This window comes from Apteryx mantelli, chromosome 2 (genome assembly GCF_036417845.1).
Source record: "Apteryx mantelli isolate bAptMan1 chromosome 2, bAptMan1.hap1, whole genome shotgun sequence".
In the NCBI taxonomy this organism is placed as follows: Eukaryota; Metazoa; Chordata; class Aves; order Apterygiformes; family Apterygidae; genus Apteryx; species Apteryx mantelli.
Window position 1 is genome coordinate 133,184,554 of NC_089979.1, and position 72,089 is coordinate 133,256,642.

The following is a 72,089-nucleotide window of genomic DNA, read 5'->3' on the forward strand; positions in this document are numbered from 1 at the left end:
TTAACAAGTTCATAGTTCAGGATAACTTGCAACAGGAAAAAAAAAAAGCTGTAATTATTTCACTTATCATACGATGCACTTCTTGTTTAGCCTAAGGACAAGGTAAAGCCTTACTGACAAAAAAAAAAATTTACCAAAACATACCTGAAAAGTTCTGAAAATGTTAGTAGTGATGTAGTGGATAGAAAATGGCTTTTCTGAATTTATCTGCAGAATGACATTGCTGAGGTTTTTAGTGCTGGAAAACACTACATAGAACCTTCTGTACTTTAAGACAGAGATGGCAAAACATGTTACATGCCTAAATGACCTGTACTACTGCCCAAAATGCACCTTGTTTACTTAAAGAAAAAACAAAAAACAAAACAAATCCCACACACTTTGCTTTTCTTTTAACACTCAAGTTACCTATTCATTATCCTCAATAGTCACCTTGCTTTAGTCCGTTGAAGAGTATGCTCAAGAACCCTGGAAAAGGAATAAAAAGATCACCTTGACTCTCCAGATTTTGAAGGGAATTGAAAGACTGCGTGGAGTAAGTCACACTGCACTTAGTCATGTGCTTCATCTCCCAGACTACTACTCCACACTATGCAATCAGGATTTATTCAGGATCACAAATGCTTAATTGAAGGTGGAAAATTAATTTCAATTTAAGAATATCAAGGCACAACAGTAGGGGAAAATATATTTCTTTTGGTCTTGAAGCAGCTTGCATTAAGAAATGCATGTTTTCTAAGAAAATTACCACTTTGAGTGTTAACCAACCACCTTCACTCTTAAGTCATTTTGCAACTTACTGCTGTAAACATTGAATGACAAAGTTTTTCATTTTAGAAGATGGGCACAGATACAAAAACTGCAAAGCACAACCGGATCTGGAAACGGATGTCTTCAAAGTGATATTTTGCAGTGATGAGTACTGACAAGTCTGAAATTTCCCACTCTATTTCCTTAGAATACCAGTTTTGGTTTCAAGTTTTGCCAAAGAACTTCTGGACTTTCAAACATGTATTCCATCACACTAATTAAAGGAAAACCAGTGAAATTTTAGCAAAGCCTTCCAGTTAATAACTTGTGACCAAATAAGTTGCAAGTTTTCCAGTTACACAGTGAGTTTTATTCACCTTCCCAAGCAACTCTTACTTTGGGAAGCGAGATACTTAGATGACAGAAGTGTGAGGACATAGCTGACAATTGAGAGTAGTGGATGGACTTCAGTAAATGACAGGGAAATAAAGTATATTTCATGCCCAGAAATATAACAATCAGCTTCATGTATAAACAAAAACCTCGCTTCCAGTAACTATTGATGGCTTCATTTCCAACGTCCGAAGAAAGTGCTTAAATGAAGTATGAAGTACAGCTTACTACCAGAACTAAAAATTAAGTTAGAAACACAATATATCCCCAGATGTAATCTGCTGCTATTGTACCAAGCCTGTGTCAGTTGACATGAAAGCAGTCCAATACTCCTCTATTTGAGAAGCAGTTATACCACTTCAGTTTATTCCTCTTCCTCTATAGCAACAACTATTCGAGCTGATACTTCCAGTCATCCACAACACTATGCATTCTGCCAAATGCAAAGATAGTTGGACTTTTCTTCCTGAAGAGTTCACACCACTGCAAATCTTGATCAAAGAATACAATTTATCAAGACTTCTTATTTTCCTAGAAAGGTAAATCACTAATATCTGAAAGTGGAAATATTTTAAACTGCAGCCTTTACTCATATTTCATGACTTTGCTTATAGGATGCTTTCTTGTAAGAAGTAGGCCATGATTGGGCTTATCTTTTTGAGAGCATATAAAACTTGAAAAAGTCTACAGGGGAAAAAAATTAAAGAAATTTTAAGAATATTCCTTTCTAAACTCCAAACTGTAATTGCTGTTTCTTAAAAGCAGTTTGTTCATATCTTTATGTGTTAACTCTCTTCAGTCCTGAAGTCTTTGTGATGTGTTTTTCAACACATCCCATTTAGGCAAAACAATAAAAGCCACAGCCTCTCTTGGTTTTGACCAAAGTCTTTTGTTCTATTCTACTCCTATCATTTAGGGTGTCTCAGAGAAGGGAGTGGGAGGAGAGAGAAGAGGGGAAGATGCTAGTATTAGCAGTTCTTCACTGAGGAATCCTCATTAGCTTTTGATAATGGAATCTCTCAGAGTTATGCAAGTTTCTAGGTACAGCTGCTTTGGTATCAGGAGGTAGAATGACTTAGAATTGAATTTCATCAAAAGAAAAGAAGTAGAGAGGACTCTCAAGATAGCCTATTAAAGTCCTCCCATGTACAATGAAAAAAAGCAGAATAGGGACCATGATGCTTCTCCATCCCCAGCCTTGGAATTCCACTGCAACAGATAAATAATTCCATGTTTTGGTCTTTCTACAAGGCTTTATGAAGTTAGGGTCTTGACCTGGAAAAGTGAAATTGCTTTGCCCACCTTCTTCAGCACAACAGTTAAGAGGACTGGCTCATCACACTAAACGAGTTCTCAGAGCAGTTGGTCTCATCCACAGTAGTTTCTGCTTATTACACTCCCCATTAAATTCCTCTTTACCTGAATAGTATTGGGCCTAGGAGATAACATAAAAAGAGAGCAATGTATCCTCCTGTGGATAAATTCATTCATTGGAAAGAACTAGCTCTTAAGATTGTGGAATAATTTAATGTGAAGTTACCCTCAAGTTTTCAAGTGAACTTGAAAGGGCAATGATGTCTTTTTTCTTAATGCTAAGACATCCAATATTTTCTGGGCATTAAAAAGTCAAAAACATTCATAGCTACTGGCAATAGAGAAAATATGTACTATCTCAGCAGGGGTGTCATACAGCACATGCATTATAATAATAAACAAAGAGATGGAGTAGTCATCAACTATGCAAACTCAGCATTGAATTTAAATGGTCATATTGTTCCTAATCATTCTGAAGGGTTTAAAACAAAACCTAGTCTAAGTGAAAATGCATTGTGAGAAAATGCAAATTCCATTTTATATAAAGAACACCAACCTGTGTGGTTGTTTTTCAGTTAATCTCTTTGGCTATATTTCTTCTGTTTCCCGCTACATTGTTCCTGGAGACAGGTCCAATGGCACACCAACCAAGGCACAACACAGAAGACCATCCTAACCCTGATGCTCGTTCATAGCCAGGTAACCACTCAGTGGTTTACTGGTCCACATAGTAGTGTTAGCCTGTACATACAGATCCATTAGAAGGATCAAATTTTGGTGTTGAAACTCCTTTTGCAGTACCCACTTTGGAAACCACCTACAATAAGAGTAACACAGTATGCTGCTTGGGAAGGTATTTTTCTTATTTCCATTAATGTAATATTCTTTCTATAAATCAAGTTCACTAGATGGCACTGAGTATTTCTCTACAGAAATTTGCCATGGTAGCAATGACACTTGATTCTGCAAAGAGGAATTCATGTACAATGATTGAAGCTGTTGAAACATGAAAGAAACTTTCTCAACTGCAGTAATCCTGGCAAAGTTTATGGTTTTCTAAATACAGCGTCAGGATTTAAACACCACATCACTTTTCAGCATAAGCTTTCAGACCCAGATGAGCCAACTTCCACACAGAAGGAATCAACTTTGGCTTTTTAATACCGGAGAGACTGGTCTCAAAAGAGCTCCTGCCAGCAGTAGTTCAAAAAAAAAGCCAAGTCTATGTATTTAAAACTTAATTTCTCAAATTAATTACTACCCTCCCTGTCCAGAACAATGGACATCAAGTGCTATGAAAGGAAAAGATGCAATCAAGCATGCATCATCTCAGCTTGACATAGGATTAAACTATAGCTGAAAGGGTAGTGAATAAAATAGTGTAGTGCTCTTTTTTTTGTATAGCTTGTAATTACTTTAACTTCACAATGTAATTATGTAAATTTTAGATGTGCTCAAAACTGTGAACTCTCTGTGTTTAACTGAATCGTTAGCATACTGAACAGGGTTAAGCAGAATACACCAAGACATGCCTACATGTACCCTGTAATCTCCTGGTCTCATGTGCCTGTTACATGCAGTCTTTTTTGCTCCAGCAGTACCTGTAAATCCATACTCTGGCTCCATACAACTCCTCTTGACCTACTTTATACAAATACACTGGTTCAGGAGAAAATTCATGATCAGAGAAGTTTTGGCACTTCTAGAGAAAACAGTTTTCAATGGTGAAGACACTTAGGAAGAGAGCATACTCAGTTTTACAGAAGTAGGAGATTCCAGCACAACCAGGGAGAGGAAAAAAAGAGACCCCCTCTCATTTAATTTCCTCAAGTATCACCAAGTATCATCAAGAAAGTCTGTGCCATAGCCATCAAATTTTTGAGGATCCAAGATTAGGAAGCATAATGTTATCTACTGCGAAGCCTCCTCTACATAACTAAATGCAGGAGATCCAAGACAGAAAGTAGCTTAGATGATCCTGCACTATACTGGAGAATGCCAAGTCCCCAGATGTCACTGCAATCACCACTCCAGCTGATACAGAAATTTCTCCTGATACTTTGAGACAATTAACAATATGAGAAATGAAGAAAGAGGGATAAGGGTAAGAAGAGATTATATGCAAGATAACAAGTAACATTCCAAATTACCCTCATACCAGACCCCCTCTCCAAAAGAAACATTTACTCTCTAACAGCGAACAAGAGAAGTGCACAGTGCATTACTTAAGTTGTTAGTACAGCCCAGCTGCAAGACTACTGTAAATTTGAAGCACAGAACCATCATTGCAACAGCATCTGAGGCAGTCTTGCTTCACACAAAGTTTTTTAATTAAATCTACAGTGATAACAGCAAAGCCAATGCAACATATCGTGTCCCTTAATATTTGAGGAAGGGAAATAGATACCATTAAAAAAAAAAGCAAACAAAAAAACACTACAATAAGAGCAGGCCAAAACAAATTTACAGACTCAACTCTTCTGGTACCTAACACAAAAGAGCTAACCGAGTTTAATCCTTTGAAGGTTTTTGTTGGATTTTATTTGGGGGGGGGGGGGGAAATGGGTGGAAAATAGAGATATTTTAATGAGTTTAATCACCACTGAGATACAGAAATTCAAGATCGTTTTAGTGTCAGATTAACTTTGGAGATTTTTTGCAGTCATCTGTTTTGTACATTTCTAGGTTATATCAGCCATCATTTCACACACACACACACACACACACACAAGTATTTACAACATTTAGCTAAAACTTCAAGCCTACCATAGACCAAAAAGCTGCTCATCTCTCTAACACAGAAAGAGCAAGAGTAAAATTGGAAGTCCCAAACACCTATCTAATAGTGAACTATGTGGAGATCTATTGAATAAAGGGCAAAAACGATGGGAATGTAGGCAGCATATCATGTTGAAGTCAGGAAAACTAGATACAGCAAAAGAAGTGTCTCAGAAGGAAAAAGAATAAACAATACAGCTTATAGCATGATCCAGCTGATGACCCACCAACCACATCTGGCTTGTCATTTTTGCACACAGTCTAGCACTTAGTGCTTTCACTGTGCTGAAAGGGGTAGTGCTCAAAAGGGACTGCCACCAACTCCACCTATCTTCATGTATACAGCCTGGCACTTCTACCTGAAAGCTGTCATTATGCTGACCACTCCTTTCATGACAGAAACGGGAGGGAGGTTCCCAAAGCTGAGCAGGTTCAGCTTGCCATTCACTGCGATCCAATTTCAGCCTAGTGCCTTAAAAGAAGTGTTTACAATACTACAGAGAAGGGGCTCATACAGGAAGCTTGCTTTTTTACTAACATGTTACTGAAATGATTTAAGTACATGTTCAGTTGTAAACAGGTGAGTAGACCCACTGACTTCAAAATTAAGGCACCTGCAAAAGTTGTTGTGGGGAATTAGGCCAGAGGAAAAAAAGCAAGGATGAAAGTGAACTACTTGAATGAAAGACCCATGCAGAGTTTTATAGTCAGATGCCCTCAAAAGAGACTGACAAGAGATATTTGTATATATTTCTTTAAGCACAAAGTGTGAAATATTGTATAGTATATCTCTTGATTAACCCATTTGGTTCACAAAGATTATTCTTACTCATATATACTTAATCTTTCCAACTATCCTTCCATCCACTGCTTATTTCTGTTCACCCAAGAATATGCTCATTCTGTTTCCTAAGTGTCCCCAAATGCTTCCAAAACTGCATTAAAATGACAAGTAGTTTGGGTAAAAAAAAAAAAAAAGTTCTTCTTAAAAGTGTTAGATATCTTCTTAAAAGGTTTAAATTTTATCTAAAAAGACGTGTGATTTCTAGCGTCCTGACAACCCTACTTCTTCTGCCTCTCCATCTGGTTAACTCAGTCAGAAGTTGCCAATGAACTTTAAAAACTATGCAACAAAAGCTTTAGCAGGATTCTCATTTTGTTCACAACTAACCAAGTATAATAATTCTAGATAATATTAGCCAAGATTTATGATGCATTCAACATCTTCAAAAGCACAAGAGTGTTTTGGGGTATCACTTGAAGAGACAGCATTCAAGGTACTGCTGGCAAGAAATTTTACTCCTCTCAGTTTCCCTATTTCAGTACAAGAAGTATATGCCTGCTGCACTTTACCTCAGTTTTCTTCCAAAGGATCTATTTCTTCAGCAAGAGAATAGGCACCTCCAGTTAATCCCAATGATCAAGGAATCAGAAGATCAAACTACAGCTGTTTTTGAGAATGGAAGTTAGACATACCTTCGTCACTTCACTCAGCAAGAAGCTATCAGTACTTAAGGGAAGACTTGCCAACCCAGTTCAACTTGGGGTAAGAAAAGTTGATATATTTCTCCTGAGCTCAGCTGTTGCAGTATTTTTAACTTAAAGAAAAGACTATTTGTTTTACCCACCACAATTAAGACTTCTTAGGCCAAGAGGAAAGAGCACCTCAAAAAGTCCAGACCAAATTCTTGGTAGTGGAACTGCTCTTACTTTTATATACCTCCCAACTTATAGCAAGACTGAGAACTTCTACAATCCACTCATCCCAAACTAGTGGTTTGCCAGTGACCACACTCCTTGTTCAAAGGTAGCAAGAAAGTAGCCTTGAAAAAAATATTTCTTTCAAACATTTTTACAAAACTATATTTGGACACTGCTTCTTTATCACTTCTTCAACTAACTGATGAAAGGATCAAACACAAGAACTTGGTCTTATGCCAAGAAATGTAAAAAGATGAAATACTTGAAAGCAAACTAAAAAGAGAGCTCCGTACCTCTGGTTTACTGATTTACATCTTTGTCATCTCATTTCCAACAGGTAGCAGAAACTACTTCTATAGCACCATGCCTCTTTCTGTATGGCACTCTTGGGTTCCAAGATGCATCAGGCTGATTTCACTTATTAAAGTATTTCCTGTTCACCATTAACACAAGATGATCTAGAAATCCCGACTCCATCCTTCTCACTTGCATTGGAGGACTGAACCAAGAGGCCACCAAGAATATTTTTCCTGGTGTCTTAAAAGTCAAGAGGTCTTACTGTAAACTTGGAAGTGTCAAATGATACAATATAACAGACTGCCAGCTACCTGTAGAAGGATTGAAGTGAGAGAAAGATGAGACAGTTGCTACAGTTTTTCCCCAATTCTGAACCTAGAAGTAGTATAATGTAAAGGGAGACTTTAGAGGGAGTGTTTTTTAATCACAGCAATCTAAAACTGATCACCATTTCCTTATTTTCTAAGCATTTCCACAGGTTGAAGATCTGTTTGCAAACACAACAGATAGCATACTGTCAGTCTAACTTGAAAGAGTATTTCTATTGCTAATTTAGCAGTCTTTCGTTCAGCTTCAGATAACCACCCGTTAGCAGTGCAATGGCATAAAAGTTTACAGGACTCTATGACCCACCAAGCCAAAAATCAAAACTATTAAGATGTTTTTCATCTAACCCCATCACATTGCACCTTTTTGTGTTTATGAAAAGCCCACCTTGAGACCAGGAGAGCCTCTAAAACCACACCAAGATGTTAGCCAAGGCTAGGTCCACCTCACACGGGATGCCTGTGTGGAAGATGGCATCAGAAGAAATGGATCAGATAGCAGCAGATGGATTTCTGGAGGGCAGCTAAACATGCAAACATATGTACTCTGGGGCTTGGAGGCTAAACAACTATTTCTGCTGTTCCATCTGGACGCACCATTAGGCAGAACTGAGCAAAGGCCAACTAAAGAGCAATCTGTGTGGCATCCTGGTCAGTTTGACATGCTTCCTAACCTACATACATGGGTAATCATTAATCCGCTGCAAACTCACCTTTAGCTCTGTTACCAAAACAAGAACTAGTACTGGCTCAGTCCTTAGAGTAGGCTACAAAGATACGCATATCACATCTCAGTTATCAAGAGCCCTAAAGAAAATCCCTGTAAATTATTTTAAGAAGCTAAAGAGTAATCCAGTTCAAGGATAAGAGTTTCTCATGTTTAATCAAACAGATCTTCAGTGCACTGTAGCAATCCATATATGAATGCTAGTCCAAGAAGAAGTTGAGACTAGTTTTGAAGTGAAAGTATCTTGAATAGTAGAAGCACACAATATTAACTACATCTGCATCTAGTTCAAGAAATCTTCAAGTTAAAAAAATAGTCAGAAACTAAGAGATTACTTGGGAAAAATATCATATGTTTACCTCGTTTACACTTTCCTGGACAGCTTACGGATGCTGGGCTTTTTGTTTATAGACAAGCTTTCTGTTACATATGTGTGTGTGTGTGTGTGCATGCATGTGTATGTTTTTACACACAGTTAACATATCTATAAAATATATATACTTTATAAAAAATTTTCTCTATATACATATATATATATTTGTGTGTGTGCGCGCGCACACAAGTGTGTGTGTGTGTACACACTATATAACTTTTAAAGAGCATTTAATGGATTGATTATCTGCTCCAACCCATTACTGTTAACAAACCTGTCTGGTTCAAATGGGTAACATCCCAACACTGAACAAAGTCAAATTAAACAGGAGAAAGGTCCTAATGGTGGGTCTTTCTTCAAGGCACTACCAGGGAGTAGGAATCTTGTTCTCACAGGCGGCCATACCCAGTTTGCTTAGCTGTGCCTGGTATTTTAGATCATCTTCTTGCATTTATATTGGCTCCCCAATGACTTGTAGAAAAATAGGGGGAGGAGAAGGGATAGGCAATCTGTTGTCTTTGTTGGCCACAAAGGGATTTTCTTTCTGGAGACTTCAGCAATATCAATCATTTTGCTTTCTTGGTTTTCAATCCCCTCTGCAAAACAGTCAGATCTATTTAGAATCTGCTAATGCGCAGGGCCAGGGCAATTATATAAGATGTTATTTTAGTTTTGATCATCACATTAAGTTCTGGATTCTGACACTATCACAGACTAGCACAGTGAAATTCTTCATAAGATTGCTGCTAATGGCATGTAGGCACTTACAGACCACAATATGCTTTTTCTTTATCCCTTTCTAGAAGCTGAATTTAAGCCTATCCAGACACTAGATTTCATAGCCCAAGCTCCTTCTTATCAAGAGACTTAGATATCCAGAATGAATGAGCTGTGGCTTCTCTTCTGCCTTCCTGAGACTCTACTCAGAAATAATGTTAATAGGAGCTGCTGCTAGATTCTGAATGGTTTCAGAACTTGCATTGAATGCTGGAAATAGGTAATGGAGCTAGATAGACCTTTGGTCTGACCAATTCTTATCAATTGAAATTGTACCCAATTAAAGAGTACCCAAATAATTTCAGTCTTGCAATGGTCTCAAGTGTTATGTAGCCAAACTGTAGGACTTAACTGATAACACAAGTTTTATCCATTAATCTTGCATTTAACAAGCAAATCTTGCATTAGCGTACAATGTTCCTGTACTTTGATACAAGATGCAAACTACAGAATTAAATGAATACCTCTGCCTATCTTCTGGCTAGTCTTGTATTCAACACAAACAGGAAATCAAGGCCTTAGAGCTCAACAACCCAAAACTTCCTTCTGCCTAGTTCAGAACAGCATTGTATTCTCAGGTTGATGTAGAGGTTGATGTAGAAAGTTATCAGATCAGTGAAATCTGCAAAGATGCTTAAGTGAATAGCTACTTCTTTAAGTAAGTAAAATCCAATAGAAACAGGCCATTTTTATCAAGGCATTTGGGCTTTAGAATTAGTGTCCCACTGTGGTTCACAATCATCTATTCAGAAAATTACCCTTCCTGTCAAAGGTCCTCAAGAAAAATGGAAAAAACATTTTCTTGACTGTAGTATTTCCCAAGACAAACTGCTGCTCCATTCATTTAATACTGACCAGCTTTCTGTCCCAAGACTTTGTAACAGAAGTAGGAAGAAGTAACCTGCTTTGTTCATGCAGCTTATTGCCAAGCTACCTGAAAGGTTTACAAGCCACAACAAACCCAGGTCTATGGAAATACAGATTTAACAAAGCATTGCTCTAACTAGACTTCCTTAAATGTCACAGCTGAAAGATTTAGTGTGCTTACTCTCTGCTTATTAAGTAAATATTCCCAAGCACCCTAAATTAAGAAACTACTACTGAGACTAAGGGAATATAACATAAGTTCTAGGAGTAGAGCAGACACCTACCTGGAGAAAATAAAGTTACAGGTAAAGAGAAAACCTAATGTAATCTTTAAAATGCAAGTACTCTGAGCTATCCCAGTGTAGTAATACGGAAGAGTAGTAAGCTTTAAAAGTGATCTGAATTTTCAAGTAATTACAGGAAAATAAAACTCAATGTGTTAAATCACCCTAGAGGAAAAAGCAGACTAATCTAATTCAAACTAGTTTATAGCTGTCCAGAGAGATTACCTTCTAGAAGTGCAGTAATTATATTTGTAAAGTAAAATCACTTGTGCCTGGGGTGGGGATGCCCAATGATTTTTTGTTTTTTTTTTAATTTGAAATGCATAAAAGTTTCACAATGACATGAATACTGAGAAAAGTTTTGTACAGTACAAGAGTACACATTCTAAGCAATGGTCTTCTCCAGTGGTTCATAGATATATGTAACTGCTAAGACTATAGAACACCAGATGTCAAACATGAACGGACATATAGTTCCACTTTTGCGTATATTACCCCTACCTTCTAAGCTAAGTAGCAGAGTGGTTTGGAACTTCTTGCAAAAGCACTTCTTCCCAGATTTGTAACTAAACTAATCCCTGTAACTCTAAAGAAAAACTCTCACTGATTTCACAGAACGTTCATCTGTACAAATTTTTAACAGTACCTTACAAATGAGAATACTTTACTTATACAGAAAGTGGAAAGGGGGACAGGCCACTTGGGAGGAATATAGGAACGTTGTCAGAGTATGCAGGGATGTGACGAGGAAGGCTAAGGCCCTTTTGGAATTAAATCTGGCTAGAGATGTCAAGGACAACAAGAAGGGCTTCTTCAAATACATCAGGAGCAAGAGGAAGACTAGGGAAAATGTGGGCCCTTTGCTGAATGGGGTGGGTGCCCTGGTGACGAAGGATGCAGAGAAGGCAGAGTTACTGAATGTCGCCTTTGCTTCAGTCTTTACTGCTCAGGCCAGCCCTCAGGAACCCCAGATCCTGGAGGCAAGAGAGAAAGTCTGGAGAAAGGAAGACTTTCCCTTGGTGGAGGAGGAGTGGGTTAGAGATCATTTAAGCAAACTTGACACCCACAAATCCATGGGACCTGATGGGATGCACCCACGAGTGCTGAGGGAGCTGGCAGATGTCATTGCTAAGCCACTCTGCATCATCTTTGAATGGTCATGGAGAACAAGAGAGGTGCCTGAAGACTGGAAGAAAGCCAATGTCACCCCAGTCTTCAAAAAGGGCAAGAAGGAGGACCCAGGGAACTACAGGCCAGTCAGCCTCACCTGCATCCCTGGAAAGGTGATGGAGCAGCTCATCCTGGAGGCCATCTCCAAGCATGTGGAGGAAAAGAAGGTGATCAGGAGTAGTCAGCATGGCTTCACCAAGGGGAAATCATGCTTAACCAATCTGATAGACTTCTGTGATGGAATGACTGGCTGAGTAGGTGAGGGGAGAGCAGTGGATGTTGTCTACCTTGACTTCAGCAAGGCTTTCGACACTGTCTCCCATAACATCCTCATAGACAAGCTCAGGAAGTGTGGGCTAGAGGAATGGACAGTGAGGTGGACTGAGAACTGGCTGAATGGCAGAGCTCAGAGAGTTGTGATCAGCGTCACAGAGTCTAGTTGGAGGCCTGTAGCTAGCGGTGTCCCCCAGGGGTCAGTACTGGGTCCAGTCTTGTTCAACTTCTTCATCAGTGACCTGGATGAAGGGACAGAGTGCACCCTCAGCAAGTTTGCCGACGATACAAAACTGGGAGGAGTGGCCGATACACCAGAGGGCTGTGCTGCCATTCAGAGAGACTTGGACAGGCTGGAGAGCTGGGCGGAGAGGAACCTCATGAAGTTCAACAAAGGCAAGTGCAGGGTCCTGCACCTGGGGAGGAATAACCCCATGCACCAGTACAGGTTGGGGGTTGACCTGCTGGAAAGCAGCTCTGCTGAGAAGGACCTGGGAGTGCTGGTGGACACCAAATTAACCATGAGGCAGCAATGTGCCCTTGTGGCCAAGAAGGCCAATGGTATCCTGGGCTGCATCAGGAAGAGTGTTGCCAGCAGATCGAGGGAGGTGATTCTCCCCCTCTACTCAGCCCTGGTGAGGCCACATCTGGAGTACTGCGTCCAGTTCTGGGCTCCCCAGTACAAGAGGGATGTGGCACTACTGGAGCAAGTCCAGCGAAGGGCTACAAAGATGATTAGGGGACTGGAGCATCTCTCTTATGAGGAAAGGCTGAGAGAGCTGGGCCTGTTTAGCTTGGAGAAGAGAAGGCTGAGAGGAGATCTTATCAACGTGTACAAGTATCTGAAGGGAGGGTGTCGAGAGGATGGGACCAGACTCTTTTCAGTGGTGCCCAGCGACAGGACGCGAGGCAACGGGCACAAACTGAAACACAGACAGTTCCATCCGAACATGAGGAAAAACTTCTTCACTGTGAGGGTGACAGAGCACTGGAACAGGTTGCCCAGAGAGGTTGTGGAGTCTCCTTCTCTGGAGATATTCAAAACCTGCCTGGATGCGATCCTGTGCAATGTGCTCTAGGTGACCCTGCTTGAGCAGGGGAGTTGGACTAGATGATCTCCAGAGGTCCCTTCCAACCTCAGCCATTCTGTGATTCTGTGATTTTTTAAAAATAAAAAGCTTATAAGCTATAACTTAGTAGCCTATATAAAAAGTGTTTTGTCTCAGCAATATCTCCAGTTAATAGCAAGGCCAAACACAACCATTCTGACAGTCCCACTGTCATAAAAGCTGTGACACATTCTTGAAAAAGGCACCAAAACTGTTTTGGGAAATATGACATATGATCAAACAAGGCCTAACCTTATGTCATGTCAACAAAGAGAACTTTATGAGGAACCAGAAGCTCAAGTTTTGAATAGTTAAAAAAGAAACAAAGGGAAACAATATCGAAAATTTGGAATCAGTTATGAAGCATTCACTTCTCTTGGAAATTATGAGCAACTTGTGACAAACTATCTTGAGATGTTCCATCCTACTAGCATAAGGACTAAGAGTGACATAGCATACAAAAGATAAAAGTCAGCCTGCAGAACCTTTATCAGAAGGCAGTAATGAATTAGGGGAATGCAACATTTTTAAAACATGTTTTGGAAATCAAGGATCTTTGTTATACTATGCATTTCTTTCCCTAAACTCACCAGGAATACTATTGCTTATATAAAGGTCAGAGATGTGATGTTATTCAGAATATTAAAATATTTTAGTGGACTCCCTACCTGGCCTTTTAAAATAAGGCAAAAAACAAACTGAAGTACTTTGAACACTAAATAACATCATTTTAAATGACTGACTCTTTCAACACTATTCAATCTCAGGCTAGCTTTGACCACAAATGTATTCAGCTGTACCTAGAAAGCTCACTCATTTAGGTTGATCTTTTGGATACATATTAAAAAGTTCTGTACAAAAATCATTACATTGTTGATGGAAGTTCAAGAAAATTAGAATTAAAACACTGATAGTCATTAGACTGATTTCCTTCAAGTAGTATTTGCATTCACTGTTGCAGAAGGTTGAGAAATCTAAGTTTACAAAGGCAGTATAAGTTACTTATACTTTTTGAGCCCTAAAGTAACTTAACACCATCGCCACTGGAGATTCACCATACTCCCGAAGACTTTTTTCGCACAGTTACCTGAAGATTACACATTTATAGCTTCCTTCTGCTTGTGCCTTTTTTTTTTTCCCAGTCTGCGAATGTATTTCACAACAAACCATCAGATTCATATAACCCTCCATCAGCAAAACTCAGGTGTTTCTATACAGGCCAATATGAATGATTTTTATCCCTGCAAGACAAGCCAAACTCACATTGACAACAAAGTTTTAGCATGGATATGGCCATGCTTTCACTAGCTAATTCCAAGCAATAAAAAAAATTCAATTTTTTTTTTCAAAAAAGAAGTAATTTTGCTAATAAGTTCACAGATAACTCAGGTAGAAACTACATTGGTCACAAATCCCATTTTGTCACATGAAAGCTATCAACAGTTAAGCATAAACCCACTCTGAAAGAGAGGAAATCACTGGGTTTTCTACCTAAACATATTCAATTTTCAGAAGTTTTCTTTTCCTAACAGTCACAAAGTATGAACAACACAATGTTCTTCATTCCCCTAACTGTAAAGGAGCAGCTTAGTTTCCTCTTGTACCACACAACATCATCACTCTAAAGGAAAAATATTTCCCTGATGGGCTGCTTTTCCTAATCTAGCTGCTAATTAGTCAGCCTTTCCCTTTTCCATTTTGTATTGATTAGTGCCAATCCAGTACTTCCTTCTCAAGACCCCAGTTCAGCAGTTTTACTGTTAGATTTTACCATTGCTGAACAATAGCTTTGAATCTGACCTAAGACTGAGAACTGTATGGTAAGCTTGGTAAGAATTTTGTTCTGCTATGCTGTTTACAGAGCTATTTGCCAAGATTTGGCAATTAAATGCATAAGCTTCAGTTACCTAATAACTTCCTAATAAATATACCTAATAAATTCCCTTCAACAGTAAACTCGCATGATTCCAGCAGACAGCAAAAAATGTTTCAGCAAATTGACTGCACTGACTTCCCTAAGCTACAGACTACTAAACGGGAGAATCATTTTTTTAAATCTAGTTACTAGATTAAGATTTCTGAATGTATCAACTTTTAGCTACAGTGTTTTTTATGTATTTAGTTACTTACTTGTTAAGTAGCACTGACTTTGGCTTATCACTGTACACAGCTAAGCAAGTCGCGCTTGTACAAAAATAGTTGGATGCTAAGTCACTTCATCAACCAGAGGAACAACGACTTCAGCAGACTTCTCCATCTTAGATTTTATACTGTAACCACTAGAGGGAGTAGTCTAGCTAAATTTCTATTGAGGGTTCTGTTTTAAGCTTTCATACTGACACTCAGAACCGGGGGAAGGGGGAAGAAAAAAATGCCTTTCTACACCTTTTGACAACACTCAAAGCCTCCCCCCTTCTCACCTATGCAAACATCCAGTTTCTCTCCACTCTTACAGCTGAGATTTCTAATACCTTGATCCTTAAGACCTACATCTCCCACAACAAGGTGGTGTGGGGGGCTGCCCTACCTAATTAGGTGTAAAAATTAAAAGAAAAATACAACAGCCAACCTTTCAGTGTTTGCCTACCCATTTCCTAAAGTTTGTTCTGGTGCATTTCCTGCCTGTCCTTGAGGCTGCACAGACATTTCTCTCTTTTACCACTGGCAACACAAAATGGACATGATCCCTGCATGCAGCAGGGGAAGGATAAGGGTTCTCAACCATCAGTCAGCAATTCAAGTACAGTCATTAGCTCTATGTGACAAGCTAATGTTACAGAAGTGCTGTTTGAAACCCAGTAACACTGGCTATCAGTTCATCTTGCTTCCCATAGAATAGTGATTCAAATGCAGTGTGTCCATTTTAGCAGTCCTGAGCCAAGATACCTATGGGATTATCATAGTACTAATATCAGAAAAATAAAATGGACAGTTTTTCCTCACACAACACGTCTATGGCAAAGTTAAATTTTATCTATGCAGCAATTGGACCACCCTGGAGAAAGCTATGAAACAATGAAACAAACATCACAGGACCACCCCAAATATTATCAGCTTCTCACTTCATGAATAAGTTTGGTTATTGCTTTAAATATCACACACAGCACACCACATAAAGTAAGAGTTTATCCTCGGAGTAGGATCACATATGACAAGTGCCAATTACATTAAGTAACATGCTTCTGGATGTTGCTCAGATACTACATAGAATCTATATAGAGGAGCTACTCTGATCAAAACTGACCAAATCAAGTGCTGTTTGTCCCATTTTGCCATTGCTTACCAAATCTAGCATAAGCAGCAAAACTACAGGAGTAGATCTGGGAAGAGCAACTGAATATCTGCATGACTTGCATTCAGATGACCGTCTTCCAGACATACATTCTATAAACGTTAAGTTTCACTTAACAATTCCTCCCTGCCCAAATGTTCTTCAGCAATGAACACATAAACGGAACTTTCACTTGTTAATTACACCTCCTCCTCCTCCTACAGGTCTACTGACCTGAAAAATAAGCTTTAAGAAGCCATATGACTATTGTAACCTAGTATCATTCAAGTAAATTCTGTCCAGCAACACTGTACTTTGTTACAATACAATAGTTGACAAAGCCAGAATTGCTTAGAAAGGCAAAAGAAACTTTTCAATCATTTCATCCACTAGACTGCAGTTTGTCTCTCAGTTTCACAACTTCTGCTATATAAGCAGTTTCATCTTGCCAGAGAGACTTCTGTAAACTTCAACAGTGAATCAGAAAAGGCATAGGGAGGAATTTTAATAAGAAGGTATGTAAAGGCTTACTTACCAATTGTCACACTGACTTGTTAAAAAAAAAAAAAAAATCAATGTCACATAAAAAGTTGTTAAGACATTTTACATTCAGAACATACAAAAACCTTTCATATGATCATTATTTGCATATCGCCAAAATTTACCTTGGTAAGAAATAAATGAACATGGAATCATGTAGCTATCTATCTATCTATATATAAGAATGTAATAACACAGAACAGCTAGTGTATTTTTCTTTCATTCCCTTGTGGAATTTACTTCAGTGTCCCCCCACACTATGTTATTAGCCCTAACAAAAAGCTTTACCCTATTCTACTCGATTTATTTCCCTCCACCCTGTGTCTAGGTATTTAAAGTGGTATCACTAACTTTTCATTAAAGTACTTTTGACTAGTGGGTGAGATAAAGCTTTATTTGGGATGCTAAAAACAAAGTATTTGAGTAGTCACTTTCATAACAGAATTAATACTTGAATGCCAACACTGTCTCAAAGAGGCTTAAATGGACAGAACCTAAAAAGTCAAACTACTTTTCTTACATCTCAATGGGCATTATTGTAACAGCATTTTGACAAAACATTTGGAACCAAAAAGTAAAGGCTTAAGCTTGCCTGAAATCAACAGCTGTCTCTCCACCTACTGGAAAAGAGAATTTAACTGAAAAACTAGTTTGATCCTTTGAGACTCAGATAAGTAATAGTCATAACAGCAATATATTAATGCAAGATGGGAAAAAAAAGGGGGGGGGGGAGAGGATTCCTTTTGTTTTTTCCAAAGATTTTGTGGAAATCACTGGCATTTCCCACAATCAGCATAGATTTCATTCTGTGCCTGTTCTCAAAAGGTTGCTTGTCAGAATGAAAACCAGTCAATACTTTTAAAATAACATATCCAAGTAATTTCTCAAATAACATTTGTTGCCAATAAATCTGAACAGTCATCTAATTTCAATATCTTGCTAGTTTCTACCATGCTTTCATGAGACCTGGACACTAACATTAGAAAGAGTTCCTTAAATAAATGACTTGCTTAACACATACAGAATAGTTGCTAATATGAATCATTCTCAATACACAAAACTTTTTTAAACCAAAAAGACCTTGATAATAAATAAGCATAAAGGAAAAGTGTAGAACCTCCCATTTTCAAATTTGCATTTTCATTATTTAATAAAGTTTGTGAAATAATTCACCATCATTTTAAAGATGCTAATTAACACAAAATAAGAATGCAAGTGTTTTGATAAGGTAAAACACCTCTCCCCACCTCTCTTTTTGGTCTCTATCATTCTTGCAGGATATTTGATCATTTTTAGACACCACCCATAACCAAATAATTCAAGCTTGTTTTATTCTGGAAAAAAGCTGTTTTTCAAACCACAGGACAGCACATTATTATCACAATGCTTTGTTTATCCCATTGCAAAAGACAACAGTTTTGCTGTAATGTAACCTGAGATCTACTGCAGATGGTTAGTAGTAATGACCAGGAAATCAAATAAGTCCTGAACTTAAAAGTGATCTTAACTCCTCCTCACCAAACTGAACCTAAACCATTATTCTGACATTTTGTTGAACTCAGATAAGAAAGATTTTAGTCACAACTGTTCTGAACTAGTCCAAAACACCTACTGGTCCAGCTATTTGGCACTGCCTTCTCCTAGCTAGCATGCACTTAACTAAAATCTTATATCAATGTCATCTACTACTTACCTTGTGATAATAAACAGTCACATTAACACCCTCATGTCAATGAAAACAAAAGCATTATGATCCTCTAAGAGTATCTGTCACCTGCACATCTGCATTTTAGCCTGCCTTTCAAATGTCAGCCTGAACTAAACTCACTTTTTCCCCCATACCCTTTATGAACTTCTATTGTGGCAGACACTATAACCACTTTCCCCTAACAGACTCATTCTTTACCCTGCAATCATATTCTACTTTGCATTTCCACACAAATAATTCCAGTACCATCTGCTCTGTCTACCCATTCCAGTTGTCCTCAGCACTGGGTTTATAGAACACATACTCTTTGCGGCATACTGTTACAGCAAGTATTAAGGTGGGTTTCTCCCCTCACCTCAATTTGTCTGTTGGCTCTCCTTTGCTCATAACAAACATGACCATCTCATCCAAGGCCAGCTAAAAAGAAAAAAAAAAAAAAAAGCAAGCTCGAGTTGTAGGCAGTGTTGAGACCCCTTTTGTCCATTCTACGATATTTCTTCTGAAGCAAATACTCTTCCTGATCTAGTAGCATGATCACTACCTCAGCGCTCCAAACCAGGACAAGTCACTTTTTCCCTATTTTTACTTTAAACACAGAACACAAGAGGGCATATCACTTAAACTTGCATGTGTTTTTATTCTTTGAAGTTTTAGGACAGTGTAGCTGTCCATATCTAAACGGAAGCTCTGGAACACCTCAGGTACTACCATAAACATTATCACAAACCCAATCGCATACCTGTCTCTTAAGTAAAAAGACCTCCCCCCTGCTTTCTATAGCATAAGAAAAGATTCACTGATTTATAGACCAGTGTCCTGCATAGTATATCAAAGGGCACTCACAAGGGAGATATAAGGAGAAAAAAGAGCCTGGGACAGTCACATGAAGTCAAAACTTTAAATCACAACTACAGCAGAAAGCATGCATTTAAAGCAGGACACCAAACTGTGTTAAAACTGCATTAAAAGTGTAAGTAATTTTTACAAATAAACATATTTAGAAAAAAAAGTAAGATCCAGGGATTGAGTAACTGTAGTAATAGACTCATACCAAAGGCTCTTTGGTCTGCCGTTATGGCACTATAAAGTTTTCTCCAGATCATCAACCTTTATTTATATATGCAGTTTGTAGAATACCCAACACTAGGATCTAATATCAAGTTGGAGCTCAATCCTGACTGAAGAAGTTGCATGTTTGAGGACAATGCTTAGATCACATCCTTACAGCTCAGAATAAAACCTACCGCATTATTTTGTAGGATTTTACTGTGCTTTTACTGCTTTTACTGTGGTTAAACATCAGTTAAAAATGCCAAAAGTAGCAAGTCATATTGTCTAGATTTCTGCTCTTTTCTGCTCCCTGAGGTTCGTATTTACAGTAATTTAGGAAAAAAAAGTCTGACTAAAAATTTTATGCTTTTAATAAGAAGCATCCAAAAAAATGACTCCGAGATTCATCCTCTCTATAGCTTCCTTAAGACACTTTCGTATTAGCTAAGCATGTTTTCACTGCTTTCTTCATTATTTTTGTTTTACTTAAAAAAACATATGTGACTAAGCCACGATTTAAGTTATTAGCTTCCATTATTTATTTAAAAAAAAAAAAGCAACAAGAGGTAGTTCAAGAAAGGTCCAATTGCACATATGTTGCAACAGCTTTTCAATCATTTTGGAGATTTTTGGTATGCACAGTTAGTCCACTAATATAGCAGCAGAACAGACAAGGCTCCAAAAAGCTGCTATGGTATATTTGTCAATAACTTCCATACTAAATAGTTCTTGACAAGAGAGGCTGAAACAGCAGTGATCTGCAGGATCTGAATCAAATGTAAGTACACAGAATTCAAAGAAGCTGAATATACACACGTTCACTCATATGCTGAAGGTTCCATTAAAAAAAAAAAAAAAAGAAGCAAGTAGTAGTGTCTCATCTAGAAAAGACAGGGAAATTGAAAGCTAACAAAGATACCAGTCTTATCATGACACCATGGCTCAGTACTGCAGATTTTTCAGAGAAACATGGATCCCAGGTAATCTATATAGTGCAATACCTAGACTCAGAGAGCAAAATAAGGAGAGCGAGATCATCAATTCCAAACATTTCAAGGAAGGAAAGAAGAAATTAAAGATTTCTCTGAAGAGACCTCTTAAAAAAAAAAAAATCACATAAATTAGCGCAATCTAGCCTCCAATTATCAGCATGTTATTTAAATGAGAATTTTCTCTACGTCATTCTCAGGAAGAATTTTGTGACAGATGTTGCATGGTCCAGTCACATAGCAAAGTGTTAAAAGCCAACCATCACAGCAGAAATAAAAGGAAACATTATGATGCTACTGTCAACTCAACCAGTTTAACAGACACTATCTGTTCAGAAGCAGCATGCTAAGATTTGTTCAAAGCCTTCTCTAGTCTGACATCTATTCATAGCTGCCTAGCCTCTCTACAATTTCTCACAGCCCCTCCTCCTCCCAAAGCCAAGTCAGGAGAAGTTTAATGGATGTAATCCTGGGCCCCGTGCCGCAAGCTGGTCAGAAGCTCTGCAGCTCTCTTCCAGCAATCCCATGTGCAATAAGGCTGGGAATAAGCGGAAGAGAATGGTATAACCCACACAGGAGCCAAATACATGGGATAAACCTTATCTCTACTCCGTTGGAACAAACTCATTTTTCTTCTGCCAGCATGTTGATAGCGTTGAACCACATAAGCATCAGAGCCTAAGCAAAAGATACCTACCTCCTTCTTCCTCACTAGGGAAAAACAGCCTAAGCCAACTGTCTTGAAAGCCAAGACAGAAGCTAACCAAGTCAGCTCCGACCCCTGGACAGCAGCAATGTCATCCATGTACCTTCCCACTTACATTTTAGTGTCATTACTGTACACTGTACATTTCTCAACCGGAAACCAGGAGCTTGTTGGTTTTTTTTCAGTGCAGTCTCTGGTTAAGAGTTGATATCCACTATCCAGCCACGCATGTGTGTTACAAGGTTTCAGACCTATTCAGACAGGTTCTCTTTCACCAGCATCTCCACCAAGAGCTTAAACACCCTAGAAAGGGGGCATACATCTTCCTGAATATGGGGCATCAGCACCCCAGGCTGACCTCTGCCACAAGCCCGCCACCTCCCTTGGTGCCTCTCCTACCACCCTACACCCACTTGCTTGTAATACTAGCACAGAGCCTAAGGAGGTGATAGCACTGTTGCAAACTCCTGCTCACCCGATTACAACCACATTTTCTCCCCTTTCCCCAGTCAGAGGCAGACGGAAGGGGAGGGATGACTTCCTCGGGAGGAAAATAAGCAGGGAAAGGCCAGGGCAGAGATCAAGAGGGGAGGAATCATCCCAAAGGGGGAGCAGATAATCCCCGAGAGGCGAGGCTGCGGAGGGGCACGGCCAGGGAGGAAGGGACGGCGAAGCGGGGAAATAATCCGACAGTGAAGGGGGAGATAATCCCCCCCGTGGAGGGGGGAGGCGGAGGATCCCGGGAGGGAGGAACGGGAAATCTGATAATCTCCAGGAGGAGAGAAAATACCGGGAAGGCGGTGGGGGAAGGAGGGTGGGCGGATAGATAATCCGGAGCGGCAGATGAAGAGGGAGCGAGTCTCCCGGGGACGCATCCGGAGGCGGAGGGTTAATCCTCGTTCTGGGGGCAAAAATCCCCTTTCCCCGGACTCCGGCGCTGCCATGTTCGCCGCTCTGCAGGCCCGCCCGGCGCCGGTACCTGCGTGTGGGCGGCTCTTCCCGCTTCGCACCACACGCACACGGGGAGCCTCAGCTGCCGCGGCCGCGGGGCGAGGGGTCCGCGCCGGCACGGCCGCAGGACGCCGCTTCGCCGCCGGGCAGACCCTCCTCCTCCTCCTCCTCCTCCCCCCGCCCTCCGCTCCGGCATCGCCACTCACCGGCTGGCACCGGCTCCCGCTCCCCGTGCCGTCCTCAGCGGGCGCCGCTCAGCCCCATCTACGAACTCGGGCGCGCGAGCGGGCGGTTGGAGGAGCGAGCGCGCGAGCCGCCGCTGCCGCCGCTCCTGCCGCTCTGCGCTCGCCTCGGCGCGCGCCGCCGGGCTGCCTGTAGCACGCACTCGCGCTCCTCCTCCCCCCCGCCCGCCCCCGGCCTCCGCGGCGCGCGCGCGGGGCCTCCGCGGCGATGGCGCTCGAGCACCGCCCCCGCCTCCCCGAGGAAACGGCCGGGCGCGTGAGGGGGCGCGCGCGCCGGAGCCTCGCCCCCCCCCGCCTGCCCGGCCCCGGGCTCCGCCCCGCCCCGCCCCGCCTCTGTGTGTGTGTGTGTGTGTGTGTGTGTGTGTGTGTGTGTGTGTGTGTGTGTGTGTGTGTGTGTGAGAGAGAGAGAGAGAGAGAGAGAGAACGGGTGACAGTGAGTGTGTGTGAGAAGGAGTGTGTGAGCAAGTGTGTGAGTGTGAGCAAGTGTGTATGTGTGTGTGGCAGTGTAAGAGGGGGTGTGTGTGTAAGGGAGCGTGTGTGAGGGGAGTGAGAGGGGATGTGTGTGAGAGGGGATGGGGGGGGTGAGAGAGAGTGTGTGTGTGTGAGTGTGTGTGAGTGTCCCTGCTGTTGTGCAGGGCACATGTACCCTCTGACTGGATTTGATGCGACTGTTTGCCAGGGCAGGTTTTGAATCTTCCCCCCTGGTCAAAGTCACAAGGGGTCACACCGGTGTTCCACTTAGCACCGTGTATTTAGTCACCGAGTGCGAGAAATGCTGGCAAAGGATAAATCCAATATTTAAAAGAAAAAAAAATTTGTCCCCTGCAACTAATAACATCCAAGACCACTGAGACGGAAAGAATATTGCAAAAGTGATTTTCCTGCACTTCTGATCACTGTTTATTTTTTTCATTTCATTTGTGTTGAACGGTGATAATAGACTGACAATTTCACTTTTCGCTTTTACTTGGTTTCACAGAGGCTTTCACCTTTGGATGCTCTCGGACTTAATGAAATCTGATTTGCAAATGCTGAGTCTTGCATGCACAACTCTCACTGAAGCTGGCATGACTATCTGAGAGTAAAATTTGCCCCATAAAAGAAAACATTCAAATCCCAAACAATACTTCATTCCTCAGATTGTTTTCATTCACTTCTCCCTTCTCTTACTGACTTTACAAAAATTTTAAACTAATCATACAGTCTGGCTGTAATCTACTTAATTATGCTCTTTTAAGAATACATGATAGCCTGCTGTGACATACGGTAACCCTTAATAATAGCTTTCTGCAGTTCACACTGGCTTTTGCTGTGGAAGCCATTGGGGAGAAGGAAAAGCCAGAGCTATGCAGGGGTAGAGTTCATTTGAACAGAAAATCCACCAAGCATTGATTTTCCTTTTAGTGGGTTCAAGTTGTGCTTTTGTACCAGACAACAAATAAGCTGATTTTTATACCACCAAAGAGGTCAAAAGAAACAACATATGTATGATGGGCATAATTAAAGAAACTGTGGAACAGCAGCTAGCAAGTGAAAAACCTTTTTCAGATTGACCAATAAAGACACTTCAAGTAAATAAGATCTTTCTGTCTTCATCTTAGGGATCCAGCATGTAAAATTCCTTTATGATTTATTATTATTTGCTCTTTGAATTACAATAGCTATCAAGGGCTCTACTCAGAGCATAGTCACTGTGGTAGGAGCTTCACAAGTGCATGGGATTTTGTGTCCCCAGGTCCAAAGGGCTTACAATCCTCTTACAATTTCTCAGTTAAAAGGTCCAAATTAAACATGTTTTTGTTAATTTCCTCCAAAAGGATCTATCTTTTCCCAGTTAAACTGAAAGGAAGCATAGCATGTCATCAAGGATTCTAAGCTAAGTAATGAACTATCTTCTTTTTGGTCTTCAAACCAATGAAAAAACTGACAGGCATAGAAATCCTCATCCCCCCCAAAATAACTCCAGATTGTTCTCTCTTCTTTACCCCTCATTTATTTTTTGTGATGTCTTAATGGAAAACCTTTTGAACCAGAGCCACAAAATTCATAACTGTCATCTTATTCTGTATTACACAACTCAACATCTTGTTGATTTCTTCTGTTACAATCCCAGTATTTGAGGATGCTGAAAATTATTCTATTAAGGAGAAGGGGTTCTAGCAATTTGTGCTGGCATCTTTAATGATATCCTAACTTTACTTTCATGGCCAATGAAAGAAAATCACTTTACTGCAAAACTCAGAGGTTCCTTATTACAATTCAACTCAAAGCTTGAATTCAAACCCGTGAAACATGAAAGCCCATTTTTTGGCTGTAACAGAAATATCTAAATATGAAGTATTTTGACTGCTCCACAGCTTTTTGAATGTCTTCCATTCTGGCCTCTGCAGCTGCTATTTGGCTATTAAAGCCCTTTAGGGAATGTGTCCCAAATGCTCACACACCACTTCTTGCCCAATACTTAATCCATTTGACCCATTAGGGTCAAGAAAGGAACAGAGATGAATTGCTTTAGAACAGAATTTAGAAATTGATGTTTACCCTCTGGCAGGAATTATCATATCCTTTTGGCTTTTTATTACTTACATTCACATGCCACTCATAACAAAAATCCCCTACCCAACGATGGTCATTAGGACCCTGATAGAGAAGTCCAATCTGATAGCTTTGTATCATTCCTGCTGTGCAAAACAACTGTAAATCTCTCTTATCCATTTAGCAGGGAATTACCATACTTCAGCCAAGCCTCACCTGTTCCCAGTTTAGGGCAGAGAAAATGGGGACCTGGCCAGGGCTGAATTATGCCCCAGCAGTTTCTGGCTAGTGGTCATGGGCAGCCAGGCATAAGTTAGACTAGTGCCAATGCTGAGCTGTTTTATGCCAGGGATTATCTCAGTCTCTGTCTAGCTACAGGATTCAGGGAGAATACAGAAAGTTTGGAGGTCCACCCCAGCCCTCCTGCTTTTGTGCTGATTAGGATTCACTTGAACTGGAGTTAATGACTCTATGGAGGTTTGAACTCTGCCTTTGAAACTCTGACAATATGGATCTCTCTCAGGCAAATGGTGCCTTTTACAATGAAGCCTAATGCTTCTCTCCATAAAACTGCAGAGACTAGGATTGCTGATACTGGGACAGCTCTCTGCTGGTGCTACTAGCAGCATGGTAGATGTCTGTCTCCGAAGTCCTTTGTTTTTGGTAGGGTTCCTACCTGATGTTGAGTCAGTGGAGGAGCAGGCACTCCTGTGCACGTGATATGGGAGTGAGGATGATGTGGTTTTCAGTCCCTTCCGGCCCTTGGGTGTACAAATGAAAAAAATACTATATCCTCCCACCACATCTGCATTATTATGTTGTCTTCACCACATGGTAAGTTATAGACAATACAGCCTCTGCTTCTTTGCTGTGTTTGTCACCATTTGGGATCTTACGACCATAGCTTCTCTTCGTCATCAAAGCAGTGAGATTTTTTTATGAGGTTCTTTGTGCCAAAGGAACCAGCTGGGTTTTTTTTTGATATATCATATGAATTCACGTCTCTACACAGGACATTGTTGATGATATGCAAAAAGATCCAGCAAAAGACAACAAGATCTATAAAATGCATTTCACAAGAAATTGCACAAGTTTCCAATCTTTCCCAGAGAAACTCATTAGAAGATTGCATGGATGATTACAAATATTGAGGGTAGAATAAAAACTGTTCTCTTTTCTTTGCGGTGGAGGGGATTTGATTGAAAACAGTAATTAGGAGAATGTTGATTTACATGGAAAGGCAGTATGAAAAAATAAAAGGGGACTATACCTTTAGAGTTAAAAGGCTATACCTCTAAGTCCCTATGCTGTTTCCATCACTGAGGTATGTGGAATTCAACTCTACAGGAAGAGATAATAAAGACAAATAGTATGGCTTTATTTTTAAAAGGAGTGGATAATTTCAAGGCAGCTTACAACATTGGTAACTGGGCAAGCTAAGATAATAAGGCTAATCAAATCTCAGGCTTCCCTGCGGGGTCAGGAAAAATCTTTCCACTATATACAACAGTACACAATTAGCAAGGTTATTATTGGGGAGCAGAGGTACAGCCTCCTAAAGCAACAAACTTTTACCATTAGCAGAGAACAGGGGCTGTACTTAGCCAGATAGAGAAAAGAGCACTATTTTCTTATGTCCCTTCTGCTCCTCTTTCCTGTCAGGTCCATTGTTTTAGAATTATAATACTCGAGTTTGTTAAAAAAATATTTCCCTGAACATAATTTCCTAAGTATATTACTGCCTGAAAAACTCTTCCACCTGTGACTGGTGGTCCAGCTCAAAAATAGCAGGCACTGACTGGACACAAGGACGGTATTGATTAAGAGGTTGCAGGTTGTAAATGCACATTGCCCTCTGGTTAGGTCAGTAATGTTATGGAATTTGCTTCTCAGTAGTGGCTTAGGCAGAAAGACATGGTCCCAAACCAGCTGCTCTTAGCTAGAAGCCGAAATGACATGTGTTTGGAATAGTTCATTTGAGAAGTACTATTCATTTTCTTTAATTGCTTGAACATATTGTAGGTGTTCTGTCTGTATACTTGAATTTTATTTTCCTTCAGTGTGGGCATCAGAGAAATGATATTAGCTGCAACTGAAAATATTTTGCTATTTCTTCTGCAAAATTTATATTCTATATATGAATGTGATACTCTTTACGAGGTTTTTTTTTCTTTGCAAGATGGAAAAAGCACAATAGCAGAATAGCATCTTTTGAAAAACTGTATTCCAAAAAGAACTCCCTCTCTACGAGTGATACTTTAGACACAACAAGTAGGCACTTCCTTAACCGCTACCTCATATATACTTATTTTAAATGTATTAATTATTCTCAGGTGATGTATTCTTTTCCCTTGTGCACAATCTATATACATTCTCAACTCTCAGTCTACATACTGTCTGGAGCAAAAGAAACACCAAAACACCACCTCACCTCCATCTTGAAACTTGGGTTAAATAAGAAGAAAATCAAGAAAACATGGGAGGAGCTTACAGAAAGATTATCTCAAGCTTTCTTCACAGGTACAAATGTGCCAATTATTCTTATGTAAAGAATATTCAACTTCTTCCTTTCCCTAGGCTACAAAGTCATGAGCTGTGGAGCACTCAACTAAAGGAAACTGAAGAAAAAATGGAATTTATATTTACTCCTCAGGTCTGAGGGACAGATTCAGTAAAGTATCTACTGTCTACAAACTAAAATACAGAGTTAGGTACAAAGATCCATAAGGCTGAACAATGAAAATGCATCTGTTCTTGAATGGGGTTGGTGATTTAGTGACAACAGACGCAGGAAAGTCTGAGGTACTCCATGCCGCCTTTGCCTCATTCTTCTCCAACCAGGTCTCCCAGGCCTCTGCACAGGGAGGAGAACCAGCAGTGGGTGAGGGTCAAGTCAGGGTTCACTTGTGAGAACTCAACCCATACAACCCATGGGGCCAGATGGGCTGCATCTGAGGGTGCTGAGAGGACTGGCTGATGTCCTTACAAGGCCACTCATTATCATCTTTGAAAAGTCATGGAGATCAGAGGAGGTCCCCAACAACTGCAAAAAGGCAAATTTTGCACTCATCCTAAGAAAAGGCCAAAAGAATGATCCAGGAAACTACAGGCTGGACAGCCTCAATTATGTTCCTGGGAAAATCATGGAGCAATCCTCTTGGAACATATTTCTGAGCACATGAAGGAGAAGATGACTGGAAAGAGTCAGCATGAATTTACCAAGGGTAAATCAAACCTGACCAACTTGATTGCCTTCTATGATAAAATGACTGAATTTGTGGATGAGGAGAGAACAGTGGATGTCAAGACTTCAGCAAGGCTTAAAAAAATTAAAAGACTGTAGCAAGGTTTTTGACGCTGTCTCCCACTACATTCTTGTATCCAGGTTCAGACTATACAGTCTGGAGGGATGGACAACCAGATGGGTAAACAGCTGGTTGGGTGATCACAGGCTCAGATGTTCATAGTTAATGGGCCCTACTGTACCTGGAGGCCAGAAACAAGTGGAGTACCACAGGGGTCTGTCCTGGAGCCTCTCCTGTTTAACGTCCTTATCAATGACCTGGAGGAGGTGACAGAGGGCTGCTTGCTCCTCACTTTTGCAGATGACACCAATTTGGGGAGTGCAGTCGATATGCTGGAGAGCAGAGCAACCCAGACAGGCTGGAGGAATGGGCCAACAGGAACCTCATGAAATTCATCAAGGACAAATGGGGAGTCTTGCACCTGGGATGGATTAACCACTTGCACTGATCCAGGCTGGGGACTGCCTGGCTGTGGAGCAGATCAGTGGAAAAGGCCCTAGGGATGTTTGTACACAGCAAACTGGACATGAACCAGGAATGTCCCCTGGCAGGAAAGAAGGTCAACAGCATCCAGGGCTGTATTAAAAAGAGGAAAGCCAGCAGATTATTATTCTCCTTTACCTGGCACTCTTTAGACCACATCTAGAATTGTGCATCCAGTTTTGGGACCCCCAGTACAAGAAAGACATTTATAAACCAGAGTGAATTCAGCAGAGGGCCACCAAGATGGCTGGGGACCGGAGCACTTGCCCAGTGAAGAGAGGCTGAGGGAGTGGGACTTGTTCAGCCTGGAGAAGAGATGGCTTCGGGGGGACCTAACAGCAGCCTGGCAGTGCCAATGGGAAGGTTATCAAGGAGCTGGAGTCAAGCTTCAGAGCAGGCCATGTCAGGACGATGAGAAGCAAAGGACATAAACTGAAACAAGAGAGATTCAGAATGGATATAAGGAAAAACCTTTTCAGTCGAACATTGAAAGTAGTTGCCAAGAAAAGCTGTGCAGTCTCTGTCCATGGAGGTTTTCAGGACCCAAGTGGATAAAGCCCTGAGCAACCTGGTCTGCTTTCATACCTGACATGCTGTGACCAGGAATTTGGACTATGAAACTCCTGAGGTCCCTTCCCACTCTATGATTCTGATTCAATGAGTCTATGGTTTATATACAAAACATACGGAAAAGTGGCTGTGTCTACAGTGGAAGAAGACAGTTCTGGCATTTACGGTTTATCCAGTGAAATGATAAATCTCAAATTATACCGGGAGCAAGGGCCAGAATCCCAGCTACAGTTGCTCAGCTCTGCCATAATTAATTAGATGTAGTTCCATACTCCCCCCGTTTTGCTCTCCTTTTGGCCCCAGCAACCTTGCACTCTTGGCTGCACAGGGACCAGCTTCAGGAAGAAGGCTTGAATGTTTTGAAGTCTTTTTTGGCCACTAGCAGATTTCTTAGATTTTTCCCTTTCCACAGCCTCCTTCTAACAGGTTCCCACAGCGAAAGAGAAGTCATGGCAAAATTCTGAAAATAAAACTTTCAGGTCTCTTGACGGATAGGTCAGTGGTATTCATATCCAAATATAATTTCTTAACAGAAAGTGCAGAAATTGCCCTATTGCACCAGGCTGTCTTCACTCCAGAGACACAAAGCTGAAATTCCAGAAAAAAAAAAATACTGACATTCTCATTTTCCCTAAGGTGTCCTTTATATTGCTAAAATGATGTCATTTATACCCACTGGAAGATCCATTTGCTACATGACAGCTGTAAAGGGGCCTTAGTTTAGACAAGAATCAAGTCCCAAGAAATCTTTGTCACATTCAATAAAATCAGAATACAAATGCAAAGAATTTTAATTAAAAACCTCAAATAAACTCAGGGGAGTCAAATCATTTGTGAATCTAAGCGTATCAGAAAAGCCATGGCTTAGTGGCCTACATGAGTAGACTCAGTTCATTTCCTAAGAAAGTCTTCTGCACATTACAAAAAGTATTGTCTGAGAAACTACGAATCCTCATGCTTCAGGGCAAAATTAATAGTTAGCTGAGGTCAGGAAGCATTATCCCTTTCAACAGAAAAAAAAGCAGTATTAGCAACTTTGGACTCCATGGCTCTCTTCCTGAAGCTGCTTTTGTAGCTCTGGCTACAAAAGACAGCTCCTTTCCAGAACTGCTTGGCTGCAAATCTTTTCAAGCCAAAGCCCATTGCTGTGCATGTCTCCAGTTCATTGGGATGCCAGCAAAAGATTGTGCTTCTAATGAAAATCTAGTGGAAGATAACCACCATCAGTAGCAGGCATTGCTGCCCGTTCCCTGCTATCTGCCATGACAAATTAATTTAAAGAAAATCACAAGTCAGTCTGCCAAGGATGACAGCAGTGTCAGGGGACAGTTTTTCTGCCTGAATGGGGAAACAAAGAAGGAGTGAAGACAAAATATGAGGTGATTTTAAAGATTATACAGATTGGAGAAGGGAAAGAAGCTGAATAGATATTTTGCTGAATAGATATTTTTAGAAAGGGCTTATTTTACTTACAACCACATTTAGGGATCAAATTCTCATTTTAGGCAGGTGTAGTATCATGGACAGAGTATTTAAGGAGTTATTCCACCAATGCTGTTCTTACATAACTTTCTGGTTCTTTTTCCTCTTCAGTCTCACTATGTTTTTAAGACTGTAATCCTGTGATTTTCAGATTTGAGCCTGTTGGTCCTAAAAGTATTTAAAAGAAATTCAATTATGGCCACTGCAGCAAACCAAGCTTAAAAAAGAAATAAAAATTGACTGTAGGCACATGTAATAAAATGTCTCCATTTAAAGTCTAACCACTTCTATTGCATGGTCTAAATAGGCCTGAAAACTGTACTTTTTGTTCTTGCAGTTGATTTCTTTCATAAAATTGTTTATCGGTCGAGAAAATTGGCTCATAGGACTAATGGTGTCCTTTTGTTCTGAATTATAAGTCTAGTTAAAACATCACTCTTGCTGCAAAGTGCATTTTGGTAAGCCAGGGAGGAAGTGGACTCCCTGAACCCGTTTGTGCAATTTCTTCTGGGTCAAAGGGATGGTTACAAAACAGAAGTACGGAGCTGCGCAGCGCAAAGCTCTCTATGGGGACCATAGACGCAGTTCTGATCTCCTTTGCCTCAGACAAATTTCTGGCAGAGGAGGCAACTGAGAACACAGCTGACTAAACATGGGGCAGCCCCTGCAAGCGGAAAGGTAAAAAATAGTTACTTTATACTTCTCACAATACAAAGGCCATTACAGGGATGAATTTCTGGTTATTGGTTAAACTCCTCTCTCATGCAAGGTATTATTTTTACACATTACCTAGAAAATGTGGTAGAATTTCCGTCATCATCAGTCTTTGAGAATGGATTAAACATGCATCTGTCAGACGTGTCATAGGTATAGTTCATCCTGCCATGTCCCTGACAGGCTTATGGACTATTTGACTTTTAAGGTTCTTTGCATTCCTAGTTTTCTATCATTTATAGAGATTAATTTATAAACCAAATGGAAATTGTATTTATACGGTGATTTACATTGCATTGGATTATTAAAATATCCTGTAGGGTCTTTTGCACAGAGTAATTATGTATTTTTATTAGTAGTAAAATAGTAATTAGTATTTTTATACTAACACATAGTAATTATGTATTTTTAAATAAGTTTGTAACTTATAAGGAATACATATATTTATATCCTCTAACTTATAAGGAAAATATCTACAATATTTATGAACCATATACCCCTTTCCTTACAAACGTCAGTCTTGCTTATTTATATCTAAGCTCCACAAGACAAAGATTATCTTCATTCGGTGTCTGAACAGTGCCTAATCTATTAAAACTCCACTCCTTGGTTGGTCCCTAGGCACTCCATAAATAATACTGCTAAAAATAGTAAATTATATTTCTTAGTTTTTAACGATGTTACATTCATAATCCTATACTTTGTTTTGGCTCCAGATTTTAGCAGGCTTCTCTTTGGTATTTTGGTGCATTTTTATGCTTTTCAAAAGCTGTGTGCCCACTACAGTGCTTCTTTTCAACATTTTAAAGATTTTAGTAAAAATCAAATGCTGTGAAGCTAAGGACTTTTTTAAAGAAAAAGTTAGAAGCTGCAAAGTTGGAAAGCCACAGCTGAGTTAGTGCTATCAGACAAGAGCAAAAAACTTTTTTTGTAACAGACTGCCAGTGACTTTTAATAGAGCTTCCTTGCTGCTGGTGGTAACTTTGATTTTCATTTCTCATTAAAGAACCCCCCCCTCAAATTAAATATTTCTTCAATCAAAATTGAAATTTGAAATCAGCAGCATCCAAGGCATAAGACTGCTCAAAGCAAAGTTAGATAATAGTGGTAACAACCTACAACCTTATAATGTGCTGGACTTCAGCCTAAGGGAGACCAAATTACTTTATAAACTCACACACATGTTGTATGGAGACACTATTTAGCCTCCCAGTCAAATACAGGAATTTGGAGGGGGGAAGGGAGAAGGAAAGAGGACATGCCATTGATATTTGACTGTGCACAGCTGTTTGGGGAAAAAAAATTATGAAGTAAAGAAAGTGTTCAGCTACAGGTTGGATTTATGAAGGTGGCACACAAAATTTGGCCAGGTCATGAGGCTGTGCGATTCCTTCTAACCACAACCAGGGATCAGGTTTCTGAGTTTGTATCTTATCTAGATTCCTATCTGTGTCTGAAGAATGCAAAACACAGCCCAAAGGCAGGGCAAAAGTGACTTGTAGCAAGGCCAGGTGCAACCACTGTATAGATGCCAATGGCGTACATAGTTGTGTGCTGCTTCCATATCATACGATCTCAGGAGCACACTGTATCCACTGGTGCTATTGCAGAGGCTACAGCTGCTCCGTTTCTGGCTCCATATGCTGATTTTGTGGCTCTTTGAACTAAGCATGACTGGTTTTGCCCAGATACAAGAGAGAGTACAGTCCGCTAAGCACCGAGTAGGCTCCCTGTCTGGACTTTCAGTTCATTGCTGCTTCTGGGGAGATGCATCCACTCTCAAATCCTCAGTACTCACAAGGACTGCTTTTCCCAGTTGTGTCCCACTCCACTGCCCTTAAGACAAGTAGTTGAGGTTTCATGACAGCTAGTAGGCTCATTCCTCAAGCTGGAAATATAATTTGGATAAGAATCGAGACCCTCCAAATGCAAGGTAATCATCGTCAAAATGAGGCTTAAAATGCCAAACACTGAACAAGGACATCAGCTATTTGAATAACTTGAAATAAGTGCTTAGAAGTTAGGGTCTGACCTCTGCCACTTGCAACAAACACAGCCGTGCTCTCGGGGGTAAACCTCTGCTGTTCATAACAACAGTCTCAGCAGCAAGGTCTGCCTGAGAAAGAAAGGGATGTCAAATCATTGTAGAGGATATGGCATGAATTTAGTCCCTCCAAGCAGGGTTAGTGAAGTTCTTCTGTGTTGCACTGAAAGCCAGCACAGAGCTGGCAGCCCCTGCTATGCATCCATCCTGTTGCTGGGATATGCAGCTGTCTGCTCTCTTCCACTCACAGAAACAGAAGGGAACGTATGGTTTGGTATGTCCATCTTCTATGTCATGACCTTTTTTCCCTGTGTAAGGGAAGGGGAGTGTTAGGAAATCCTACCTTTTTAGTGGTGTATTAATTGCCATGTACAAATTCGTGATTTAAACTAAACACTTGAGTTTGATTTTTTTAAAAGAAATCTTAACCCAACACAGACAGATATGATTCATGATTATCACTTACATTTCCAGTGCACTAGATTAAAATGACACCTTTAAAAAATCGTTATGGAGTGCACTAAAAGCCCTTTGCTTTTATTACAATCTATTTTCCCCTAAATATGAATATGAATTCATTGAAATACATTTTGTTAAAAAGGATGTTTATTGATAAATACTAAAGAGCCGTATTATTATAAGAATAGCACACAATAAGGAATATATTAATTGGCCAATAGTACACTTCTTGGGTAGCTGAAGTTACTCAACCTTGAGCTTCTAGGTGCATTTTAATAGACCATTAAACCATGGCCTGTTGTGTCTTATTGCTGAAGCAATATATTACAGAGTGCAACAAGATGCATTTCACTGAGAACATATTGACTGTTTTTAGCCTGAAAAAGGACTGAGAACACTGTGTTCCATAGGTGTTGGGAGAACCAGAAAATTGTGGCGTTTCTCCTCAATGAGCTCTGTGGAAAGAGATGAATCATACTGGGTAGGAACCTGTTGCCAAACTCAGGCATTTTTGGCACCGCAGGCAGCCTGCATGGTGTCTAGCTGTCTCTTCAGAAGGTACCAGTCTCTTGTAGATCCCTCTTTGTCCTCTCTGTCATCATTATGCAGAAGTCTTATACACTTTATGGCATCTGAAGGATTTTAAATGCTTAAGTGTAGGCACCTCAGTGACACCATTGCAACCACTTCCACCCATAAGAAACCTGCTAGGTCAGCATTTAAATATTTCAGACATGTGCTGTGGATGGACAGACATACAGATAGACAGATGGATAAGTAAGCTCTCTACAGCACCGTTTTCCAGACTTTCTGTGGAGCTTTGTTGTGGATGCATTCTGGTTCTTCCAAGGCAACAGGAAACAGGTAACAGAGCTGGTCTCAGCACAAGTGTCACACTTGACCCTATAGATTTCTGATCAAGAGTTTTTGCTGCCTCATAGCTCCTGCTAGGTCATCTCCATGAGCTCTTTAGCCCTTCCCCAGAAGGGGATGATCTAAGGAAAACTGGCAACAGTCACCTCATGGAGCCCCTCCAATCATCTGTGTCACGTCTGTGGATACCTAGCGAGGACCAGATTCTCTGACCTAATACGTTTTAAAATTGTCTTGACTAGCTGCATATTTCCTCTCCCTGTCACAGTTCAGACAGTGTTATCAGGGCTCAAAATTAGTTACCATCACTACTGCAGGTACTGGGAAAAAGAAAAAAAGCTCTTAAACCAGAACAGACTAATTTTTAAATGGTTCAAATTTACTTGCTCCTCTGGAGGGATCTCAGAACGTTTTTTCCTTATTGTCTTTCAGTGTATAAACTTTCAGAGCAGAAAATGGTCTTTATATTTGTGTCTAGTACTTTATCAGGTCTTAATAAACAGATAATAATAAAGGACCCCAAACTGGTGTGCTATGAGAGCAGCTTAAAAATAGGGTAGTAGTTTTAAGTTTTCTAGAACATTAACAAAAATTACATTAGTGCTTTAAAAATTGAGTGAGGTAAATAAGCTATGACAGTATAAAGAAATACTGGAGAAAATGGAATCAAGTTAGTAAAAGAGGTTCTCTATTTATTCAGAATAGAGTTTGATGTGCTAACTATTAAACATTAACATATTATCTTGATGGATTTTGTACCTACACACTTTAACATCACAGACAAAAAAGCTTTAAAAATACTGCTTTGTAATATGTGCTTCATTTATTAAAAATGTATGGACAAAATAGATTGTATTCTCATTCTCTTTGCATTCTTGCCATTATTCTCACAGGGAAAATCACAAATTCTGCTTTTAAGCTGAAAATGAATTACTCTTGTCATTAAATGTGGGTGTTTACAGATGTTACTAATCGAGCAAATAGTACGCTGTGCTCAGCAAGAGAACACTTCATTTGTGCTCTGAAGAGCTGAGTGCTACTGTAGAAGGAAAGAAAGGCACTTAGCTGCTTTCGAGCTAGACATGAAGAACATGGCGCAGGACTATGCTATCTAGCTCATGCTTTTGTCTTAATATCTTGAAATAATTCTTAGTGAGTTTCAGTTACTTTGAACAAATTTCACTAGGTACTTTGGCAGACAAAACATGGATCTAATCCTTCTGAGCGTTTGATAACTGCTACAGCGCATTCGGGACAGACAGTGCCCAAGGTAGACCACGCAATGGGGAGCACCCAAAAACTCGTAAGACTTTACCACCCACTAATCCTGCTAGTTGCTGAGCCATGCCAGCTTGCAGCAATTTCAACAGGAGACTCAGACTCCAAACCTCTCTCAGGATCAGAAACTTCATTCCCAGTGGAAATGATTTGTGCAAAATATGTGTACTCCTGTAAAAAAAAAGATTTTCTTCCCTATTTTAAAAGGTATTTTACTCTTTTTTTTTTTATATTTGAACTGCTTTACAGCCATGGAAATCAGAAATAGCACTTTTCAAGCTGTGATGGGAAACTGAAGGCAGGATTGGCCTGTAATTATCTTGCTCATTCCAAAATAATCTGAATTTTAAAAACATATAATTGACTGTTCTCTTTCAGGAATCAAACATAATATAGGCTATTACAATAGATTTTTCAATAAAACAAGTATGTGTGTAGATTTTGGCATGGATTTTGGCAGAATGGGCAAAGTACCGAATGAACAATCTTTATACTTATTTTGAAATTATCATGTTAAAGGTTTTCAAAATATTTCTATTGTTTTAATAGGAAAATATAGGATCCATTTGCTGGTCAAAACATTATCTTTTAATTTCCTAGACTGATATCCTAAACCAGCTCATTTTAGTAGTAACAGTATTTAAACATTAAAATATTGCTATGATTAAAACATGCATCAATATGTCCCTTATTTTTTATCTAATATGTGGTTTTTTTTCTGTAGTTTACTACTTCTTTAAGGACAAGTATAAAGGCAAAAAATAGCCTGTGTAAAAATAACCAAATCTGTGGGGAAAAAAAATCTGCAAACTAAGATGCTTAGCCTGAATCTGCACTGCTTCACACTGTGCAAAACCATGTTCCAACATCATGGTGTCTTACTATTATAAATATGTGTGTGAGAGCTCAGCAGCAAAGTATATTCCCAAACGGGATGGATCACTGCAGTTCTGTAGGATGTTGGTTCATTGTGAGTTTGTTCAGCTGCCATTAGCGTTGATCACACAGAGGGGCTATAAATGTCCCCTACCCCGAACATCCTCTTCCTTTTGCTTCTTCAACCCTACTGCACATGGTGGTTCTGATTTGGGCCTCATCACTAGGTTAGCCTGAACTGTGATTTGCTTAAGTTGATCATTTAAACAGTTAATTGGGCTGGCAGTCTGATATGGCTGCTCGTGACTGAGGGGTATCTCAAAGCACGCTCCTCTGTGGTTCAGCAGAGGCTTGCAGACAGATGACAACTGCTTTAGTGCTTGAAAATGCTTGAAAAATCACACAACAAAATGCTTAAACTAACGTACCTCTTCAGTCATGTCATATTTCTTAAAGGAATCTTCAACAGGGGATCCTGAACTGGGATCTGATGAACCGTGTCAGGAAAAGGCTCTACTGGTTTTGCGAAGTACTGGAAAAAATGTGATTGCACCCAGTCGGACTGTTCTTCTCAGATGAGATGGCAGCAGCTCAGTGCCTGTAGGGCTGGAAAGGGGGGAGCAGCTGTAATCACGTTTATGTAGCAGCACTGCTAACTACCTTTATTTGCATTTAGCCGTGTGCAGGTCCCAGGGCTCATATAAATACCTGCAGGCAATATGCACAGCCACTGTCACTCTGTGTGCCTCAGAGGGAGTAGGCATCAGAGGGCAACTCCAGAACTGCACACCTGACCTGGTTTAAACCCACGCTTGGATTTAAATTTAGGGAACTTCATTCAAGAGGAAGGGAGTGAAAAGAAGACCCGTGAGCCAAAAGCAGCCATAGAAGTCTTCCTGGGACCGGTATGAGAGCTCAAGCCAGCTACAGCCCTCAGCCAGCTTTTCCAGCTGGTCTCTTCCTGCTTCATCTTTTTTCCCAACAAGCCCGTTTCTTACTATTGCCTCTCTCTTATTTTCACAGAAAATAGTGAGCACTGCTCATGTCTCTGTAAAGCAGCTAGAGGCACCTTTCTGTACCCTGGGGAAGGGATGTGCTGTTGAAGACTGGTCCCTGGCTGCAGCGTCCCCTCTTAGCCAGCCCCAGGTGTCCACATGCTTGCTATGTGCACGGCTGCAAATCCTTTCAGAGCTGGCCCTCCCACCACGCTGCATACGTGCAGCTCGAGAACTTACCACAGCCCATTGCTGCCCACTGCCTGGGCCAAGTTCGGGAAAGATAGGCATTTCGCTGGCTCAATTTAATTACACAAGTTATTTATTGGCTCCCCCCCACCTTTTCATTGACTGTGTGTCAGAACCTAATTTAACAGTAGCAGAGTGACAGGGAACAGAAGGCACACAAGGGTTTAAGGCACTTACATTGCTTTCCTAAAAAATCCTGAATTATTCTGAATTTTTTTTTCTCTCTTAGAAATGGGAGAAGGTATATTAAAAACAGGAGTAAACCTTTTGATGCGTGAAGTTGAGGGGAGTTTTGCCATGAGCTTCAGTGGAGCATGATTCAGCTGTAAGTGACCAACTGCTAAGAAAGGAAAAATACGTCTGTGTGTTGATGCATTTTCAGGATGTCCAGATGTGTACATTTACAAGCACTCGAAAGGGCAGACTTGCTAACCTTAATTATAGTGTGTCTTTTCTAAGCTGACAGAAATGCTACTCTTGTTGCTACTCTTTAACATGGGGCAGATCCTATCTCCTGCCAGGGGGATATCTAGTCCCTATATTCAACAGCTTATTTGAAATATTTATGTAGCATATTTAGTAGGGAAGAGCTTTCTCAGCAAAAAAAAAGCATAATAAACAGAAACATACAGGCCTAATGATGCATATGCTAGGGAAAATCCTAGCTTTCCTATGAAGAGAGCTTCGTAGAACAGCTGGAGTCAAATTACTGTAAACTTGAATGAATGAAGAGTTTCTCTCATTAAACCAGAGACTGCTTTGGTCCTCCAAGGTACCCAGCATCTGCGGGGGCAGAAGATGCATAACCCTCCCACTGGCACAAAACCAGATTCTTTCCTGTCCTGAAGTCAAGATTCTTTTACTTGTATATGGACGGTTGTATTACTTTTTTGGTGTCTTACAGGAAGATAAGTCATTAGGAGAGACTTCAGTGTGGAGAAGGCTTGGCACTCCAGTATGGGGAGGATATGAATAACAAAAATAATGAATATAGGTGAAGAGATGGGAGGAGAAGGCAAAAGAGATGAACAGAGCATTGAGATTGCCTGAGACTGACAGACTCACAAAAACTAATTAGGGCTGAGGAAGCTGATGAATTCCATATGAGAAAATGGAGTTTGAATATTAATAGGCACTGCCCCATCATTGTCCAATTTTAAATCCATTAAAGTGGCTTAAAGTTTGGGAAAACACATTTTCTCACTCTTGTGATGTGATGAATAATGCAAGGATTAGGAGATACTACCTTGCAGGGGTCCAAGTCCATCTGTATACTGAGGGTTAGCACACAGCTAATGCACAACTGAAGTTCCACTTACATCTTTTTTTTTTTTTTTGAAGGTTTCTGTGAAACTTAAATGGTGCACAGGGCTCTGTCTCTGCATAAACTTGGCCATGTCACTCAATATTTGCCTTCAGACAAGGAAAAAGAATTATATAGTATATTTTTCATTTGTTTTGCTATTATGATATTTTAAAAATAATGATTTGTGATTGCTCAGCTCCGTGATTCATTTGATTGTTTTCCCTCATTTCAAGATGAATCTTCGTTTTTAATCTGTTGGCTGTCATGTTTCATTTCACTGAGGGACACACATTGTTCATATTGCCATGCAAATAGGTGCTATCCAAACAAAATGTATTATTACGATCATTAAAGTAAAAGAACCCAGAGTCATATATTATACAACATGTTCTTTGCCAGACTCGGTGCTTGCACTCGCAGTACATGCTCTTTGCTTCTGCTGGCAGTGCTCAGGGAAGGTAGTGTTTGCAAGCATGCCAACTGAGAAGCACCAGGGCAGAAGACTAAATGAGAGTAATAGGGCAGATTTATCCCTGATAAGCCCAGAGAATTACAAGTTATTTTCCTCAGGCAGTAAACCAGTGATAAGAATACAGCTGTGAGTTTGGAGCTCATCATATCTCATGGAAACAGAGACAGCAGATTAGCACTTGGGTGAGAGGCCTCCAAGTAGCACTTGTAGCCACAGTCTGACGATTGTGTTCCAGTATCTCACCCTAGCACTTACCTGCTGGATGGCCTCCAGCCTCAGCTGCCTCCCAGAGGAGTAAAAGCGGCAAACACAAAGGCACAAGAGCATCTCCCCATCTGCCTTTGGCCCAGCTTTCCTTTGGCGAGGCAGTCCATGGAGAGGACACAGGTGGGGATATGGAAAGCTCTTCTGGGGTGGGTACAGCTTGAAAGGGGTATAGATCCTCTTATCCTTACTGACAAGTTTGCCTTAATGCACTGAGGGGTTTGGTTTGGATGTTTGGATTATAAGCTGAATTTGCAGAGGAGATAAATGTGACAGACAGCCATCTCTTGCTTTGCTCAGAACTGAGTAAGGATGATGTTTACTGCTGACATGTTTGCTCCAGAATGACCTCTGCTTGAAGATAAGAAACCTCTATGAATGTATTTTAGAGTGCTGTCTGCTTGTATGTGTTGAGGGGGGAGGGAGAGATCTTACTCACATTCTTTTAATTTTAATAATTCTGTTATAAAAAAGAATATACATTGTACTAAATTAGGCCAAAATTTTTAAATTTGTTTCCCAGATGTCTGAATAAAAGTGGCTGATCTATACTGGTTCCAAACACACAGTGATTCACTGTATTCTCTGGACTCCTGAAAGAGGCTAGTTAGCCTGCATAGGTCATATCTTGCTGCTGCCACTTTCTATGGTGGCATGTAATGTACCTACAGGCTCTGTATTTCCTAATTACTTATGTTCTTACTGTAAGCCAAGACTAGCCATATTTTACAATGTTCCTGAGAGAATAAATATATTCAGCCTGTTGAAGCTGAATGCTCTCTTGCTTCTTGAAGGTTTTCTTATCATTTATCCCAGGCACCAGCTGAGGTATAGCATGATCAGCTTCCACTGGGCTTCAGTTAAGTGTCCTGGGGACACCCTGGTGCAGGGTCCACACCAGGGAGATGGCACAAGCATTGCAGGAGGTATCTCAGAGTGAGAAGAGAGGTGTGGGGAACAGGCGGAAGGACGCCACCAGACAACAGTAATTCATCATGACAGGGAAACTTCATTTTGAAGATTAGGACAGATTATGTTGAGGATTCCAAAGCCCAGCATATATTGTGAGCTCACGAACTGCACAGGGAGATGCAGAAGGAGGGACAACTGCTAAAGGAGACTTCACAGGAGATGATGGCAGGGGAATGGCTGGCCATGTGGGAGAGGACTTAGGAGCAGCAGAAGCAGGAGACGCTTGAGGGGTCTGGCAGAAAGCAATCCTTGAGGGCTTTTATTAGCAATGAAAGTCTAGATGTTACAACATATGCATGTAGTGCACTTTAACATTAAGCTATATAGACTCATATCATAGCCTCCCCTTCTCTTTTAAGACCCTAGCTGCTGCCTGTGGCACTTTCAGACTGGGAGAGAACTGCTCTGAGTCCTGGCTGTGCTCTTGCTTCCTTTTGTGCCATTGCACATCTTTCCAGCAGCAGCAGCAGCAGCAAGCAACATGTTCGTACCGCGGATGCAATGTGAACACTGAGGGAAGGCAGGGCTCCTTACTTGAGTGCGTTAGACAAGCGTATGGTGCAGACGAGTCAAGTGATGAATGCCCTTATATACCTTTGTGGTAGTGCAAAGCTGTGTGGAAAGCTGGTGAGCTCGCACTGCCACATGGCTGCATCTGATGTGGACCAGAAGCGAGCTCGGCACACAGTGCACTGCAGTGTGGATGCAACTGCCTGAAGCCAGCAGACAGGGTGAATTTGAGCCCTAATGCTCACTGCTCCAGGCAGTGTGGTTGAGTGAGGCAATAGTGCTCTCCCCTCTAAAGCTGGGGAATGCTGATGCTGGAGGTTGGGTAAGAACCAACCCAGGTTCTTCAGGGCTTCCTAACCATATCAGTGCCACCTCAGTTCTCCATCCTAAACACCACCCAAATTGGGGATGTGACATTAGCAAAGCTCAGATCCACCTCAGAGATAAACCTTTGCCTTTCTGGTGCATTTTTATTCTGCCTTCTACTCTGCTCCAGGAGACACTGTGTGGTGAACCATAAACAAAACCCTGTATTTTTAGTAGTAATGACTTTTTTTACCTAGCTGGAAAGGCATCCAGCAACACCTCTGGATTTGTGCAAGACAGTCATAGGTAAAAGCTACTAAATGAGTTTCCTGACAGCCCTGTTTTTAGTTAGCATGATCCAGTGCCCCCCAGTAACTAGTAAAAATTTAGCCTCGTCCCAGTTTTGTCAAGCTATCTTGTTTTTAATCCCGTTTTTCTTGGCCACCCTCAGGGGTTCTTGTAATTCTACTAGTTAACAGAAATCAACCTGTACTGCAACTTCCACCCACCCTGTCTTCATGTGCTACTTCCTGGTGGTCAGAGGGCAGCGGCTCTTTGCTAGCAACCTCCACTCAGCAAGGAAGGGCCATTCCCAGGGCTGCCATTTTAAGCCTGCCTTGTGGGGTGGCACTTCACTCTTGCCTGGCACATTCTGGAAATTTGCTGAATTTCATTGATCTGCCAAAAGAAGACAGCAGAAAAAGTTGTGGCTTCCTTCACCATAATGAGAAACTTCTACCATCATAAGTAAAGTATTAAATCTTTTTCATGAGTAATGCCACTACCAGTTTTGGTGGGGAACTCTAAATACAACTAGACAACATTTGATGCAAGGTAAAAACTATCAGGAAACAAAAAATCCTGTCTCCGGATGTATTGCTGATATGGTCAAACTGCTGCTGACTCATTGCCAGCTCATGCAGAATGCAATCACAGAAATTTACAAGTAATTTTCACTGTATCCCAGTTAGGTACAAAAGCTGAAATAGTTTTACAAATCCACTGAAGTGTGGTGTAGAATGTCCAGGGACATATCAGGCTGCTCCCAGCTGCTGAACACATGCAAGAAATCTATGCTGGCCTGAAATAACACTTCACATCTCAGGAAAAGCATCTTACAATCTGCAGGAATTCTCTGGGGACTCTCTGAGGTTTGCCTGTTTTCTGTCTTTTGTATTCAACTGATAGTTTTCAATTTGGTTGTCAAGAAATTGAAACAAACAACATGAACAAAAGGTGTTGAGGTAGTCTTGGAAACAGCCAGCAAGAACAGAAGCTGAACAAGAAGGGTTTGGGGCAAAAGGGACGAAGTTATCTGACAGACAATGCGAATACCATTGGAAACAGCTCTGACACTTCAGAGAAGAGCCTACACAGCTGAGGGGCCTGAGCCTGATGGGTCCTTACAGCCCCTGAGGGCAAGCTCAGGCTCTCTTCCACACTTGGATTTTCCTGCCAGGAAGCCGGAAGGCTTCCTCCAGGATGGACTTAGAGCATGAGACAAAATGTAGGTGCTGTAGGCAACCAGGGAACGTGGCGGGGAGTGCAGGCTCAGCACCAAATGGACACGACAATGTGGGTCTACCTTCTGACTACCTCAACCATTGGGAAAAATGGGACTTGCTGAAAAGATATGGAGTTTTATCCTGGGGAAACAGGTAGCTAGCTCTGGATTGAACAGACTTCCTCTGTCACCCTACAGACAATCTTGCCTGTTGGTGAATGGGCTTTATTTGATGTTGTAGTAAGTTCCTTCCAGAATTTCCACTTCGGAAGAGCAAAAAGCCAGAGCTATCATCAAGAGAACTGAAGATTCTTTCTTACCAACAAATGTGGAAGAAAGAGGGGAAAAGTTTGAAGTTGTTAACCTTTTATTCAATGTTGAATTTTAATGACAGCTTCAAAAAACCCATATTCTGACTTCCATGACAACTTGCTGAAGAACAAGGATATCAATCATGAAATAGATGCTCTGCAAAAATTCCTCTGGAGAACTTCAGCTACTTCAGCTGAGCAATTCAAGCTATCTATATCTCAATAACATCTGGTATATGTGTTTGTTGCTCAGCTTCAGTTTGTAAATATGTTTGCTCTTAGTGCCATGTGTTAATATAATTTTTCTTGTATGGGTGGATTATTTTCCACTGTGTTGAACAGTTAAGTATTTCAGTCTCCCATTTATAACAACATAACTTAGCAGTTTTGTCAAAATACATAAAATTGTTAAAAGCTAATATGTAACTGGTATTGAATTGCACTGAATGTTGCTATGTTCTAGGTTTAAGTAATCGTGAGTAAAGACTATTGATTTTACTGAGCTATGAATGTTCAGCACTTCTGGGACCTGGGTCCATAAAGTGTTGTTATTTTTATAACTGTCCAAACTAATAGCCTTAATGCCTAAGGATTGTCCTTTCCTCTCTTGAAAATAATGATCATGTTCTTATTGCGACTCTTACATACCCTGCAGATTTGTTTGCTGAAAGACCAGAGCAAATGACTACACTCCCTAGCACAACAAAATTTTAAAAAGAGCGTGACAACATTAGTCTGTACATACTTTGTCTTCATCACATCGGAGACTGAAACTTCCTGGCAAACTGAGAAAAAGCCATTAATACTCATGGCCTTCTATTAGCCAAGCCAGATTTGTTTTAATTTTCCTTTGGCAATAGCAGTAGCACCTTCAGACTGCAAAAGCAGCTACACCTGAGCAGAATCCAGAAAGTAGACCTTGCTTCCACTGCAGAAACGTTAACTCTTGCACAGGGGCTGTGAAAGAGCTCCCGGTACTTCGGTGTCAGGGAAGGTACAAGTCCTCCTGACAATCACACAGCTGAAACTGACTGTAACTCACAGTCAAACCATCACTTTAGTTAGTATAGATGTAAGTGTGGAGATTCACCTAACCTGCACCACATGCAAATGCTAAAAAGCTTCCAGTGCTTTTCAGGGGCAGACACTCCAGTTTTGTAATGCTCAGGCAAGAAGACACGACACAATCTCTGAACACAAAATTTATTGGCAATATGAAATCAGCTATCTGTAGAGAAACCAACAGTATCATGAGGTAATAATTTGGTTCTGATTAAGCCCATTTCTAGCTGACTGATTTTTGCAGTCTGAAGTTGCTTCCCCCAAGCATGATTTTTATGCTGCTTGTCAAAGCTCTGAGTTTGCAAAATCATTCAGGCCCTCCCTCTTGGAAATCAGTTCACCTGAACTGTTGGGTGATGGTGACTCCTGTAGCGTTCCCCTTCTGAAGGTGATGTCAGAGCCATTTAGCCAGTCATTCCCCCCTCCAACACCACCTATATTTGTATTCTGTTCTCATCTCAATTCTAGTGAGAATCGTGCTTTGCAAACAGAATAGGGGAAAAATGCAGTACTGTCTGTGTTTGGTTTTATTTTCTTCATAGACTAACCATACGTCTTAAAAACTTTGAGCTTTTAGTTTCATTTGAAGCCAGCACATTAAGGCTCATTTATCCTTACAAAAATATATATGTTGAAGTAGTTGTTTTTGAAAATATCTGATTGTTCTTCTTTGACAGAGCTGTCACTAGAGGGTTCATTTTGAGCTCATTCATTGAAAGCTGTGGCAGCAACAGCAGCCAGCCTTAGCTCAGTTCTGCCTCCAGAGATTTGCAGAGAAGCTATTTGGAGTTTATCACACAGTTTTGCAAAACACTACAGCCTCAGCAAGCTGTCATAAAGAGGCTCTCATTCCAACTGGGCTCGTTTACAAGTAGTATTTTATTACTCTCCAGTCTGTTTTACCCTGCACCTTGCAAAACCTTTCTTCACCTCTTTTACTCTGTTGATAGATTAAAAAATTCTGAAACAGGATTCTCAAAAATGCTTGGTATTTTTAATGCATTTATAATTCACAAGCTATCCAGCTCCACTCAGACCAGAGCTCTTTGATTCCAGGCTATTTCACATCCTGAGCCTCCCCCGTTGGACTTTGCTGCCAAAAGCATCATCCTGAGCAGAGCCACTTAGCAAAGCCACTCGGCAGAGCCACGTCTCATCCCCAGCTGCGACTGTGCCATTTGCCGGCAACCAGCCATTTACACCTGCTCCTTTCATACAAGAGTTTTAAACCTGAGCGCCGCAAGCAACTGGTGGCTGCAAAGCAATGCAGTTCCCGTTCCGTAAGGACAATATCCAAGGCAAGAAAAAAGTCCACAAGGCCAATTTCCCCTGCACCTTGCCCTGCGCGTGTTGACTCCGTCACGAAGCCATCTCCCAGGGAGGGGAAGTCTGCCTGGAGCCAGCACAGTGGCTCCCTGCCACCCTTGAGGCAGTAGTGTGCCAAGGCAGTGGAGGCGTTCCCAGGGAGAAAGGAGCATGAATGGAAATGTATTGTGTTTTGGCTATTCCTAGCTGCTGAAATAGCCCAGCAGGAGTCATCGGTAGTTGGATATGAGTGAGCGCAAGCCTAGGATTTCTCTAACTGGCCTAGTGCACTGAAGCCTTCTGGAATAAGGAAGTAGAGATGTAAAAGCAACCCAAATCCTTGTTTGCTTATCATCTCGTCCCACAAGCTCAAATTCAGGGCTGTATCAGGCTTGTCATCTTAAATACACTAACCCACAGCAATAAAAACCTAGGAGTGCCTTCCCCACAGACTCCTGGCTCTCCAGGCGGCTGCGCTGCCAAATCTTGCAATTTTATCTCAGGGCATATAAACTTCTGGTGCTTTTCTCAAAGTTTCAGCTCCTTGAGTCACGTGATTATGTGAGTATATCACCTGTCAAAGGTGATGAGCTGTGTTCTTGCCACCACCCGGATCTTTCCAGCAGAGCTAAAATGTGGTGGGGAGAGATGCAGAATGCCCTATTTGGAGGGTAAAATGTGGTGGATAACAGCGTCTAGCATGCCAGGCACATGCTGCAAGCACACCTAGGGGCCTCTGAGCCGCATCCACCAGCAGCAAGGATGTAAAGAAAAAAACTGGGCTTGGGCAGCTAGCTGGCCAGCCGGGCACGCTGCAGTTTGGGTCTGTGTTTTATACAAACCCATCCCACAATGCTGTGTTTTCTGACTGGGAGAGAAAAGCAGCTGCCACCTTAAAGTTGTTATTTTGCACATGACTGCCTGCTAGCTAAGCTTCCTCCCTTCCAGCTCATATATTTAACTCCTGCTCTGTTTTCCTGCGTCTCTTAATCCTCAGAGGCAGCATGTCCTCGCATACTCTTCCGGTTGAGAAGGAACTGACTTCTCCTTATTCATCAGCTTTATCAGTTATATCTATTCCACATGAGACGTAAAAATCATTGGCTTGCACAGGATTTTTGTACCCATTCAGTGGCAGTAATTCAGGTTATTTTTGTCTTTCATTATTGTTCACCCACGTTAATGGGTGACAGTCTGTAACAAATGCATTCATACCTCACAGATACTACTTATTAGCATAAATTCCAGCTTCTTCATGAGGTAATTAATACCAAGCATTTCTGTCATTTCATAAGATCATAATTATGAGAACAGGTCTTTTTTAAGCCATGTAAACAGCAGCCATTTACACCTTTGCAGATATGTGGTTGAAAACACCTTCTCTTTTTAAGACAGAGGGTTCTGTCTGTAAAACATAGTTTTCTCAAAATCTGATCTATGTAAAGCAGAAGTAACCCACATTCATTTATTTTTTCCTCATAGACTTTCTCACACGTGAAATAGTAACTCTTTTTAAAAATTGCATTTGTGCACCTGATGTCTGTTGATACAGCTGTAGCTCCATAGAAGCTGGCAGTAAGTTTCCTGGGGAGCCACATCATGAGTTTCACCCCTCTTTTGACAGGAGGAACGCAGTTTCCTTCCCCACCCCAGTCTTTTCCTTCCCACTTTTGAATTCTCTCTTTCCCCACATAAACACAAAACTTCGTTTCCACGTAGCTGGAAGAACCTAGCAGGTAGGTCTGCTCTTCCAAATTGCTGTTATGACACAAGAAAAAAAAAATCAAAGTATTGGATTGACTTAGAAAATGTTTCATACCCTCTGAAATTTCTAACATCTCCTCCAAGAACAGAGCTACGAAGGGCTGTCAGAAGTTAGGCCATAATTGCCATTAGTGCTAACATTAACCAGAAGGTTTGTGTTCCTTCTCCTTTCCTCCTCTGCTAGCAATTTCTGTCTAATGAGAAGCATAACTGATGATATTGCTGGTACTGGTGAGAGGAAAGACACCCTTCGGCACGTCGCTGCCTGACAGGGCAGGTGGGTGGACATTTGGGGAGCGTTTTCCTCGCGCCGTGAGCAGACTTTGGTTTGGGAGCACCGCTGATTTGGACACCCCCTCCCCACCCCGTAATGACTGCTGCAGATCTCCCCCGCGGGGACACACCAGCCGCTGGTCACTCACTGCCTGCTGCACTAGAGCCAAAAGCAGATGAAAGCTCCTATATCCCCAAAGCCATCCTCTAAGCCATCCACGTCCCTCTAAAGCTCTGACCGTTTGCTAGCTGAAGACTTTTAGGTTAGCTTTGTAGCAAGGATGGAGCAAAAATGTTCCTGTAAAGAATACTTTTATTGTATTTTATATATTTCTGTTAGTTCATATATTTCTATTATTTTATATCTTTTTATTTTGCATGCACAATCTGTTTGCATCCCAAGTGTTTGCTTGCCTGTTTCTTACCGTACCACTGCCCCTTGAGAGCTTCCCACCTCCTCTGTAGCGGTGCAGCTGTTTTGTGGACGGTTTTGCTTTTAAGAATGCATTACCTTGCTTAACTCCTTTGTTAGTTCAGACAAAGGGGCCTTACTAGTATCGACTATTATATTTAAATTACATGTTTATGCTGCTTGAGTTTACTGACTTACATTAGCTTTAATTCTTACACTAAAGTAAGCAGTAAAATAAAGCTGAAAAACATCCAGAGCTGCCAGGGTCACATTTTTCAGCTGAACTGCTAAGGGAATAGTAAATGTGCTTTTGGATTTTTTAGGTAAATTATGGTTTCTCCTTCTCCCCAAATCAATGCAGGAAAAGTATTATGTGTTTGTTTCTTTCACCTCTTCGTAAAAATCAGTATGTATTTCAGCGCTTGAAATAGGAGGCCTAAGTCTGCAAAGCACTTATGCACGTACAAAAAAATCCTTGGAGCAACTCCTGAAAGAACCTGATTAAAACCAGACTGATTTAAGAGGCAGAGAATATTCAGATTTGACTGATTTTAATCAGCCCATTTCAGGAGATGGCCCAGACATTCTGCATTTTTTTTAAAGTGCTTGATCCCTGTGCTAGATGAATTTTCTATTATAGCAGGGTCAGTAAAGCACTATCTCTGCTGAGATCAATGGGAATTTTGCTGTTGACTTCAGCTGAGTCACAGTACACCAGTGATACAGCTGAGGTTTAGCCACTTGTGATTTGGCCACTGCAGCATTCACCCATTACTCATACATACTGAACATGGACATTTACACATATTTGACATCTGTGGACATCACTGGCTTTCACCAGATAATCCGGGTATAAACACTAAATTTAAAATGATTCTACTAGTGAGAGAGTAATACACAAATATCTATAATACCGTTTGATTCTTAGGAAAATGAGTCCTTGTGAAGAGATGTTATGACCTGTTTGAAGACCAAACCAATGATGTGCAGGATTTCAGCTAAACAGACCATCTCACGGACCTGAACTCTTGTGCAATGATTTAAGTCTGCAGAGCAAAAAGGACCCAGGAACTCTCTATCAAAATTTCAGATGTGTGTGTGTGGGGGGCAGTTATCACAAAAACATTTTTAAAAAGTCACACTCCTTAATATACTCCCCGCCAGATTACAACATTTAAATGATCCCTGTAGTCTGCCCCTCCAAATACATGCCTAGAAATACTGCAATTCACTGCTTACTATAGAAAGGAACCACACAGATCGTCGCTAAACATCATTCTCAGACCTGAGCTTCTTCTCAGGTTAATCAGGCTGGTATTGCTGTCTGTGTAGCTGGTAGAACTGGTCTAGTTCCCTGGTGTGATAGTTCAGGGAGTTTAAAGAGATAATCTTATACTAGAAAATGTACAAAGATATAAATAATTTAATTTACAGTTTATATGCACAAGAATCATAAATGTAATTACATTCATTAATAGAGTCATTGGGCTACATTTGCAGCAATGTGCAAACCTATTAAAAGCTCCAAGTCAAATTCTAGAAAGTTGAGGATGGCTCTTCATTTAATTTAAAAGCATTTTTAAACTAAAGGACTAATTCTATTGTAGGCTATGTGCCTCTAATTCTGAATAATTTCTGAAACTCAGAGCCCTCAGCACTTCGGAAGAGACGATCTGCACCTTAAAGAACAGCACCAGCTCTAGCAAGCAATAGAATTTTGATCATTTAATTTTAATGAAAAACAAATTTCCAGTAAATGTTAGCTATGCTAATGAAATTCATTCTAGTGGCAGTGAATTTATGCTCTATTTATTATTTTTTATTCAAGCAATTGCAATTACCTAAAGAGAAATGGAGATTCATATGCAAGTTATTAGTTGGAGTTCTTAAAAAAAACCTTAAGAACCTTATAAATCCCTTTGAAATTTCCTTTTATTTTAGATTCCTATCCAGGAAAATATTTTAACGAGAAAATGAAAGTGTAAGTATGTCACATCTGAAGGTTTAATTGAATTTGTTTATGGCACTCTAATAGCAGAAGCATTCGAACAGACAGCAAGCAAGTACTTTAAAACAAAGGCAATGAACCAAACAGTTGCTGAATGGCAGCTTATATGCAACTGAATTTATAAACATATGGACTATTTTGTCCTAGCTTCCATTAATGAGAAAGCATGCGTGGGCATACACGTGTATTCAACCTGAGCTGAATTCAGACTGAGGCTCTGGCATCTGCATCGGCAGCAGGGCAAGTCTGGATGTGTCTGAGGTTCTCACTCAGTTATCTTTAGTGTTTACTTCTAAAGTGTCCCAGTATCCAGAGGGATTGTGTGATTTAACCTGCCCCCATGGAGGTGATAGGACCTTGGTCAGGAGATCCTGGCTGCCTGTGCTCCAGTTCCAGCAAGTGTTGATGCATCAGGCAGGCACCCACACTTCCAAACTTGCATACCCCAGGTCAGAGGCTGCTTTTGAGAATATTTGCTTAAATTGTTTGTTTGGGATTTTTAACGTTTGCCAGATTAAATGAGTGCATTAGCTAGTGTCCCTGATCATCAGCTACTAGGGTATGATGTCAATGGCATGTACACAACTAAAAGTGCTGTGCAAAAAGATACATTTAACGAAGCTCTTGTCATCACCCAGAAGAAAGAAATCTTCTGAAGAACACTGTTCATTATTTTTAAACATCACCAGAGATACTTCTTATCTACATCCAGCTAGGATCAAAACAAATTACTGGAAATATCAAATCATTTAAAATATAACCTCCACTAACCAGTTCACTTGCAGTTCAGTCAAAGAGGAATCACGGTTTTCTTGAGATTCCAAGTCTCATGTAATGCGGTCAACTGCTTCCAACTTCAGAGTAAATATGTGCTTTTGTTATCAGGCACCTGACATTTGCAGCATGAATCCTGTGTGAATTTTAAAATAGAGAATGAAAGCGAAAATCCTTCTAGTTTGATGAAAGGTAAACTGAATAATTCCTGGGAAGATTACAACTTTCTGCTCCTGAAAGGGAGCATCTGGGTACTGTCAGGGCAACTCAGTTGTCCATTTCCAGCAGATAACAACAGATGAGCAATGAGAAGCTCTGTTTGTGTCACCAATGCAGATTGCAAATCTTTTCCATAAAACTGGGCATTGCTTAGATTACCCTGTAAGACATTTTAGTACAGGAGGAAATAAGATCTCTCTGAAATACCTTTTTAAAAACTTCCAGGCCGGGCTAACAAGATACCTCAGAGGTAATAAAAAATAACTATCTCCTCCTAATTCATTTGATTTTTAAATCAGAGCTGCAACAATTACTTCAATCCTTTCATATTCCTGTCCTTAAGGATAGAACATGTTTCTGGGTAGACAGGTAGGATAAGAACTAGATAGCATTTAAATCTTGTTTTGAAGACATATTTTATACCACATAGTCACCGTGGATTTGAAACCATTACCCATTCTTAGCACAGCAGAAGGAACAAGCGATTGAAATTGCATTTCTCTATGATCAGGAGATAAAGACTTACAGAGGAAAAACATTAGCAGTTCCCTGATGATGTGACTCCATCAGAGTTAAGCCAGCAGAGATTGTGGCCATTTTTCCTCAAAAAATAATACTTTCCTGTAGAAAAATTCCTACAACATGCATGGCACCATGTTTTTAGGAGACAGGGGCACCCCACTTTAAATTAAAAGTGTTAGAAAATATATTTTTAATACTGTGAAAGTTCACTTTTTCCCATTGAAGTACCATCTCCAGCCAGAAGAATAACTACAGTCAAACACAATCTTTCCAGATTACATTTTACTGTTATTTACTAGTAAATTTAGTGATATGTTAATGCAAGACCTGCCACTTTGCAAAAACTCGAGCCCTAGTGGCGTGAAGTAAACATTCATGTATTTAGATTTTTGCCATTTCCCAAAATTTAGCAATAGCCTGAGAGTTAACAGGCTGGTTAGAGTAATCGTAAGAAGCAGCTGCTAGAAATACTGTATGGAGCTTGAAATGTCAGTCACTTCTAAAAGTGATAAAGTACATATACAAAGAAGATTACCAGTTGACCATGAAATGTCTTTTGTCATCAGCTACAGAGAAATGTCTTGGCTCGTGAAACGAGAGAAATCTTGGAGGCTGGGTCAGAGGAAGGACTCTGAAAATCCTGCAACCTTGGGAGCACAGTTTGAGGAGGAAAGCCTATATTTATGGCCCTAGCTAAGCTAGTTCTGAGGCAAGTGTTGTTCAGGATTTTTCAGTCCAAACAGTTCTTTAGAAGCGACTGTGTTAATCGAAGAATCATGTTTCTGTGAGAGAGTCTCCATAGGAAATCTATCCTGTGATGGCAGAGGAAACTTCAGTGCAGCTGTGCAGGCCCAGCTTTATGGGGAATGCGGGACTTTGCTACTCTTGCAATATCAGGCATAAAACTCCATACAGAGAAAATTTCTCTTCAGATTGGCTCACAAGTCAACATGCAATAATGAAAGAACCAATAGAAAAAAGAAATGTCTTAGACTTCTTTTGCTGAAGTATTACAGACCCCAGAACCAAACTACTCCTTCTGATTTTGAGTGGGAATGATGAAAACCTGACATAATTTGGGACAAGGACAGAGACCATAATACCTCCGTAGTGTTGTCCCTCCACCAGCTGGATACAGAAAAGATGCCCCCAGGTAGTTCAGTGGTCCTGGAGTCATTGGTGAGGTGGCTGGGACAGAGCAGGACACCGACTGCTGTCTATAGCACTATCCTCAGCTGACCCCAGGGATTTCCAACTGGAAATCAGAGCTATGGCTAATACGGCTTGACACAGAATTAACTCTCCCAGGGCTTCCTCTTTTGCTTCTACTGAGCTGCCATGGAAAAAAAATCTGAGGAGGATAGTGTGCTTCCTGCAGGGCCATGCTGCTGGGAAGGCTAGAAAGCCAGAACAGAAGCATGAAAGGGGAATCCCTCAAAAGATCCATCTTCTTGCAGCCCTAAAGGGTACAACCTGAAATTTCTCTATATTTCATATATCTCCGGTACTTTGCCTGTAAGAATAACTATGGTCTACAGCAAAAAGCAGCAGGAATCATCTTTCATGCTGGTATATTTGGACATGAACTAGAAATTAAACTTTGCACTTCATGACCTCTCGACAGAAGCTGGTAGTCACATTTTCAGACTTCGAGCATATATACAGCTCTGCTTTCTCTCTCTTAGATCTACAAACAGGAAAAAAAAGCAGTTTTTATCCATTATAGCCCATTCAACATCACTCAACAGCATAAGAATGATCTCTTCCTATATCATTTTATCATCTTTTTTTTAAGTGTAACTCATGATTTCAATAGATTTATTAACTTAGCGTGCACACATCTATTGGAGAATAATATGAACCTTTGCATCTAGAACAATGCAAAAAAGCTCAAAACTCTGCACCAGGGTGTGAGAAATACATGTGTGGCACAGAGCCCCAGGAATTTCCACAGATCACCTATGCAACATCATCTGACCCCGGGTCTCTCCCAAAGAGAGAGGGCCAACATCATACATGGCAAGCCAACCTCACTGGTGTCCCAGGCGTGAGGGGCTCCTCCCAGACCAGAGTCAGCTGGTTGTATGATATCTGTCATCAAGGAGAGTGCTGGCAGATAGCAAATTCTTTCTCTTTCCCTGCTGAGATCAGATGGGGAATATAGAATTTCAAACCGAAAAAGGGGCCTTTCTCAGAATCCCGGCTGGCGGAGAGGTGTTCGTGAATGACAGGTAACAGACCCATTAGCTGGAAGTTTTCTCCTGTTTGCGGAGAGGTGGATGTTTTCTCCCCTGTGAACAGCTCAGCAGCTATTTACCAGGGACTCTGTACAGTGCCAGACCTCCAGCTAACCAGAGCGAGTCAACTGCAGATTAACCCAGTGCTGAGTCAACAGTTATAAGGGGTTAACCTTAGCCCAGGGAGCCAAGATTCAAACCTGCTAAAACTTGTAATCAGTAACATAATGGTAGAAATTCTTCTGCTGTCCTCGAACAAAGAACTTCTGAGGATCTTGAGCAAATCATGGATTAGACATTGCCCTGAAAACACCCTACAACTCTCCTTATATGATGCTTTTTTTTTTCCTCCTGAAAAAAGTTATTTGCAAGCCATGCAAATGAGTGAATTCAGCATGTGATTCCAGAATTGCATGCAGCTCTTTTTTCGCTACATACACAGACACTGTTTTTAGTGCACATCATCACATAGTGATTAATGACAACATGGCATTTACTCCAGGGAATACAGCCAGCTTAAACACGAAAACCCACATTGACTCAGATGGACAGACAAGCATATAAACTTTATTTATTTTGTCAGCCAAGTAAGCAAACTGTAAAAATAAGAATACAAAAGCTGCTCTGATGTTTGCTGTACTCAGGGATAATATGATTTAACAGAATTACCAACCATGACTTTTTCCAAATAGAGCTACACATACTAGCAAGTTACCGCCGTTCTAGCTAAACTATACTCAGCACAATACCAGATACAGGAGAGAAAAGATGGCTTTGTGCTGTCTCTTTGTTCCTTTCTTTCGGGATCTCAAGGGATATCTTAAGGAGACTGGCCTCAGGAATAACCTAAGTTACAGTCAAACCTAGGGGGCTGCTCCAACAGCCAGGGGTCACTGGCCTGCAGTAACGTTTCTGGCATGTCGCCTCCTCCTTGCCCAGCACTTGGTGGCTCAGTGGTCACCCAGGATCCTGCTGAGATGTGAAGGCTCCTCAGGAGACCTGTTAAGTTGCTTTATAGCCCTTTGTGTTACAATACGGTTGCAGAAGTGCTGTGTATTGTGAGACTAACATTCTGGTCTGATATTTGTATTCCATATATATTTCATCTTTCATAGCCGCCGGAGGCTCTATCAGATGACAAACTGGCTCTCCAGATATTAAAGGTTTAGTTCTTCTGATACAAATAAATGAAAAGGACAAAGGTTTGTGCTGTAAATATGAAACAGTGCAAATGAATTAGGTTATTTTTACATTGTAGATTAAAATGGCCCTTTCACCTTAACATTTCTGGTTTTAGCTTAAATCTTTCAAGGTCAGTGCTTCTCTGGAGCTGTTTTATGTTATCTGATATGCCCCTTTTCCAGATTTTCTCAATGGTGTTCTGCAAAAGGATTTTCTCCTACCTTTTCTTCTTTAACGTAGGGATTTTTTTTCCTGCAAATGTTTCGAGAGAAGTAGATAAAACTCTTTTTCAAAGTGGATCTTTTTTTAAGGAGAAAGATGGCTCTCTGTCAGCATCATTCCATGTAGCATAGTATTATAATTCAGTTTTGCTAGCCAGCTGTAAAGAGAAAGAAACAATGTGAACATTTGTGAACAGGGTTGAAAGGACAAGAAGAAAAGACCCCAAAGTTCAATGCCATTCAAACGTTCAACAGCATCACTACTCTATGCAGCCTTTCTGTGATCATTTTTCCTATTCCTTTGGACAAGATGGGAGGTTCAAATAGCTATAAAATAAGCAAGGCAATAAGAACAGTGCCAGAAATCTTAAAGTCCTTTTGACGAAACATAAAATGATCCTCCAATTACAGAATAGTTTACATGAATGTGTCAAAAGGAGCAGAAATTACAACTTACTAATTTCATGTTGGGGGGCATGGAATCCTTCACTTTTATTAGCAGAAATATTTTTAAATAGCTGTAAGTTAATGGCTGAATTTTAAAATATCAGAAACCCAAGGTGAGTCAAAAGCAAATCTAAAATGCCTTATGTAATTTAGGCAGACTTTTCATGATCCATGCATGTTTTTGTCTACCTTGGGTAATTTTGTTAGTTTGATGTTTTAAATCACACCCATATAGAGAAATAAGACTAACCAAATTATCATACTGTGCTACATTGCTTTACACAAACTGCCACAATTTTTAGTAATGAACTCAAGATAATAGGAAACAATAATGGAACTCTTCTACAATACAGACTGTACATCCTGTGCAAATTGCAAAGTTATCAGGAAGCCGAATTTCTCACTAATTGGTTATGGACTTCTCAGCTATTTGCAAGAAGCAGGGGTATTAGAATGGCACTACTTTAAAAATAGAATCACATAACATTTTTTAGTGTAATCAGCCATGGATGAGGCCCATCTGTCATATCTAGCCTGCATGGTTAATTGTTAGTGATCTCTAATTGAAATTTAGATTTATTAAATAAACAAAGACGCTATTATAAATCCACTAATTCAATATGTGGAGGAGGGGGTCAGGATATGGAACTGGGCAGTAGCTTTGGGGCATTGTTTATGTTTATACATATTCAGAGGAATATGTTCACATCCACTATTAGCCAATCCCTCTGCAATACACAGCAGAGCAGGCTGGCAGATGTCTAAATTATGGCAAACATTCTCCTCCTCATTTTTCCACGCTTTAAAGAGAGCTGTGAATGGAAGCTGGGCTTAGGCTTTTCTGAGGTTATATTTTCCAGGAGCGCCTAAACAAAAAAGGTTCCATGTTATTGTTATAAAATACGGTAAGCTCCAAAAGATGACCTGTGGTTTTATGCAGGGTTTTTATATATAATAATGCATATAATTAATATTATACGTAATAATGGCCAAGGCCATCAGAGTGTCAAAGAATCTGCAGCAGGTATATGATAGATCAAATAGATCATATCATATACATCATAGATCATATCATATAGACAGATCTGTTACATGGACCTACGATGAAACCCTAACCATACTGATGGCAAAACTCCATCAACTTTAGTAGAGCCAAGATTTTGTTCCTCAGAGGTGAAATGCATTTCTGTGATGTGCTAAGTATCCCCAGCTGGCATTGGGTAAGTTCACTGAGGAATGAGGTTGCTCAGCCCCTGCAAAATTGAGTTCTTCACCACTAGAAAGCAAAGCAACTTCTTCATGCCGCGTGAAAATGCATTTTCAGAAACACTATACACCTAATTTTTGTTCAGGGGAGTAAATAACCACTGGACATACACAGATGTTATCACCAAATGAAATTTCTCAGTTGGTGTCACTGTAAAATGGAAATCTGAAAGACCACAGTCTAATGTACTGACAGAAGAATCATCAGTGAACTCTAAATTGTTTTATTTTTGTTTTACCTTGTCACCACTTCTGGCAGCTCCATATTTTTCCACTAATCTGCCTTATTATGCAGGTGTTTTGGCTTTCTGTTTGGAAAACAAGGCTGAGCACCAGATTTAATCCCAAGGATATAAGATCAGGCCTTCTATTAGAGTCCGTAATTCTTTAATTACTGTAGCACCATACGTGTTTGGTGCATGAAGTGGGGGATATTTTTTAGCAGCTAGTTGCTTGCCTGCAGCATCCTGTGCACCTTTAAATCCCGAGCAGTAGCCTGAGAACTGAGGGCACTCGGTGCCCTGCAGGGACTGCCAAGCATTTTGCGGAATGGGCACTCTCAAAAGACTGCAGCTCTCTGTGTTCAGAGATGAATTTTGGGACTTCAGCCACACAGAGGGTTTTTTTTTCCCTGATTTTTTTCCTATTCCTTTTGAAGTGTTGCTTTTTTAATAAGCTCTAAACCAAACCACTCTGAGCAAAAAAAGTACATTTACATAGATAAACACTTAGAGCAGATGTAGTAGATAGCAGTGTCAGGAAAAGGCTGGAAACGCTAGGGCTATTAACAAAAGAGGTCAAGTCAGACACTGCTCTTGGATTCAGGCAGAGCATCCAAAAGCAGTCTGCAACTGGCAAGGTCTCTGTTTTGCTTAGCTCTGCTGCTTTTTCTTCTCCACTCTGCTTCGACCCTGTTTACATTGGCTGTGGCAGCACCGCTCTCCGCAGCACCCTTGCAATTAGGGTAGGAAATTTTGTGGGGCTGTTCTCATGCGGAAATGAGCAAGACTGGGGGCAAAAAAAAAAGTGTATGAATATGGATGCTGTGGTTGCTCAGCTGAGAGGAATGAGGAGCCGTGGTGGGGAGAGGAGTCAGATCCTATCTTTGTTGGAGACATCGATGCCCTGGTTCTGACGGCTAGACATAGAACAGGATCCACAGCCATTTCATTACCCATAATTATAATGATCATGCCTCTATAGTTGGGGTTTTTAAAAGATTTTTATTTTCTTACTGTATGTTCCCACAGCTGATCAGAAACATTTTTCTTCAAGCGCGAGCAACACTGTCCCTTAACCTCAGTCATTGCATCAGGTCAGACCATGGCTGAATCCTGTGCTCGTTCCCTCCTAAGCATTTAACCAGAAAGAAGAAAGGGCTGCAGCAGTGAGGAACACACGACACAGGCCTCTGCTGAAGCGAAAGCACACCAAACCACTTCATTTTCCTGCTCGTTATTCAAGGCTGCAACGCCGTTTGTTTTATGGTCTAGCAGGCATTTTCCCCACTTGAAACACAGAGGCTGCCTTTCAGGGCAGAGCAGATAGGAAGCATTGCTCTTACCCAGGGTGGCTGAACTGCTGCAGTCATTGTTCTGGCTGGAAGCAAGAAGACTACAATTTAGGGTATTGCTCTGCGCATTCTTCTCCACATACTTCTTGTTGGCTTACTATTTTATACAGTTGATTATGACTTTTCTTTGCAAGCCAGTGTCACAAGTGTTAGCAGTCTATGTCTGTCTGCTCTTCATTAGTCTTTTGTCCCTTTTCCAAAAAAACAGTTTTCTTCTCTTGGCTTCATAACACTTTTGTGGTGACTTGCTCATATTTTGAATCCTAGGATTTTGCTTACTTTATACTGGCAAACCCTTGTAGTTTGATGTAAATTGCAAATTATCAAAGCAAACTAATATTTCGGAAATGTGTGTGGGATGAACAAAGGGAAGGAAGGCTTTTATGTTTCCTTGTTTTAAAAAGCTGGTCTCCTGCCTGCTTTTACTCTGTCTCATTTGCCAATTAGACTCTGCCTCCCTAAATGTGAAGTATACGATTTTAAAAATCTTCTAAGTGACCTGGGAGCAAAACTTAACGAACTTTAGAGACTTGAGCTGCTAATTTACATCAGTGTTTGAAAATGTTACCTGCAGCCACAAAGAACACACTTCTTTAGCTGCTATCCAGGTGTCAGCTCATGCGATCTCCCGCAGCGGCTGTGTGCTAATGCCTTTCATTTTACTAAACTGTATGCCACAAAATCCACCCTCTTCCAGCTGCACGTCTCTGTAGGGTCCATTCCCAACTCCCAAGCAGAGATCAAATTCCAAATTTTGCAGGCGAGATCCTCAGGTATGTAAACTGGCATCACTTGATGCAAAATCACAGTAAAGATGCAGAAAAAAACATAATATCCTAAAGGGAACTGTCATGCAATATTAATGCAGTTCTCAGGGTTTGAAAGGATCTCTTGCTGTAACCCTCAGTCCTTGAAATGTACCTGAGGTCTGTTGCATCAAGAGGCCATGCATGAAGTCTTCTGATACTTTTTGGTAGCTATTTTAAGCCCTTTTTCAGAAAAGCCCAAGCCAGGTTTGCTCTGCCCAAGCCACCTGCTGGGAAGCTGTGTGCCTTGCAGCTTGTCAGCTTTGCAGCCTGTCAATCAGTGTTCGCTGTCACAGGACATCAAGATCCTGAGATTGAGTAAATAAAAATAAGGTCAAGCCCATAATGTTTTCCACTGAGTGGAAATACGTAAAAGTTGCAGCCATGATTAAACTCCATCTTTTCTCTGCTTGTCTAGGGATTTATTGCTTACACATAAGCTTATCAGAATCATAACTCGTTCAGTTTTGCACCTATGTCTCCTAGCTTTTATCCAATTATTTCAGCTCTCTGGTTTTGTAAACTTTTATTTCTTAGGTTGTGCCCCTTCCCATCAGGAAATGTCTTCCGGGGTCAGTTTTGAAAGCAATGCACTATGATTTAGCCCCATGCCTTCTATTAATGTCAGTGGGAATCAGGCTGCTAAATCTCTGAACACTGTCTTTAAAATGTACCCCGTAGTATTTTGAGCTCTCGCTGCATTATGAACATTTCTTTGGAGGCTGTCTCATGTCAGACAAATATATGCTTGCGGACGAGCCATTGAAAACGCACTCTTTTTTTTCGCTTTCTTAATTGACCTGGCAGAGGGGATGAATGAAAGCCCAGAGGGAGCGCAAATAAAAGGGTCAGGGTCAGACAAAGAAGGTTAATGCCTCCCACAGAATCTCATCACAGGACTTAGCCGGGCTTCGGCACAACAGCGGACGAGATTACACAGCTTGGTCAGCAGCGCGCACAGGGCAACAGCATCGACACTGAGCTAATTAAATGAACACAAATTACGACAGCTTTCAGGATCAACAGCTCTCCTTGTAGCTGGTGTTAAAACGGATTTTAAATGTTACCAGAATGAGCAGCTCCATACAGGATAATGTACAAGATGGTATTTTTACAGAATTACCTACTATTTCATTATTTCTCCCCCCACCAGCCTTGACAGAGTTTGCATAACAAAATTTAGGTAAAGCATTCACTCCTCCTTACTAATGTTTCTATAATGATCAATCTGCCCAGACGTCCTGGCTCTCTGACAGGGGAAATTGCGTGAGGGAAAAAACTGAGTCAGAGAAAACACATATTTTAAGAGCTTCCCGTGGCATTCACTAGCATCCCAATAATTATACGTGTTTATCTGAGCTGCTGGAATCATTCTAGTTAATTAGAACAGAGGAAGGCCAGGCCCTGTCTTAAATTTATGCGTCAGGGCCCTAATGCTGTAAATTCCTGTGCACCCACTTAATTATATACACCTGAACAGTCCCTCGAGGGCTACGGCTGCCTGGCTGTGTTGTTGTGGGGGAATATTCCCGTGACGGGGATTCACACTGAAGTACCTGCAGGCTCTTGAAAGCATCCCGGGTGTTTCTGCATTTCCTGCGTGGGATGCACTCGGCTCCACTCGTATCTCTGCAGCTTCTGCGCCGACCCTAGCAAGGCCACCGTGTCACCCTGCTTGCCTGCCTCGTGCACAGCCCACGCTGGGGTGGGCGAACGCCTTCGCACAGCCCCGCACCAGCAGCCCCGCAGCCCCCTTTGCACCAGCTGCCTACAGCCATGGGGGGATGCAGGGGGTGTTTGGACACAGCAAGAATAATCCTCCCCCGAGGGTCAGGGGCGCCTCTGGCCAGCTCGTGTTGGAGTGAGCAGCAAACACAGCCATGCGCTGTTGCCCTTGAATGCACTGAGAGCCAAGCAGGGCTGCTGCGTGGTCCCCCGGGGTTAGCAAACATGGGTGGGACCTGTTTGCTCTCTAGACATGTGAAGGTGGACCACCCATTTCAGAATGCAAAAAAGCCAAGGTCTTGTGTCCTCTGTCTATCCTCTCCTTTCTTCAAACATGTTTCCCTCTCCATGCTCGCTACTGCTTGGCAAGTGGAAGAGGACTTCCTTTTTTGCTTGGGAACAGCAGCAGAAGGAGAAGTCAGTGGTATCATTCAGGCAAGAAAGCCGGTTTAGAGAATTGCCATCTCCATGTAGAGACAGCATCCAGCAGAAAGCGGGAGGACTTCATGGGGAGCCTTGATGAGCTCCTAGGAAGTGCTGAGGAGGACCAGATGGCTGTGGTCCATGTGGATAGCAATGCCATAGGAAAGGCAAGGCAAGGAGAGGGGAGAGTGGGAGAGAGGTGATGTGAGGTGCTGGAGGCAAAGATGAAGCTCTTAGGAGCTGACAACCAGGATTTCTACAGTAGCTGTCTCTGAAATGCTCCTGCCACCCATGCAATTCCAGAGAGAGAGAGAGGCAGAACTTTTAACACCTGGCTAAGAAATAAGATGGAGGAACAGGAATGTCTAGTCGAAGTGAAGGCACCAACATAACAGACATATCAGAAACATACTGGAAGGAAGACAGTCAGTGGGACACTGGATACAGGATACAACTCTTCAGGAAGGCTAGAGTAGGCCATGCTACTTGTTAAAGACAGCCTAGAATCAATCAGATTAGCACATTAACTGCTTCAGTATGAAACATAAAATCTGTGTGGATTGAAATTCCAGGCCTAAAGAGGAATAATATAGTATTGTCACTGTAACATAGAAAGAATATTGCATATATTACCACCTGCCTAACTGCAATGGTGACACTAGCTGCCATATATGGAGGGAATTCCAAGATGCAACAAAAACAGGAAAGAGAATACTTCAATTATTTCCATGCGAATTGGTCAGATAGTGCACAAGATATAACATGAACCAGTCAGTGACTATTTCATGGAACAGCTGGTTAGGCATAACAAGCAGAAAAGAGGCAATTCTGGACTTGGTTTGGAGCAGAAACACATATAAATGAGGAATTTTGTTAAAAAGACGCTCAACAGGGCAACAAAGACAATTAAATGCTTCCTGCAGGCAAGGACTCTACTAAAGGTAATGTGCTAGAAGCACAAGACCCATGTATATCACCCATCAAGAATTCTTGAGAATGGGCAGTATGTGATGGCTTCACAAGATAGCAAGATAAGGGAGATTATCAGAAGAATAACTTCGAAATGTTCAAATAGCTAAAGTTGGATCCAAAAGAAGAAATTAGAAAGTAACAGAAATTCTGACAGATTACATGTGCAAAAACAATTAGACAGCCAAAAAGGGGTTTGAGGAGTATCTAGCAAAAGGAATCAAAACTAGCAATAAATCTTTCTTCCAACATACCAGGAGCAGGAAGCCTGCCAGAGAATCTGTGGGATCAAGTGATGATCAGAGTTTAAAGGGAGCGCTCAGAGAAATGAGACTATTGCAGAGAAACTGAATTAATTCTTTGTATCACTTTGTTCACTGTGGAAGAAACTGAGGTGATTCCCATATCAGAAACCTTCTTGGGATGGGGACACTCTCATCAATGAGTCTGTCTGAAATACCTGTGCCCAGAAACCAGGTTTGAGAACACCTTAACAAAATGAACAGCAAACCAGTTGCTAAAAAACAGATGATATCGCCCAGGAGTTTCAATGGAGCTCAAGGATGAAGTCACTAAATGACTAATAGCAGATTGTAACCTCGTGCTTAAAACTCCCCTGATATTCAAAGACTGGATATCAAATATCAAATGTCGGGCCAATTTTTTAAGAAAGGTTCCAGGGGAGATGTGGGAAACTGCAGACTGCTAAGTCTGAAATCTGTACTAGGCAAATTAGTAGAAGCTATAATGAAGAACAAAATTCATGGGCACTTCAATAAATTTGATTTACTTAGGAAGAGTCAGTATGACCTTTGCCATTTATATGAATTGGAGTTCTCTGAAGAGGTCAATGAACACAGAGATAAGAGTAATTCAGTTGATATAGTCTGCTTGGATTTCCCAAGGTTTTCAGCGAGTTTGTCCCTTGATTCCCCACTACAGGTTTTTTTTAAGTGAATTTAGTAGCTATGTCATGAGAGGGAAAGTCACTGCACGATAACTAGGCAGTTAGAAGACAGGAAACAGAGGAGGGAACTAAAAGCTCAGTTCATGCAGTGGAAGGAGGTGACCAGAGGAATTGTGCAGGCCTGTGTAGCACAACCTGTGCTGTCAGTGTATTCATAAGAGACCTGAAGAGAGGGTGAACAGAAAGGAGAAAAAGTTTTTTGACAAAGGTAGATATGGTGTTAAGGACAAGGGCTGACCACGAAGAATTGTGGAAGGATTTTATGAGACTGAGTGACTAGACAATAAAATGGCAAACGAAATTCAGTGTAGATGAATGTAAAGTGATACATAGAGGAGGAAAACAATCATAGTTTCACATCTAAAATGATGGGCTCTGAGCTGACCATTAGCACTCAGGTGCTTGGGACTGTGATAAATAGATCTATGAATATGTCAGCTTGGTACTCAGTAGTGGTCAAAAAAGCAAGTAAAATGTTTGGGGTTAGTAGGAAAGGAATAAAGAACATAACAAAGAAGATTATGCTAGTGTATAAATTCATGGTTGATCCATACTGTGAATGACCTGTGCAATTCTGGTCCTCTCATCTCAAAAAGGGTACAGTGAAACTGAAGAAAGTTCAGAGAAAGGCAAGAAGCATGATCAGCTTCAAAATATGATCATCTATAAAACAACTTCAGTATGAGAAATGACTTAGCTGGCTAGGGCTCTCCAGTCTGGAGCAGAGACAACTCACAAAGGATATGAAAGAGGGTTAGGGCACAGAGAGTGGCAGGGTGAGGATGCACCAAAATCAGTCACTCACTGTCTTTTCCAGTGCTAGAACTTGGCAGGAGTGGAGGGTAATATGGAGTTAAAAGGAATCACAATAAGTTCAGGGGAGACTAGGGAAGCTCGTGAATGGGAAACCCTTTGGGAACTACTGAATACAGAGAAGCGACATCTATTTCAGGAAGTCCCTGAAAGAAAATAGCTTGAATTTGGGAGAACACCATTTTGGGTATTTGGAGGAAAATATCATTCACATTTGTCCTGTTCTTATTCTTCCCTAGGCATCCACGTATGGCGACTGTTAGGGACAGGACACTGGGCAAACTCAGGCTTTGGTATGATGGCATACAGCCATTCATATGCTTTTATGTTATCAACTACCCTGTGAGGCGTACATACACACATGCACACACACACACACACACACACACAAACATACATACACACACACACACACACACACACACACACACACAGTATTTAGTCCTGTCCCAGGCTGTCCTGTATGAGCCTGCACCAGGAGGCGGGTGACTGCCACAGCGCACATGTGCCCACACAGCCACCCACCACCCTGCCCATCTCTCCCATCGTCATGCTGCAACCACAGCTCCTGCGCGGGAGCCGGCAGGAGGGAACGGTGGGGAGACAGGTGGCAAGTAGCATAAAAATAGGGGGTAGTAGCTCCACAGAGCTGCCGAAATGTTGAAGCCTGCCTGGAGAGCGTTGCCTACGCGTGCCCCCATCCTGTCCTGTCCCGGGCCCTCTTCGTGTGGGTCCAGGTCCCCTGCTCTGCAACCTCCCTGAATCCTCCCCAAGGTAAATGGTGCCTTGGGGATTCCTCTTATACCCAAGTGGTTAAGAGTTGGAGCTCAGGGTAGTCCTTCTTGCTCAGGGATGTGGCAAGGGGCATTAAGAGTCCAGCCAAAGGTTCATGAGCCTGGAGGATAAATGCATAACAAAACACAGAAATAACATACTGTTGTCAAGCATAAAAACCCTCCCTTACCATGAAGCACACTGTACTGGCCTCACCTCGAGAGGCTGCTGGCAAGAATTAAGCCTTGAAAGCCAGCCTACCAGTAATAGCCCTGTCCAAGAGGTGCTTGTCCCATTGGGAGGCTGAAAAAGCAGCAGAAAACATTCGCATACAGGCTTAGGTCCCTTTATGGGGCCCAGATCAACTACTTAAAGTCCACAGCTAGAAAGTATCTTTAGATCGGTGCATCCTTGCTTTTTAAGGCCAGCTCAGATCGGACCCAGGCTTGGCCTTTTGAATCCACTCCACCTTTCTACTTCATTTTTCTTTTGGCTTGCAAAGAGTGCAGTTTTAGTACTTCACGTTCTTTATTGTCAGTATCTTATATCTTATTGTAACAAGTCCTGAGGATATCAGAGCTCCACACCCTACAGCGCTTTATTTAAAACGTAAACTTAAATGGAGCCAAACTGTCTCATGCTTTAAAAAAAGTATTATTCATTTTTCAAGGGAAACAGATGCTGAAATGTGCAGGACTAGTTTCTTTAGGATTTCCATTCTTCCTGGAAGCAGAAAGCATGGGAACTCTCACGGGAGCACCTGTTCTCATGCAATTCTGAGCTTCATTTTCAGTCTCAAGTGGTTAAAACTAGTTATGAAGTGGTTCAGATTAGCAGCCAGGCTTGGGGTACTTATCTAATTGACCAAGCTTGGCAAGGTTTTGATGTTTCTTCAAGTGATACTGCTCTGCAGTACCAAGCATGTAGCTTTGTAATCATAGATTTAGTTAAACTGAAAAGAAGCTTGTTGTATGCTTTTTTTTTCCCCCTCAAAAGCACAAAATCTTCCCACGCATGAAACAAAACCGATAACATGAAAGAATGAACCTGATCTAAAGACAATTACTAAAGTTTTGTGCCCGCATCCTCTTAAACTACCTGAAAAGAGCCTGTGTCCAAAAGCAGATAGTTAACTCTTCAGAAACAGTTATTTAGCAGCTCCATCTCTCAGGCTGAAGGACTTTTCCTTCTTTCTAAAACAATACTTTCGATTTAGAGCCCTGCAGCTGGGTGAACTACAGGCGCTCAGAAAAGAAGGGATGAGAGGGCATAAATACGCTCTAGCAGTTGCAACATGGCTCCGAGCCCTGGATAGAGAGTTTATTTCTACTAACTGGCTGCCAAAAGCTTCTCTCCTGTCAAAACACAACAGATGAGTTCACAAATTCCAGATTTACGTTCCCTCACATTTGTGGGCAGGTGATCAACTGCAATCATGCTGCAAAAGGCTAAATAATAACCACTATGGCAGCCAGCTCCTGCACTAAGTATCCTTGAGCTCTTTTCTGTTCCAGCCTTTTCTCACACTAGTAATCAAGTGGGCTGAGTAAGGGGCTTTGTGATAACAGAACTAACTTCTGTGAGCCCATAACAGTTTCCTATCCCTCAACACTCAATGCATCAGACGTCACATTTCACCTTACTTCTTCCTAGGAACTTGGCATAAGGAGGAGAACAGTTCTTGCTCTTAGGGTGGAAGACAGTCTTCTGGATAGAGATTTCTTTTGCTCTTTCCTTTGCCAAGAGTACGGATGCTGTTGGCAGTGGTGATGCTGTTAATGGAACTGTATTTCAAAAGCAATGGATTTGTTTTAGTGAAATACATAACTTCTTTTTGTGAAAAAGATCTCTTAATGGAAATGCTTAACTTTTCATTAAAATCTGAGCATCCAAAAACTACAAGTTATTTGTTTCTCTTTTCTTTTTACCTGTTTGAGAATTAAAATTTCTCATAGAAAATAAATCTGAGTCATATACTTGATGTATTCTCTGATCAGTCTTTCAGTACCAAATTGCTTCTTTCCCACAAATGATGGGGAAAAGCGATGATCTTTAGCTCATGCAAATTTAAACAGGTTTTAGGTTGTTCTGAGTACAAGTATAGCCTCCTGAGGTTTTTTCACAATACAGCGCATCAACTCCTCCTCATAAAGTGAGAAGTGAGAACTTCTCATTAACTATCTTTACATTTAAAAGCATATTAGAAATATTATAATGCTAAAATCATCCTACTGAAAGTTATGTCTTTCTTGCATCGTTTTTTTGGTCTAATGTTCCTCTCATTCCACTTCCTTAAGAGCACATTCATAGTTCTAAAAGGTAGGGAAGAAAATTGCTTTTTCAGAAGGCAAAGTGTGCGCATTCTTTTCTTTCTTTCCCTAAAAATCAAATAGCACCAAGAGTGATCCTGCCACTCACTGTTCCATTTGCTGCTGTAAAGCAATGTCTTCTAAGTTTTGCTCTTGCTTTTTTTCCTTGGTGAAGCTCCCATGTACTTCAGGCTTTTATATTCCTTCTACCAGAAGAAGGACAACTCAGAAATGTTAGCTTTCAGACAAGAGTCTTTGGCTGAAAACTTTGGGGGGTTGATTTTTGCCTGCAAAAGTCAAACTGTCATGTGGTCAATTCTGACATTAAAATCAAAATTTCATAACCTTTTTCTGTAAAAACAAATTGTGTTTTATGACCAAATCAAATATCTAATCATATTTTTAAAGACTTTATTATATAAGGTTTACTATATTGTCCCTTAGTTGAAATCCTTCCATAGAATATCAGCTGTGGTCAAACTAAATGCCTATTCACTGATTATTAGAAATGCAAGAGATTAGATAACGGGGTATCTGGAGAGGAAGAAAATAGCTAAATGCAATTATTTTAATTCTTTCAATTTCTTTCATCCCCACTTCCTATTGAAAAGTTCCTGACTACAGGAAATGAAATTCTTATCTGTAAATTGGGTTTCTATGAATCAGACCCACAGATTTCCATAAATCACTGGATATGTAGGTTTATTTTGCATTTATATCAGGAAAAGATCTGCATGAAGTTTTGCATCTGGAGCAAAAAGTCCAAGTAGGCACTGTAGGAAAAGCAGCCCATGACCAGGAAGGGGATTTTTTTCATCTGAGATGATCTTATCTGAAAGCCACGGAGAAAAAATACCAAGCTTGATCAGAGAGCCTGTTTTGCAGAATCCAATTATTGGCAAAGAAGTTGCCTTTTAGTTCGTCCAGGTATTTCACTTTAACTGTGATGGGGATGACCTAGTGTTCATCATGCATCCAAAGTCCCCCTGAATTCAGAGTTCTAGGCAAACAAAAGGTATAGTCAAGGTCAGTGTAATTTTATCACATGATAATAGTAGGCAAAGGTAAGTTGCTTTCTCCCATTTCAATCTAAATGCTAAGCACCAAAGTTTAATGTTTACTCTTACCAAAGAAGTGCTAAGGACTAAGATAGCAGGCACGCTGCAGCTTAGTCAACAAGCAGTGCTTTAGTAGGCCCAGGAAAGGAGCTCACACAGCGCAGTTGCTGCATTGGCCTGGCTCCATACTTGCATGAGGACTAAATTCAGCAACAAATTTAAAAAGCTCTCCATGATCTCACTTTCCATAACAAAAAGAAGAGCTGCAACTGATCAGAAAGGCTGCTTGTCACAGTAACTGGCAAAAACGATGTCTTTCTCTTTCAAATATCTTTGGAAAAAATGCAAAAGTTATATATCCTATTTTATTTCAGCCCAAATTACAATACTGCAGGTTGCTGGCAGAGCTGAAAGCTTTGTTTGGGCTAGCTGGTACAGACTAGAGCATACTTACATCTCCCCATTTAAGTTAATTGCTATTGACTTTTTCAAAAGTCTACACATGTAATACAATATACACCCAAAGAAACCGACAATTACAACAGCAGAATAAAACACAGAACAAAATTAAAAACTAGAAGAAATAAATGTGAAGAGCCACCATGAGAGATAGATATGTAGATATATTGATATCTCTAGTTAGGCAAATTTGCATATAGCAAAGACAAATTAAGGGGAAAATTTCAGTGCATGTTACACAATGGGGAGGTGAGCTGTGTCTTTCCTTCGTGGTGAGGAGCTGTTGCAATGAGGGGAAGCTGAAAGACGCAGTGCACCCAGATGGAGTTCCCAGCCAGGGGCTGTGAATGCGCGATCGTGGGCACAGCAAAGGTGTACCACGGTCACCGAGTGCCAAACTTGCACATACTCCTGATCATTGTACATAATTAAAAGTATCAAATCATGCCAAAAGTCTGCTTATGTGGTGCACTAAACCATGTAGAAACAAAACGTCTCTGCCTTTGGCTAAGGAACCCAGGACCCTGGAGCTGTTTCCCCACTGCCGGATCCTCTGCTTCCCAAGCAGCCAGGTCCCTCGACAACGGTACTGTATTTTTCATTATAATATTCTGCACATGCAGTTTTACATGAAAACATACTGCTTTTTCCCTAAGGTTTTTGCTTTTCCTAGTTTTTTATTTACTGCATCTTTTTTTCTGTTTCTGAAACTAGCTATGACCTTCTGTCCCCCTCCCCTGCTCAATATTTTAATCCTTCCTCTCTCCCCCTGCCCCCCCTTTTTACTCAGATTTAGGTTTTGGTTCTGTGAACCTTCCAAATCCATATGACCCAAGTGTCTCACAATCTTTTAATAGGTTCATTCTCACAACATGTAGAGCTATGTCCCCTACTTGACAAACAAGAGGCTAAGATGTGTTTCAAGACTTGGGTGTATAGACACAGAGAAAGCTGAGTGCAATGAGGAAGCAAATCCCTCAATTCTTTCATGGTCTGGGGTCTCAGTGATTTCCTTGGAACCACAAGAAAGGCATTGGGGTCAGGGCAGGTCACTGCAGCCTTGTGCTAGTGGAGTCACCCTCCTTTCTCCCCTTTCCTTGGCTCTTCACCTCTCTTGTTGGCTTTTGCACTTCCTTTTGTGAAAATGAAAAACAAAGAAACAAAAAGATTATTCCCCTCTCCGTTTTCATTTCAATTCTCCTTTAGGTACTTGCAACAACAAGAAGACATATTTGGGGACTGGTTGACTTTTTTCTTTTAAACAAAAGCATGAAGGGAACAGTGAAGTTCCTGGCTGTTGGGATTGCACTGGAGAAGGTCTGACTACTTCAAAGGAATACATATTTTGTGTCCCTAGAAATTGTCTAATGCTTGCAAAAAAAAAAAAAAAAAAAGTTACCGAAATGGACCATTACCCTGCACACACTCTTCTCCCTTAGGGGCGAGAAGATAATCATATCTCTAAAGGCACTACGCAAAGGCACTCACTACCCAGGTGAAATAAGAACACCAATAAAACAGCAAGCCTATCTCCTCGCTTACGTCAAACCTCCTGTTGTGTGCCAGGAGGGGAGAGAGGCACGAGGGGAGCCAAGAGATGTCAATTCTCTGAATAGTCTGTTCAATTCTGTTCCACATGAAGTTTTGACATAAGTGAGGAGAGAGACTTGATGTGCTCTGGTGTTCAGGTAGCCAGTGAATAGTGTGTCTGACAGCATGTTTATGACTTTTTTTGTTCTTTCTAAATCTGTAAATAGGGTGGGAAAAAATATCTTTTCAAAGGGTAGCAGCTGAAAGGGAGAGAATTATATCATAACTGAGTGAAAGAGATAGGAAGATCATGATGCTTAGCAATATGTGCTCCCTATATAGCTTACATCTTGCTTTTCTTATACACACAAAGCTCACCATAAGTTTTGTGCATGAAAAGAGAAAAAGGCTCCAAAAGCAGCTGTAGTGGATTGTAGGGATTGTTCAAGGTTCGGAGGGAGCGGCCTCATCATCTCAATAACAAGCCGTTGCCCAGGTGCTGGAAAACATTTGTGGGAATGAGTCTTCCCAGGAGAAGAGAGCTGTTGAGATTTGCCTCTCAGGAAGGCCAGAGACTGAGGGACCACCCTTTACTGAGAAGGGACTTGCTGCCTGATCTGAAGGAGCAATGAAAGGGGTGGGAGGGCAAGAAGTTTATTTCTCTCTTTTTATTCAGTAAGCTCTGTTAGCCTGGATCTCTGTGTTTGTGGGTGGACCAGAGCATAGTAGACAGCCTTTCATTGATGTGGCTTTAGCATTTGGTGTCCATGGCTGGCAGGAGACAAGATCCGCCTACAAATGTGTGCAGTATTTTTCTACTTGGCTTGAATTACTATCCCTGATATCACTGTGTAGCAAGTGATCTTTGCTAAAGATCTTAGAAAGTA